Raw genomic sequence first — 58,079 nt, forward strand, 5'->3', positions numbered from 1 at the left:
GTTCTGCAACAATTCATTTAACTTATTCTCTTTTCTCAACTTCTTTTTGCCTTTAGTTTTTCTTACTTTTTGCCTCATTTTTTCTCTTTAGAACTTAGATTCTTGCCTTAGTAGAGTGATCTCAAGTTTTATTCCTTTGACTTCATGAATCTTGTTTAAAAGTACAACTAAATAAGATAATGTTATTGAAATTCTAAGAGGTTTATTGATATCATTATGCTCTCTCATTAGAATAGCAGTAAAATATTAATTGAAAATGATTGATAATTGACAATAGTAAATTTTTATCTATATCAAAATCTATTTGTCTCAACAAGTAAGTACCTTAAACTATTTCAGTTTAAGCAGAGTTTTCAATATATATTTAATATACATACTAGAATTCTATTTTAATCAAACTTATAAATAAAATTATTATTAATTTATAAATAAAATTGCATAGTAAACTAAATAATTATGATCGCTAATCTACTTATTTTGAATAGCAATTATTTCATTAGAAGAATATGTATTTATTTTCATTGGTATTTAGGACAATATAATGGAAATGTAAAAGTGATGGGTGGTAAAACTAAAACAGTACTTTCTAGACATATTGAATGGGTTGATGTTAATACTCCCAATCTAGCTAGGTATAGCATGGTTTAGTTTGCAGTGAGATATTCTCACATTATTTTTCATTGACTAAGCATAAAGTTTCTTGGATTAGATAGGCAGATCATCCGTATTTAAGCTGGCATAGGAATAGAATCACTAATCTTTTACAAGGATGTCATAATTAATAAATTAAAAAAACAAACTCGAGAAAGAAGTTGAAATAAAAATAAAATAATTTGAAGAGAAAGTATTTTATATCAGGGTGCAAATGCATCATTTTATAAAGAAATTAAAAAGAAAATATCTAAATTAGAAGATTTTAAAACTTTGGGGGTTTAATGCCCCAAAGCATATAGTTGTTCACCCTGGCAAGTGTAATATTCATGAAAAGTATCGGGTTCGAGCCCAGTAGCCCAATAGTAAGAGCTTGAGACTAAGGGGTTTGCTTCTTCTGTGGTCTCAGGTTCGAGCCGGCCTGTGGTTGCTAATATGATGACCACTGAAGGCTTACATGGTTGTTAACTTCAGGGTCCATGGGATTAGTTGAGGTGCGCGTAAGCTGGCCTGGACATCCACATTAATCAAAAAAGAAAAAAGAAAAAGAAAAGTATGGTTTTCGTAGAGTGGAAATGGTAATATAGAGACGAATTCTGTTTACCAATTTTTCAAGATATATAATGGAAATGTAACATAAGTTGATAAAAGAATTCATAAAATGTTGATGTAGTAATGAATAGAAAGCAATAAATCAGATGCTCGGAATTATTTCGATCATAAACTAAACATAAAAAAAAAAAACCACACTCTACACTCTAGTGTTCCATAACAACTGAATTGAATTTCTATGAAAAAAATTCGAATTGTAATCGTCTTTGGGCAGTTTTTGGCAAATAAATGAGTCATAGTGTCTTCTTACAATAAAAAGAGCCTTAATAAGTTCCTTGAATGCCTATCATGAGACTCGGTTGGAATTCGCTTATCATTAAAAGCATCTAGCCATGCGTTGTCATTGGTTATTTATAATATTTTTGTCAGAAGAAATTATGGAAAATAATGAGTTCAGATTATTCTTCTTCTTCTTCTTCTTCTTCTTCTTCACTTTACTCTACCATTACATAAATGGTAGCTATGATAACCATGAGACTTTGCATTGAACTGTAAATTCAATGGAGAATTGAGGGCTATTTTAACTTTCTTTCCTTGCATGTAAAAGCAAAATTGATGAACCCCTTCTGTCTGGACTCTTATGATTATCTTGGATTCTCTTCTCGGTAGAAAAAGATCAAAGCTCCAGTACAAACACATGGAAGGAGTATCAAAATGTGGCAGATATGAGAAGAGCTGCAAAGTGGGGCTGTCAAAAGATTAGTATAAATGATAAAGAAGCCAAAGAAAGAGAGCAAAGTAGAGGGAATGATAGAAAAAGTTGAGTGTCTTTACGTTACACTAATGCTGTCTCGTGCACACCCTTTCCTTTCTTTCCCTTTGTTCTCTTGAAGAGGAAGGGGAGAGGGACCCACCATCTCTTTCTCGAAGGAATATACCCGGCATGCTGTCCTCATCTCCATTTTCTAGATTTTCACACTTTACTATTTGTTTTTATATTTTAAAAATATTTTGAAAAAAAATTAAAATTTTTTATTTTTTTTATTTTAAATTAATATATTTTTGATATTTTCAGATTATTTGATGTGCTGATATCAAAAATAATTTTTAAAAAATAAAAAATATATTATTTTGATGCATTTCCGAATAAACAATACTTTAAAAAACAATCATAATCACACTCTCAAACACGCTCTTAATATATCTTGCCTGGCCTCCACGCATATATCCCATCTTCACTTCTTCTTTATTTTTCCCCAATTAAAACCCTACTTTTAATTGCTGTTTTTTTTTTAATACTAAGTTGTTTATCAAAGTATTTTTCTTTTTCTTGAGAAATATATTAGTATGCGGTAGTGAACAACCAAAAGAAGCACTCTAGAGTATTTGTTTTAATTTGTTAACCATGCCGTATTTGTTTCGAGTGATATGATATAATAATGATAATTGCACAATATTCCACACTTACTGGCTATTGAGACCCCTAGGAATCTCTCACCAGTTTAATTTCTTTCAACGGTGTACAAGGCAAAACACTAAGTAGATAATATTAAAACTAAAAACAAAAGACTAAGATGCATAATGTATTAATATGAATGGCTAGATAATATAAATTATATTTTAGAATTTTATCTAATAATTTAAATTATTGGGTTACAATGATTTTTTAAAATGATATCAGAGCCTTAATGACCAAACGGTCACTAGTTCGAATCTCATCATCTTCATTTATTTGATAAAACTTAAGCGCAAAGTAATGTAGGTCTGTGCAAATTTCAAGCCTAAATGGTTTTCACCTGAGAGGGTGTGTTAGAGAATAATATAAATCATATCTTGAGATCTTATCTAACATGTTAAGTTATTGGGTTGAGATGATTATTTGATATAAATCAAGATTTATCGTACTAGGAATCACAACATAAAATGGTCTTTTCACGAGATTTATTTATTATTATTAAATTAATCGAGGTCAAAATAGTCTTTTCATAATTTTAGAGTATAATAAAATAATTGAATTACTCTTATAAGTAAAAAAATGTTAAACCTGTATCCAAGAGTTTTTTAGTCTTTTCATTCTTTTTTTAACACAATAAAATAACTTAATTATCTTTTTTTAAAAAAATTTACTAAACTGGCTTCTAAATACTTTTTTCGTATTATCAACTAATTGTTTTTGTTATAATAAAGTTGATTTATGAGTAATTTGATATTTTGCTAAATATAAAACATTATTAAAAAAACTGGTTGGCACGTGCAATGCACACGCTAGCAGATTGATGACACTCGTGTCCTTTGGGAGGTGATCAAATCGTCTTGGTGGCTCCTCCATCATAGGTAGTGTGTGTGGCCAACAGACTTCTAGTTCGGCATTGCTAATCTTTTTTTTTTTCTCTCTCCTTCGTGATTTCTATGCCTAACCCTTTAAAGTTTTTTACATAGCCCACCCTCAATTTGTTTTCCCTTCAGAATTGGTCATGTTATTTTGATTATTATTTATATTATTCAAAATAATTTATAAAACTATAATTTGTTTTCAATTTCATCAGCTTTTAATTTTTATTATTTATCAAATTTGATCCTCATTCTTTTGAATGTTTTAGTTTTATTTTAGATAATTTTTAAAACTGAATTTTTTATGATTTCATTCTCCTTTAGTTTTTTTCCTATTAGATTTTATTGCTTTTTTTTATTTTAACAAATTTTAAAAATTGATATTTTTTTCCAATTTCATCCATCAATATTAAATTGGTTGGGGATTGATCTTCATGATTGAGCTCAAGTCTGGGATTTCACGGGTTACAAGTTTGGAAGATTAACCTAAGTTTAGAAGGTTCACCTGGGTTTGCTTTTTTTTTCTTTGTTTGCATGTTTGGAAGTGTCGTTACGGTTGCTTTTCAAAGTGCTTTTCATTCTAAAATGCATCAAAATGATGTTTTTTTATTTTTTAAAAAATTATTTTTGAGATCCACACACCAAAACGATTCAAAATATACAAAAAAAATTAATTTTTAGGAAAAAAAAATTTTGAATTTTTTTGAATTTTCAAAACTCATTTTTTTAGTTTCATCCTTAAACATTTATTTTATTGGAGATTAGGCTCAGTTATTTTTCGTTTGCTTTCTATAGGATTTTTCACTAAATTTAAAAATGACTCAGGTTATCTCAAGTCCTTTTATATGTAATTCTCTTTTAGGTTTAGCTTTTTGAAAGAATTTTTTAATTAAATTAAATTAAATAAATAAATATAAGTATGAAATGTTGCTCACTTCTGATATTATGTTTGGTTTGCTTTTCGAGTCATTGCTCTGACAGCACGCGTAACCTCTTTTGATGTCGTCATGGAAGCTTTCACAGTGACGTTAAAATAATCTTAATAAGCTCTTTTTGGTGGTGGGGCAGTGTCGACAGCAGAGTGACAACGAGTCTTCAATGAGTTTTTTTTCTTCTCCTCCCGAGTATGATATAGATAACTTATTTTTTATAGTTAATTATTGTTTTTTTATTTAGTGTCAATGTCTTTTTTTAATCATATTATTAAATTAACTGAGTTTATTGAACTCAATCAAGTGTATAATACAAGTCTTAAATTTTTAATTCTTTTAAAAACATTAGCATTGACTAAATATTGTTTTTTTTATATTAAACAAAATTTGACTAGACCCACGTACCGCAAGCCATCTCTATATAGTATCACACTATTGGCCAATTGGATCGAAATACCAGTTGTATTACTTATGCTTTTAATTTTATTATTCGTTAGTATTTTATAATATTTCAGTTTTTAAACAAGGCTAAATTAAAAATTAAGGCTTTAAGAATCGGATAGTCCAAGTTCAAATCTCCCATGCATCTCCAAATTGTAGGGTACATATATTTTGGACGTAATACATAATATGCACTTAGCCCATCAATTCGGAATTGATGATGTTTTGGCAGAACGCCCTTTATCTTTGTACAGAGCTAGTCTTCGGTTTCTGTCACCATTGGCCTCTGTAGTTAAATAGACAATTATCTTCTTGGATCTTGATTAGCTTAACGACTTATAATTTGTGTGTTAAATTTGTTCGAACCAATGGAAACCCGAAGCAAAATTATTTCAAAATTGAGCTCTAGCAACATGTCTCTTGATTAGTCTCCTACTTATTTAATCAGTGTTGTATCTTTTAAAAAATTTAAATTTTTTTTTTCTAAAATTTAATATGTTTTATATGTTTTATATCGTTTTGATGTGCTGATGTTAAAAATAATTTTTAAAAAATAAAAAAACATCATTGGCATGCATTTCGGCACAAAAAATTATTTGAAAAGCAACCGCAACCACACTGTCAAATACTCTCAAACCCCCAGCAATACCGCCACAACTATCCCATGGAAAAGTTTATCTAGATTTTTATTTTTTTTTATAATTTGTACAATTTCTTATTGTTAATATAAATATAGGAAAATATCAGATGCTAATTCTTCTTGCCTTTGAGTAGTTATATGGAAAAGTTAACTTATGCCAACATGCTGTAAAGAGCATTACCATCCAAAACTAGGTTTAGTGCTTTTTTTTTTGTACTTGTACTCATTGATGAAGGAGGCATGAGTGGACCTAGCCGACCCATTTCCTCGGAACAAGGGTCTGATCTATTTCTTTTTCAATATATAGGGTTTTATGCTATTAATTACCTAGCTAGTGGTCCACAGAGGATCACTTAACGAAAACTTTAATATTACTTTGGATTTGATGAGGACTCCCAGCAAGAAAATTGTCGTGCACTCTCTTGGTTGCTCCTCTTTTTTCAAAAGAATAGATTTTCATTGCATTATGATCTATATATGTCGGGCGCGAAGGTCCACTAAGAAACAAAATTGTTAATATCATCAATACTTTTGATGACTCAATTTTATTATATTTTTTATTTATTTAATTTTTGTTCGGTTATTTAAAACATATGGGTATGAGATACACATTAAATTCAAAGCATTTAAATTTGACAGTCAACCAAGTTTAGAGCATTTGAACTTGGTTGTCAACTAAGTCCAAAGTGCTTGGACTTAATAGTGCACCAAGTCCAAGATAGCGTGGATCTGACACGCATGTCATACCTAAGACGTTTGGACTTAGCAGTCAGTTAAGTTCGAGACGCTTGGGCTTGACTGTGCGCCAAGCCCAAGGTAGCGTGGGTCTGACATGCATATTAGATCTAAGACGCTTGAACTTGACAGTCAACCAAGTCCGAGGCGCTTGGGCTTCGCAGTGCACCAAGCCTAAGACAACGTGGGTCTGGCACGCATGCCTGAACCAAGATGTTTGGCCTTGGCAGTCAGCAAAGTCTAGCCAAGTCCAAAATAATGATCATCCTTCCTTGGCATGTCCAGAAGAATGATCGACCTCCCTTGAGTCTAAATTTAGGGAATGACTCAGTTTCCATAGGTTTAGCTACACTTAATTTTTAAAACTTTAATCTCCCTACACCTTTTTAGGTGTATAAAAGCCCTTCAAGAACTCACCATATTCTCATCAAGTAGGGGATATTTATTCAAAAAAAATCACATTGTAATTTCATACAACAAAAAAATTCAAAAAACATGTGTTAGCATACATTTTGACTTTAATAACCAGTTTATTAAAGCCATGAAAACTAGGCTAATAATTCAAAAATACCCAGAAAATATTTTATTTTCTTTTAGTATCTGGGATTACGAATTTATACGTAAAATGTATTCTTCTTATTAAAAAAGTAATTTTTTTATAGATATTAGAACGGTTAGGCTTTCGTCCGATAAGATAAGGATATCCTTACCGAGGAGGATTTACCTTAAACTTTAAATAGACCAACAATTAGAAAACACAATAACACCTTAGTATTTTATCAGATGACACGACCAAAAGATTGATGTCTTCTCCCAAGTGCAGGAGTGTCGAAGTAATAAATAACCCGGCAAGACCGGGGTCGAACTACAGGGAGGTTAATTGTATAAATTATAGACAACAACAACAACAACAATAACAACAATAATAATAATAGTGAAGAAGAAGATGAAGAAGTTGATGAGGACTTTGAGATGGAAGATTAACGTAAGGATTAAACAATGATAACAACAAATGTCAAGGTTAGAGGATCCACTAATGGTATTTCAAACAAGTATAGTATAAACTCTTTTTATTCAATTGGAAACCACACATAAAGGAGGTTCCAATCAGATTATAAATTGTTAACATTATTACATTAGTTATCTTATTCGAATAATGCTAATACTTGTAAATGTTGTCAGGCATTCATGATTATAACTTATGTTAACAACAAATCAAGTTCCTTTCATAGCTCAGGTGTCGGTTATACCATACAGTATGGGCTATGAAAGTGCCAAGTATTTGTTGTACCAAGTGTTATACAACATAAATCTAGATTAACCATTTAACAAGCAAAGTATTAAAAGTGAACAAGATAACAAATATAAACCATGTTAGTATCCAACATTAAGGTCCATGTTAAGTTTATATTATACTTATTCTTACACCATTAGTGTACCCTTTTCACCTTGACATAATTAACTTAGCAACACATAATGAAAGAAAGAAACATAAATAAACAAGGAAAGGAAATGAAAAGCATAAGCAAGAAATTAATATAAGCAAAACTTAAGCATTACAGAATATAAAGAGAGAGCAAGAGCATGATCTTGATCTGAACACCAAGATGCCTAAATACATGGCAAATGCCTCCTTTTATAGGCCAAAATTCGGAACTATTGATTTGTTGACTAATTGATGAGTGGGTGGCCACATCTTGACTTGGTGACAATCCTTATCTTCTTGTCTGCCAAAAACATCATTGATGATGTCATAATCTGAACAAACTTTAATCATGAAAGTTCTAGAGAATTGTCTCATCTTTCCAGGGTAAAAATTTGAGATCATTTGGACTTCTAGAACTCGAGATATGGGCTGAACACTAAACAGTGTCTGGGCTGCAGGACAGATTCGGACTTCTTTGTTGTTTCTGCAATTTGGACTTGCAAACGGCCTTTTTAAATCTTGGGCTCCACATGAAAGTTGTAGGCCTATGTCTTATCTTTCCATCCATATAAAATGGACCTAAATCCAAGATCTACAACTCCAGATATGACCCGATTACCGAACAGTGTTCAAGTTTGGACTGCACCAATCATCTCTTTTCTAAATTTGCCCATCTCTTTGTCCTTTTAATTTCAGTACTTCAACTCATCAATCAATTCTTTCATTTATGTGATAGGCCTGCATTTAAGATGAACATTTACCATAAATTAAAGGTATCTTATATTATTAGATATGTTATTATAAAACATGCTTTAGTTAAGGAGTTATTGATACTTCAAATGCAAAATAATGATATAAAACCTTGATAAAAATGCACTTTTAAGTACTAATCATACCCCCCAACCAGCTTATTACTAGTCCCTAGTAATCAAAGCGTTAAAGTAGAAAAACTATTTGCAAATTTCACAAAGCAAGGCATTCATCATTCAACTTCCATTAATCTATCCAGATAAACAAACTCTCATTAAATTTTATATATCTGCTCAATACCTCTTAAACAAAATATTATTAAACCTTCCTTTTTATGTGCTCAATGTATGAAAACATAGATGATGGGGCTTTTATTGGAAGAAAACAATATTCTGTTCTAATGTTTAAGGTTAACTTCCTTGGGTTGGGATTATTATCTTCTTTTTTTTTTTTTTTTTGGTATATTTTTTCAATATATATATACATATACTTAAAACACAATGCATCTTTAACCCATGTAACGAGCTTTCGGCTAATGACTCCCAGACCAGTTGGTCTTAGGGCATTAGGTGTTGAGACACCCCTACGAGCTTAGTAACTCGGGTTGCAGATACTGATACGTAGATAGTGCAATGTTTGATTCCCTTAAGCTTTTCTCCTTAACCCATGTAACAAGCTTTGGGCCAATAGCTCCCAAGTCAGTTGACTTTAGGGTATTAGGTGTTAAAACACCCCTTCGGGCTTAATTGCTTAGGTTAGGGAGGCTACGAAATCAAACTTATCTACGTTTTTATTATCATCATTTTCTTTTTTTCTTTTTTTGTTTTTTTTTTTGTTTTTTTTGTTTTTTTTTTTTGTTTTTTTTTTTGTTTTTTTGCAAATTATAGACTATCCCTATCCCTTAGTTGTTACCTTTAACAAAAGAACATAAATAATGTAATAATCCAATGTGCAACCCACAATCATATGTTAAAGTGTGTGTGTGAAAATGAAGGTTTAAGAATACTTGTTAAATGAGTATATGAGCAGAATCAAGTGATAATAATGCGAGAGTTTGTAAACCTGAATATTTCAAGAAGTATTCTAATAGGCCTTGTTATGAATATTGCAAATAACCATTGGAAAATGTTTACTAAGATGCGTCTCAAGAGTCACTAAAATTCCCCCTTACTCTGCCATCCTAGTAAGAACAGTTTAGCCAAATGGATTTTTTTTTTTTTTTTTAATTACTACTACCCTCTCCCCCCAACCAAAACGAGACATTGTCCTCAATGTCCTAAGGTAGAAAGATAGAGTATAGAAGACATCACCTGAAACAACGAACACTGACAAACCTGAAACACACTTAAACAAATATAAGAAATAACAAAACAAAATAATATGCTAATAATAAAACCAAAAGACACAAGGATTCACAAACGAAGGCTCAAATCGAATCTAAGCTTTTTACGGCTTTCTGTAGTTGACCAATTTATGCGACTCATGGAAGGATCAATTACAGGGGTGAAAGATTGTAGTTTGTCGATCAATTGTTCAGCAGTAGCAGCAGAGATTATGATTTGTCGTGCTGAAGATGTTAGAAATTCCTGTTCCACAGCTTGATCAAGAAAAGACAACAAATTATCATAAAAACCATTAACATTGAGCAAACCTATAGGTTTATGGTGAATGTGAAGTTGGGCCCAAGAGGAAATATGAAAGATCTCTTCCAATGTGCCCAAACCACCTGGTAAGGCAATGAAGGCATCAGCATGGTTAAACATTGCATTCAATCGATCAGACATTGTGGAGACCTGTAGTTCCTCTCCAATTGTTCTTCCAATGATGTCCCCTTTTGTTAAAGCTTCGGGGACGACCCCCAAAACTTGACTACCTCCTAAAAATGCAGCTATTGCCACACCCCCCATTAACCCAAGGCTGCCTCCCCCATATACTAAATGAATCTTTTTCTCAGCTAGTACCTGACCAAGATGATTTGCTGCTTCCAAAAAAGCTATTTCCTTCCCAGGACTGGATCCACCGAAAACACAAATATTTTTTATGTGATAACTTGAGGGACCTGCCATTTCTACACACTTCTATATCTGTCTAATGTAAGGGTTGAGTAGAAATGAGGGGAAGGAAGAGAAGATTTTATAGATGAGGATTTGAAAATGCAATCATATCACCTAGATATAGGCCAGCTGGAGTCTCACACTCTCTCTCTCTCTCTTTATGTATTTATTTATTTATTTATTTTGAAAAGCATGTGTATGTACAGGTAGTTGTGATTGTGGCTCACATCTTCCCTTGGTTTTACGTCCAAGAACGGCTTAAACGCCCTCTATGGGTCGGGGATAGGCTTCCCATCCAGTTTTCTTAAAAACTGGCAAACATGGTCTTTTTTAGTCAGATTCCCAAGACTAAGTCGATCATGTTCTTTATGGAATTGTGGCCATAAATCATGAATAGCACGATGCACATCTCCACTAGGATGCGTCTCAAGGGTTAATAGAAGATTATCTAAAGACCCCTTACTCAGGCCATCCTTAATGAATTGTATTTTGTCTTCACGATTTATAGATACCATTCCTAAAGAACGACATGTTGCATTACAAGTCCATCTAGCACATCGGTGACAGACTTTCAGTCGTTTTGCACGACGTTTCTTTGCAAAAGTGCTTTTACCTGTTCAAGGCATGTGTGAGATGAAAGAATTGGAGGACTCACCTAATAATCGGACCTTTGCTTCAATCAGCCAACGAATATCTTCAGGAATTCCATGATTCATTAACAACCTCAATCTTGCACACCTAGCACGGTAAATTTTTGTAATCGCATTCTGAGGCAGAGCGGGAAAGTACTTTTTCAATTTTTCAAGAGTGGTGTCCATTTTCAAATGAGAATTAGAGAAGAGATTCAAAGAAGAGAGAAAGAGCCAAGAATTGCACAATGTTTACAAATATCAGTTATTATGGGAAACTGAAAGAACCGACTGAAGTCACGGAGTACCGTTATCCGCCATTTGACCGGGGTGAGAGAGACTAGCAAAACAAAATTCACACCAAAACAAAACACAAAATAATGTGAGAAAAAGAATCATTCCTTATATATAGGATCACTCAATTCAATAGAGTCATTTTCAACTGAAAAATTGTCAAAGTAAACTTTCAAACGATGTCCATTTACCTTGAAAATATTGCCATTCTTTGGATTCTCGATATCACAGGCCCCATATGGATACACATGTTTCACAATAAAAGGACCGCTCCATCTTGATCTTAGCTTTCCAGGAAATAAATGGAGTCGAGAATTATAAAGCAAAACTTTTTGACCGACATCAAATGTTTTTCTCAAGATTCTCTTGTCATGAAATTCTTTGATTCTTGCTTTATGAATTTTTGAATTCTCATATGCATCATTTCTTATTTCCTCAAGCTCATTTATTTGTAACTTACGCAGCTGACTGGCATCATCAAGGTTTGAATTGAAAGCTTTAATAGCCCAATAAGCTTTATGTTCAAGTTCCATAGGCAAGTGACAAGGTTTTCCATAGACTAGTCTATAAGGTGACATACCTAATGATGTTTTATAAGCAGTTCGATAAGCCCAAAGTGCATCATTAAGTCTTAAAGACCAGTCTTTCCTATTAGGGTTCACTGTTTTCTCCAAGATTTGTTTGATCTCCCTATTAGCAAGCTCTACTTGTCCACTTGTCTGAGGGTGATAAGGGGTGGCAACTTTGTGTGTGATTCCATATTTCTTCATTAAAGACTCAAATGGCTTGTTGCAGAAATGTGTTCCACCATCACTTATCATGGCTCGAGGGATTCCAAATCGACTCAAAATATTTTCTTTCAAGAACTTTATTACTGTTTTGTGGTCATTGTTTCGACTTGGAATTGCCTCTATCCATTTTGAAACATAATCTACTGCGACTAATATGTACAAGAAACCAAATGATGGAGGAAATGGACCCATGAAATCTATACCCCAACAGTCAAAGATCTCAATGACAAGAATAGGATTTAAGGGTATCATATGACGTTTTGAAATAGATCCCAACTTTTGACAATTTTCACAAGTCTTGCAAAATGCATGTGAGTCCTTGAACATGGTGGGCCAGTAAAATCCACTTTGTAGGATTTTTGCAGTGGTCTTTCTTGATGAGAAATGACCCCCACATGCCTCAGAATGACAAAATTTAATGACACTACTTACCTCATTGTCAGGAATGCATCTTCGAAATATTTGACAATATTTGAATAAATAAGGGTCATCCCAATAAAAGTTCTTTACTTCATTCAAGAACTTTCTTTTGTCTTGGGTACTCCAATGAGCCGGCAATTGTCCTGAAACAAGAAAATTAACAATATTAGCATACCAAGGCATTGTAGAGACGGAAAATAAAGATTCGTCAGGAAAGTAGTCATCGATTGGTGTGATGTCAGATCTCGAATCTGTTGTCAATCTTGACAAGTGATCTGCGACAACATTTTCGGTGCCTTTCTTGTCTTTGATCGTGATATCAAATTCTTGAAGTAACAAAATCCACCGAACCGATCTAGCCTTAGAATCTTTCTTAGAAAGAAGATATTTCAATGCTGCATGATCACTAAAAATAATAACAGGTGAGCCAACAAGATAAGACCTGAATTTTTCACATGCAAATACTACTGCAAGTAATTCTTTTTCAGTGGTGGTGTAATTCATTTGAGCACTATTCAAAGTTTTACTTGCATAGTAAATCACGTAGGGTTTCTTATCTTTTCTTTGTCCCAAGACAGCACCTACGGCATAATCACTAGCATCACACATTATTTCAAAAGGTAATGACCAATCAGGAGGTTGAATGACAGGAGCAGAAGTAAGCAGGTTTTTAAGTTTAACAAAGGCTTCTTCACAATGTTCAGTACATTCAAAAATATTATCCTTTGTTAGAAGGTTACTCAAGGGCTTAGATATCACACTAAAATCTTTGATGAACCTTCTATAAAAACCAGCATGTCCTAAGAATGATCTAACATCTTTAACAGATTTTGGTGTTGGCAAGTTAGCAATTAACTCGATTTTAGATTTGTCAATCTCAATTCCTTTGGATGAAACAATGTGACCAAGTACAATGCCGTTTGTTACCATAAAGTGACATTTTTCCCAATTTAGTACAAGATTCTTCTCTTCACACCTGCTCAAAACCTTTTCTAAGTTAGTCAAACAATCATCAAATGAATCGCCAAAAACAGAAAAATCATCCATAAAAATTTCAAGAAAACGTTCAACCATATCACTAAATATACTGAGCATGCATCTTTGAAACGTGGCTGGTGCATTACATAATCCAAAAGGCATCCTTCGATATGCAAAAGTACCAAATGGACATGTGAAAGTAGTCTTCTCTTGATCTTCCAATGCAATTTCAATTTGGTTGTAACCTGAATAGCCATCTAGGAAACAATAAAATTCATGACCTGCAACTCTTTCTAGGATTTGATCCATGAAAGGTAAAGGAAAATGATCTTTTCTAGTCATTGAATTTAGTTTCCTATAGTCAATGCACATGCGCCAACCAGTAATAGTCCTGGTTGGAATTAACTCATTTTTCTCGTTTGTTATCACAGTGACTCCAGACTTCTTGGGTACAACTTGGGTAGGACTTACCCATTTGCTGTCAGAAATAGGATAAATGATTCCATTATCTAGAAGCTTAATGACTTCATTTTTCACTACTTCTTTCATATTAGGATTAAGCCTTCGTTGCATTTCTCTAGAGGGTTTAGCATTTTCCTCCAAATAGATCCTGTGTGTGCAAATCAAAGGACTAATTCCTTTTATGTCAGCTATGGTCCATCCTAATGCATTTTTGTGCATTTTCAGAGTTTGTAATAACTTACCTTCTTGATGTGCATTAAGTTTGGAAGAGATTATTACCGGAAAAGTTTCATTTTCTCCCAAAAATGAGTATTTGAGATTGAATGGTAACGGCTTCAAATCCGGTTTTGGTGGTTGAACACTTGAAGGTATGGAATCAATTGATCGTGGTGGCAATTCCTCAATTTTTGGTCTCCAATTATTTGCCTTTGATTCTTCCTGAAAATAAACCATTTCCAAATCTTCAGATTCATCAATCTCAATTTCACTGGAAGTGGTTTGAAATTGGTCATGAACTAATTTTTCAGTAAAGTCCACTTCCTGTAAATCATTATCATCTCCAGGTTGCTTGCAAATGTTGAAAATATTCATCTCCAATGTCATGTTTCCAAAAGATAGCTTCATTAGTCCATTCCTACAATTAATCAATGCATTAGAAGTTGCAAGAAACGGACGTCCTAAAATAACAGGAAATGAATTACATGCTTCAACAGGTTGTGTATCCAAGACAATAAAATCCACAGGGTAAATGAATTTATCGACTTGTACTAACACATCTTCAATTATTCCTCTAGGCACTTTTACAGATCTATCAGCAAGTAAAAGAGTCACAGAAGTTGGTTTTAACTCACCTAGATTGAGACTTTGAAAAACGGAATATGGAAGTAAATTCACACTAGCTCCAAGATCAAGTAAGGCTCTTTCAATTTTATGTTCTCCAATAAAGCAAGAAATTGTAGGACAACCAGGGTCTTTATATTTCAAAGCATTATTGTTTTGAAGAATAGCACTTACTTGTTCGGCTAAAAAGGCTTTCTTTTTCACATTCAGTTTTCTCTTCACAGTGCACAGATCTTTCAAAAATTTAGCATAAGAAGGAACCTGTTTAATAACATCCAACAAAGGTATATTGATCCTTACCTGTTTGAAAGTTTCAAAGATTTCAGAGTTGTGATTGACTTTTCTTTGTTTGGTCATGGCATGAGGAAATGGAAGTGCTGGCGGAGAATCAGTCTTTTCTTTGCAATGATCAGATTCAACCCCTTCCTTACCCTCAGAGATTGACTCATCATCATTCTCACAAGGTTCAAGAATGGGTTTTTCAATAACCTTACCACTGCGAAGAGTGATGACTGATTTTACGTGATCCATGTGTTGGCTTCCCGAACTACTTGCATTCGCATTGTATTGCCCCTTTGGATTTTGCTGAGGTTGAGATGGAAACTTACCTTTCTCTTGGAAACTAAGAGCAGTTGTGAACTTTGCAAGAGTATCTTTAAGATCTGTCATGCTTTGAGCAAGTTGAGTGTTAATTGTCTCTTGCTTTTCCATGAATGCATGCAATGTTTCCTCAAGATTTCTTCTAGGAGGTGGAGCATAAGGAGGTGCATATCCATGAGAATTTTGGAAGTTATGGTGTGCTTGAAACGGTGGTTGTGAAGTTTGTGCATTATTGTTATCACTCTTCCAATTGAAATTTGGGTGATTTCTCCAACCAGGGTTGTATGTTTGCGAGTATGGGTTATGATTGGGCCTTTGGAAACTGTTTAATGCATGGGCTTGTTCATGGAGACATTCCCTAAAAGAGGGCAAAGTTGGACAGTCATGGGTTGAATGTTCATTGGTTTCACAGATTTGACACACAATGTCTTGAACAGATTTTAGTTTACCACTCTTTTTTAATTCTAATGCCTCGATTTTTTTAGCTAAAGATGCAAACTTGGCTTGGAGGTCATGATCTTCCCTAAGGTTGTACATACCTCCACTAGATGTATGAGGTTGGGTTTTACTTGGTGCCTCATAAGTTCCTGTAGTGTCCCAATTTTGCGCATTTTCAGCTAGCAAGTCTAGGTATTCCATCGCTTCATTAGGGTCTTTATCTTCAAAAGTTCCATTGCACATCAATTCAACCATTTGCCTATCTCTAGGTGTTAATCCTTCATAGAAATGTGAAACTAATCTCCATGTTTCAAAACCATGATGGGGGCAAGTATTAAGCAAGTCTCGATATCTATCCCAACATTGGTAAAATGTTTCTCCTGGTTTTTGAGTGAAAGTGATGATTTGTCTTTTGAAAGAGTTTGTTCTGTGGGATGGAAAAAACTTCTTTAAAAATTGTTGTTGCATATCATCCCAAGCACGAATAGATCCAGGTCTCAAATTTTGTAGCCAAGTTTTAGCTTTATCTTTTAATGAAAAAGGAAAAAGCTTTAACCTAATGGTGTTCATGCTACAATTTGAGTCATTATAGGTGTTACAGACCTCCTCAAATTCCCTTAAATGCAAGTATGGATTTTCTAAATCTAAGCCATGAAAAGATGGTAAAAGTTGAATAATGCCTGGCTTAAAATTAAAATGAGATGCATCAGGTGGAAAAACTATGCATGAGGGTGCACTTGTTCTTGTGGGATTCATGTGGTCTCTAAGAGTTCTAACCCGAATATTCTCATTATTCTCATTGTGAAGCGATTGGTTATCTTCTTCGGCCATATTTTCTGAAAATGATGAGGATACCCTACAAAGTCTACCACTTAACGTACGTGACCACACTCTCATGCACGTGCAGGAAGAGAATAAAAGAAAGAAAAGAAAAACAATAGAAAAAGAAACAAAACAAAAGAAACAAAGTTAGATACAAGAAAAGAGAAAAGAGAAAATAAAATAAATACTATAATTTGTACAAGAATTTACCTCCCCGGCAACGGCGCCAAAAACTTGACACGACCAAAAGATTGATGTCTTCTCCCAAGTGCAGGAGTGTCGAAGTAATAAATAACCCGGCAAGACCGGGGTCGAACCACAGGGAGGTTAATTGTATAAATTATAGACAACAACAACAACAACAATAACAACAATAATAATAATAGTGAAGAAGAAGAGGAAGAAGTTGATGAGGACTTTGAGATGGAAGATTAACGTAAGGATTAAACAATGATAACAACAAATGTCAAGGTTAGAGGATCCACTAATGGTATTTCAAACAAGTATAGTATAAACTCTTTTTATTCAATTGGAAACCACACATAAAGGAGGTTCCAATCAGATTATAAATTGTTAACATTATTACATTAGTTATCTTATTCGAATAATGCTAATACTTGTAAATGTTGTCAGGCATTCATGATTATAACTTATGTTAACAACAAATCAAGTTCCTTTCATAGCTCAGGTGTCGGTTATACCATACAGTATGGGCTATGAAAGTGCCAAGTATTTGTTGTACCAAGTGTTATACAACATAAATCTAGATTAACCATTTAACAAGCAAAGTATTAAAAGTGAACAAGATAACAAATATAAACCATGTTAGTATCCAACATTAAGGTCCATGTTAAGTTTATATTATACTTATTCTTACACCATTAGTGTACCCTTTTCACCTTGACATAATTAACTTAGCAACACATAATGAAAGAAAGAAACATAAATAAACAAGGAAAGGAAATGAAAAGCATAAGCAAGAAATTAATATAAGCAAAACTTAAGCATTACAGAATATAAAGAGAGAGCAAGAGCATGATCTTGATCTGAACACCAAGATGCCTAAATACATGGCAAATGCCTCCTTTTATAGGCCAAAATTCGGAACTATTGATTTGTTGACTAATTGATGAGTGGGTGGCCACATCTTGACTTGGTGACAATCCTTATCTTCTTGTCTGCCAAAAACATCATTGATGATGTCATAATCTGAACAAACTTTAATCATGAAAGTTCTAGAGAATTGTCTCATCTTTCCAGGGTAAAAATTTGAGATCATTTGGACTTCTAGAACTCGAGATATGGGCTGAACACTAAACAGTGTCTGGGCTGCAGGACAGATTCGGACTTCTTTGTTGTTTCTGCAATTTGGACTTGCAAACGGCCTTTTTAAATCTTGGGCTCCACATGAAAGTTGTAGGCCTATGTCTTATCTTTCCATCCATATAAAATGGACCTAAATCCAAGATCTACAACTCCAGATATGACCCGATTACCGAACAGTGTTCAAGTTTGGACTGCACCAATCATCTCTTTTCTAAATTTGCCCATCTCTTTGTCCTTTTAATTTCAGTACTTCAACTCATCAATCAATTCTTTCATTTATGTGATAGGCCTGCATTTAAGATGAACATTTACCATAAATTAAAGGTATCTTATATTATTAGATATGTTATTATAAAACATGCTTTAGTTAAGGAGTTATTGATACTTCAAGTGCAAAATAATGATATAAAACCTTGATAAAAATGCACTTTTAAGTACTAATCATCAGACAATTAAACAATGCAATTTACCTTAAGTAGGGCGTATTTGGGATGCTAATACCTTTTATTTACGCAATCAGTCTCCATGCCCGATCTCTAAGACTAGTTAGGGTTTCTAATGACCAAAATACTAAGTGGAGAATCTCATTCCCGCTTTCCATGGATAAAAGAGAAGAATTCCTTGTCTACCCCATTTCTCGATACTTAAAACCATAAAGTGGACGATCGTCGCGATGCCGCACATGTGCGACAAGGAATATGTCTTACATATAAGTTTGTAATCCCAGATACTAAAAGAAAATAAAATAAATTTTTTGGTACTTTTTGAAATATAGGTCAAATTCTCAAGGCTTTAATAAACTGGTTATTAAATCCTAAAATATATGCTAAAATATATTCTAGAATTTTTGCATGGGAATACGATGTGATTTATTTTTTATTTTTTAGAGACTTGGCCGTATACATGAAAACAAGATTATTATTTTTTATATATATTTATTCTTTTGCAACATTTTAGACAAAACTAGGTATTTTAATATCGGATTTGTATCTTATAGTTTAAAAATACAAATCAATATTAAACAAAATTGGTAGAAAAATCCGCAAGAAAATTACAAATTTTTTTGAAAAGATTTTTTTTAATTTTTTTTATTTAATATATAATATTATATTATATTATTATTATATTATATAATAATATATTGGGTTGGGCTTGGCCCAATTATATGGGCTAAGCCTACCTTGGTTGGGTCGAGGTCGGCTCAAAAAGGGATGGGGTCGATGTTGGCCCAACAAATCCCTTTTTAAAGGGACTAGGTTGGCTTCGGTCCAGCCCAAGAACTGTGGACTCTTCATTGTTCATATTCTATATGAATAGTGGAGAGTGAATTATAATTCACTCTCCATTGTTCACTAGTAGAACAATGGAAGAGAGAAATGTAGAAGAAGAGGAGGAGGAGGAGGAAGAGGAATAAGGGAGGGGGAAGCTGACCTGACGGTGGCGTTAACGGTGGTGCTATTGAGGCAGCAACTAGAAAGAACGACGATGGTTCACGGTGGTGTTGTTGCTAATGATGAGAGAGACAGAGAGGTTACTTTTCTTCTCTTTTTCTTTGTTTTTTTCTTTTGTTCTCTTCTATGTTTCCTTTTTTTCTTTCTTGTTCCTCTTTGCTTTTTTTTGTTCGTTTGTTCTTGTCATCTCTCCTTCATTTTTGTCCTTTTTTTGTCCTTTCATCCCCCCTACACCTCCTAATGATGGGGTATTTATAAGGGGAAAATGGAGCCTGTGCCACCCTACCCCTGTCCAGTCACGCTGAAAGGGTAGGGTGGCTAGGCCGCCACTATGCAGCCACTCGCAGGGCTTGTCCCCTCTGCCCTTTTTATCACAATGGTAATCCATGAGGAGGGCGTAGGTTGTGTCGTGGTTTTGGGCACATGGGAGGGGGGAGAGAGGCGCTGCAAATGAGGGGAGGAAAACTGATGTGATCCAAGAATCAAATGATCCATTGGAGGTTCCGGTTGGTCCAGTTACAAGGTTTAGAGCTAAGAAGTTCAAAGAGGCTTTCAATGGACTTCTTCAAGATACGTGGGCTAAGGTGGACTTCAATAGGATATTAAATAATGAAGAGAAAGTCGTGATTAATCTTATTCATGTTCAAGAGGGGCTTGTTGGTGAACCAAGACCATTACACAAGTATTGGGAGAAGAAGACTGGATTCAGTCAGTTTGACCTTTCACTGCCTTTTTTACCATAACTGGAGCTAAAGTCGAATTTTGAGGTGATTCCAGTTGGACTGGAAACTGGACTTCCATACCTTTCCAACGGTATATGGCACGCCTTCTAATTCTTTAACTTAAGAGAGAATCATTCGTTTGAAGTTGGGATTTGTTGCTGCCAGACAGAATGCAGAAATAACTGAACTTGTCTTATTAAATTAACTGGGCTATTAAACTTTCTTTATTTTATGAGGAAACACTTGTTTGGGTTTCAGACTTGTTTATTTTATTTATTTTAATTAGTTTGGGCTAGTTTTAGCTTGGGTTGATTATTATTTAAATTGGGTTTATATATGACCCATTAGGAAAACTAGAGTTTTTGGCTTGAGGTATAAATACTCTTGAGAATAATTTTTAGCACACTTCTTTTTGGCTGATAATATTTTGATTTTTGCCGATCTTTGGTTGTCAATCTTAGTTCTTGATTGAACTTTCAACTCTTCAAAGAAGTGACTAATCTTTGTTGTGAATTTATACTCTTTTTTGCTCGTCTTCAGATGTAGGCATTATGATTGGGTTGGTTTATAGTCTTCTTGCCTTGGAGCAGGTCTTCCATTGTGATAAGCTCATCATATTTTCAACAAACTTGGATTAGATAGATCTTGGGTTCGCGAATTCCATTCAATGCCGCAAGGGTTCGCATCAAAAACCTTCTTCCTCTGTCTGCAGCGCATGCCCAAAGGAAGAAGATGGTACGCAGTACCATCAAAAAAGCGTCGTTCTATCCTCTCTTTTTCAAAGGCAAAACACGTCCTTTCATTTAAATGAAACGACGTTGTTTTGTATTTTAAAAACAAAATAAAATAAGTCTTTATCTCCAAATCAGTCTTTAATTTTTTATTGATTCAATCAAGTCTTAATTGAGGTTTTGATTTTAAGAGTCAACTCAATTTAATCTCTGTCAAACTCAAATGTCAGCCTTAAAGTTGGCTATCTTTTTCATTTTGGTCCTTAGTTTTAAATTTGTGCATTTTGACCCTTAATTGATCAACAAACTTCTAATTTTTTCAATTTGACCCCTGATTCGGTCAATTTCAGCCCTTATATTCACGCGCCTTTTGGTCCAGTTTGGTCCTTAGTTTTGGATTTCTTCGATCAAGTCCCTAATTGCAAATCGAACTTCAATATTTATGCAATTAAGACCCTAATTTGACCAAATTAACTCTTACAAATTTTAATTCGACCCCTAAACTTTAATTTCTTTTAATTAAAACCTAGATTGACATTAAAAAATCAAAATTTTCTTACAATTAAACCCTCCATAAATTCAATTAAACCTTCAACAAAATCTAATTGGGTCCTTAAACATTCAATTTTGAATTTTTCTTCCTCAAATTGAATTTTCTTTGCCAACACCGACTTTCATCAGTGAAAAATATATTGTCAAATTTTAATCTTTGTATTTTTTATCCTCCTCAACCAATCTTTGGCTATTTTTTGGTCGCTTTGGTATCCTCTTCTCACTTGTATATATTTTTGGTTTTCTCTCAACAATTTTTTTTTAATTTTTTTATATTTTCTCTTTTCCTTTCTTTTTTTGTGTGGGACCCCCAAAAATAGGTAACAACAACTGGTACACATAGAGTTATAGGGGCATTTTATGGTGGCGTCTCTTAGATGTTTCTCATATTATGTTATCTTTATCAATGACTTTAGAAAAAATATATAGGTTTACTTCAAAAATATATTTGATATGTTTGAAACATTCAAGAAATGGAAGGTCATAGTTGATATTAAAACAAACATGAAGCTGAAATGCTTAAGGTATGATAATGAAGAAGAGTGTATTGATGGAAGATTCTCACCATCATTGAATTATATTTTGTTGACTAATAATGGTGAGCTAGAGAGTTTTAATAAAGCCTTATATTCTACAGAATAAAATAAGTGGATTTCTTATTAGAAAATCAGACATTAGAGCTAACCAAACTACCCGTGAAAAATAAGACTTTGCGTAACCACTAGGTTTATAGGAATATGACTAAACATTATGATAATATGGTTCAAGGCCATACTTGTTGTGAAAGTTTCAGTATAAAAGGGTCTCATGCAGTCATGAAACTTACAATAATCATACTAGTTATAGGGATAATGGTTACCTAAAACTTGCTTCTTGAACAACTAGACGTCAAAATAACATTTATTTATTGTAACTTGAAGGAAGATGTCTACATATATCAGTCGAAGTGGTTTACAGTACAAGGAAAGTAGAGTCTTGTACGTTTGCAAACTAAAGAAGATTCAATATGGTTTGAAGCAAGCTCCAAGACGTACGGTGGACAGAAATACAATCCTAAATGAACCAGAGCACTTCCATAAAAGAGCTCAATTGATTATTCTCCGGTCAGTGATCTACCTTGTGATTGATGGAATACAACTAGAGCTCCTTGCAATGCCAGTAGTACCCTTCTGGTGACCACCTGATCTATCTCTAGGACTAATGGACTTGGCTCGAAGACTTGCACTCTTTTTTAGCATCGCCCTCATGGCTTCAGATTGGGACAAGACAGGATATGCCCTCCCAAACCTATTAAACCGTACGCATGCATTCATGTGCTCGTTCAAGGCCTCTTCTTTATTGCCTCCATTTTTCTCCATTTCCTGACTAACTGCTTCTGCACATAACCCACAAACCAATTTCCCTGAGAACTTGTCTCGCACTCGTTTTATGTACTCAGGGGTGCACTCTTCACACATGCCACAGCACTCACACTTGGCATCTTCTATCTCAGAAATCGGCGCGAGCTTCGCATGATGATCAACTCCTTCCTTGCTGAGTTCAAATGAGATGTCAGATATCGTTCTTTGGAGATTTTCCATTGAAAGTCTACGGGGCTTGTGGGCTTTGTTACCACTCTTTGAGTAAGAGTCAACTAGTGTTTCTCTGTTTGGTGCCATGATGATGAAGGCTAAAACAAGTGCTAGCTGCAATTACTCAACAAATAATAGCAAAGAGAACTTACAAGTTGTGGAATTAAGTAAGTCGATGAGCTTGCACTATCTGCTATGGTGAAGTTAAGAATGCCATAGGTTTCCTTTTTATATGATTCTCAGATTATCTCTAGAAAAGTGTGGGAATGTGTGTGGACCAGGGAAATTGCTGCTCAGCGGCCACAGGATTAGAGAGACAAGAGTCTTAACGACCTAGATTTTTCATGAATATTTTAAGATGCTGGAAGCTACAGAATCCCTTTTTTTTTTAATTTTCATGTAATAACATCAGCTTGGAAAGTTCAAGATTCAGACGCATATGCGATTATTATGAAATAAATGATGAGTATTGGTTTAAATCAGTGGTACTCTCTTTTTGCAGTCATTATAATGTAGGATTTAGCTTTGCAAATTTAAAGGAGACGTTCACGTGATGCATGATCTATTCCAACCACAGAAGTTTGCTACTGATCATGCATGATCTACTCCAACCACAGAAGTTTGCTACTGATCATGCATGATCTATTCCAACCACAGAAGTTTGCTACTAACTTAATTAATGATTGTTTAAATTGGAAAAGCAACAAACAATAAGTACAGAAGATTGCTTCAGATGTGTTTGTAGCTGAAACAACAGCACCACTGGTTAAATCTAAAGAACTTGAGTCACGAGAAATATAACCAGCCATGTGAAAAGGGTATCAAAAGTTGGTATTCACAGGTGTCTCGGATGAAAGAAGAAAAAGTGATTTTTTTTTATTTTTTGAAAGACTAATTTTCATCATTTTAAACTTATCCTAGCTCGATGCTGTGGAAACCTAAAAAACAGAACAGAGTATCTGATTCTTTGAAGGGAAAAGTTTAATTTTATAAAAATAAGTTATTAATTAGTAATTAGAAATCTAAGATAAAAGATTGGTTATACTAAAAAAAAAATTATTATTCATAAAACATTCTACCTAAGATAAATTATAATGTTGATCATGTCTTAAATTGCTAAGATCTTTTATATTTAAATTAATAGTGGTCTAGCTATTGACTATATACGGATTAATTTACTATAATGAGTTAAACCCTGGTTTATATTTTAACCTAACCATTATAAAGTATGATTGGTTTCAATTGCTTTGTAAGTTGGTTTTAAGTTGGTTACCAATATACCTATGTTCGGTTCAATAAACCTAATCCAAATCCTAAAAAAGATCTATAGAAGGAGTCTTGATAAGTTTCATCTAATCTATTATATCTCAATACTCCTCACTTTGGTGTTAACAATACTCCTCACTTTATAAAAATAAGTTGGTTTTAAGTTGGTTACCAATAGATCTATGTTCGGTTCAATGAACCCAATCCAAATCCTAAAGAAGATCTATAGAAAGAGTCTTGATAAATTTCATCTAATCTATTATATCTTAATACTCTTCATTTTGGTGTTAATGAAAATTCTCATATTGAAAATTCTTACTTATTAGAAGTTCAAGAATTGCATCCTTATTATTATTTTAGATTTGAGATAATAATTCATTGTGAATTAATTTACCTCGAACAATTTTGTATTGGGATTTTAAAATGAGCATTGGACTAGCAAAGATGGCAAAAATAAGCTTTGGCATCTTCATTCAATACAAACTTATCATTTATCAATTGAAAATTACTATTATTGTTTATTTTCCAAAAAGAATGGGTTTTTTTATTTTCTTGGGTATATAGGTCCAATGAGATATTTAATTTGGATCAAGTTTTTAATAGGTTTAATAAACTTGTTATTAAATTTTAAAATACATGTTATGAATATTTTAAAAATATGGCAACACAATAATTGTTTTTTTAAAATGCTAAACATGGTATAAAATGCTAGATTATGCTAAGAAATATATATTGTTTTGTCTTTTCTTTTTTTTTAAATGTTTTGCCATGATGCAAGTTAAGAAAAACAAATGGTTAGTTTTTTTTATGGCAATCTCCTCCTTTTCTTCTTATTTATTTACTCTTTTATTTTTGGGTAGTGTTTGACATTTTAATAATGGTTTCTTTTCAAATTGATTTTTGCTTGGAAATACATTAAAATAATATTTTTTTATTTTTTAAAATTTATTATTAATATCAGCACATTAAAATAATATAAAAATATAAAAAAAATAATTTAAAAAAAAACATGGTATTACCATAAAAACAAACATTGTCTAGAACTTGTTTGAAAAAAAATATGCATCACAATAATCTTAAAGATTTTTTTTATGTCGTGGATTCCAGATGACAATTTATAAAGCCTATATATATATATATATATATATATATATATATATATATATATATATATAAAGTTCGGCACACACAATAATCTTTTGAAATAAATGAGATTTGATGTTGTTTTGTCTCAAAAAATTGTGTACTGTCGATATTAGATTAAAATGCAATTAACTTGAAGTTAATGTGAAAACTGGAAAATAATTTTGCTAAGCTTAACAAGTCAAGAAAATTTGGAAACAGAAAACCTTTTGTTAGCTAAACAAGTGAACTAATGGAACTAGATTTAAAGCTAAACAAGTCAAGGAAACCTGGAAAATTGAAACCTGAAATTTCAGTCTCCGCTTCATATATATGAGAACCATTAAACAAGTTTTCTCTGTGGGTTCTTCTCAAGCTGCAGATAATACATCAGAGGACTTAGGCGGTGATCAAAATAAGGCAGGGCTGCTCCCTATCCGTGCAATCTCAAAGCAACTTATGGGGAGCCTGGCTGACAATCCTCATGATCCTGGACTTAATACAGCAATGGAACAGGATCAATTGGTGGACATGCGTTTGCTTTCGGTTGTGCCTTCTACTGTGAGTGTTAATAGAGTTTGTCCTCGGGAGAGTAATGGGAGGCATATGAATGTCAGCACTCCATGAGCTGTGTTATTTGCTGTTCATTGTCATCTTCCGCATTATGAATTTCTTCAATAACTTTACAGTTCTCTCTTGGAATGTGCACGGTGCTGCCAACTTAAAAATTCAACGTCACTCTAATTAAGGAATTAATACAGAGATATCATCCTAATATTGTTATTTTGCTGGAAACACATGCATAATTTGGGAGGGTGGCAAACTTTTGGCTGAACTTAGGGTACTCACCTGCAGCTAGCCATTGTGAAAGCTAAGGGACATGCTGGTGGTATATGGGTTCTTACGTCAGGTCGACAGTTTAATACATCCATAATTGTTTCCATGTCACAGTGCATTACATTGGAGATTCAAGCAAGTAATCAGACTTGGAGTTTATCAGAGAAATCTGTACCTCTCCGATTCCTAGTGTACGTTACAAACTTTCGGAACATCTGATCCTGATCAAATCCTTTGTTCGTGGATCATGGATGCTAGTCGGAGACTTCAATGAAATTATCCTACCTTCATAGATTCATGGGAGCCCTTTCTCTATGACTAGAGCTTGTGGTGATGGCGGCATGTAATGTGTTGGACCTGGAGTCTAAAGGACAAAACTTTACATAAGACGGGATGTAGCTAACTGGTCAGGTTCTAAATTTGTTTTCTAAAAATTATTAATTCGAGTCTCATAAACTTCGGGATTACTGGAGGCTTACATGATTGTTAACTTCAGGACTCGTGAGATTAGTCAAGGTACGCGCAAGCTAGTCCGAACACCCATATTAACAAAAAAAAAAAAAAAAACTTTACATAGCATAGACATATTTACGGGGCGAGACACATAGTGAAGAGGATGGATCGAGCACTTGCTAATAATAATTTGCGCAATTCATTCCCTAAGTCTTATCATAACCCAATTCTTCTAAGATATGCATGGTGGGCTACCTCTTTTTGTCAACGAGAGGCCGTTTTGTTTTGAAGTAGCATGGACCACCCATGATGACTATCATGAGATTGTCTCCAATGCTTGGCGTAGCAGTGATCGGGATGTGCTTCGTGGTCTTGATACGGTAAGAGAGGAACCCGTAATCTTTAACAAAATGAAATTTGGGAACATATTTAGACGGAAAAGAAGGTTAGAGGCTCCCTTGAATGGGGTACAACGTCGATGTACCCCATTCTTTCACACTTTAACTATGGTGATAAGAAAGAGGAACCGTGTAAAACGGTGATTTTGATAAAAAGATTAGCAGAAAAGTACTCTGATGGTAGTTTTATTGGTCCTTTACAAGGTAGTTTTATTCCTGGCAGAGGCAGATAATGCTCCTATTGGCTTTCAAAATTTTTATTGAATATTTATCTATCTAAATTTATATTTTTTTACTTTAAATAAAAATATTTTTACTAAATATATCCTTTGTCAATAAAAATAACAATCCGGTTGTCAATTTTATCAATATTCTTATATACATGTTAATGCTCTAATTTTTTCACTTGTCATTTTAGTCTTTCACCAACAACTTGAACAATTTTCTTGGTTTTCTTTATATATATATCCTCATGAATTTTAGTTTTTTTCTATTTTTTTTTAATTTTTTATGGGATCAAAAGTGGATAGCAATACTTTGTATCATAATGATAATAACTAAAGGTATGTAATGAAACGTAGCACCATGATGATAATGACTAAGTTGGTATGTAAATGATACTTAGTAATCATAGAGTCGATAACAAAAGTACGTGAATGATACTTAATGATAATAGAATTGATAACTAAGTGTTATGTGAATAATACTTGTTAATCTTGGTAACGATGGCTAATATGTTCCTATAGCTCTGATATTTAGTCACATGGTAACTAAGGATGGTGCATATTGGCATGCTTAATCCCTAGAGGTAGGTAAGTAGGGTCATGGTTTAAAGCATTATATAGTCACCCAAGATGTTAATACTTAGTTGTTGTAGTATGGGTAACTAAGGGTATTGTTAGTTTGGACACTTAGTCCAAGAGAAGGGTGACTAAGTATACAGTGCAAATGAGTATGAGGTCATCGTAAGGTCAATGACTATGGTGGAGAGTGATATTGACGATGTCAATATGTAATTGTAAAAATATCAATCATGAAAGAGATAAATTATTAATTGTAATCATCTAGGTGGTGGCTCAGTGGTAAGAGTTTGGGACCAAGAAGTTTGCTTCCTCTGTGGTCTCAGGTTCGAGCCCTGTGGTTGCTCATGTGATGGCCACTGGAAGCTTACATGGTCGTTAACTTCAGGGCCCGTGGGATTAGTCGAGGTGCGCGCAAGCTGGCCCGGACACCCACGTTAAACTAAAAAAAAAAATTATTAATTGTTGAATCAAAATTGACATTATGAATTGTCGAGGATACCGATAATTAAATAAATCAATTATGGATTGTTTAGGACACCAATGATAAAAGAAATCAATTATGGACTTTTAAGAATAACAATGATTAATTAAATAAATTATGAATTATTGAGAATAATGATGGTTAAGGAAATATCTATGGATAACATTATTTTCTATTTATAATAAGTTTCAAATTAAAAACCAATACTTCTGATTAAAAATATAATTGTTTAAAAGAAAAACACATAAATAAGAAATTGATTAGAGAGATACATTTGTTTTCACTTCTTATTTTAAATCAATAAAAAAAATTCCATTTCTATTTTAATTGCCTTCATTTTTATTTGATAAACAAAAAACAATACATGAAAAAATAAAGATAATTTTGATGGAAAAAATATTTTTTTCTATATAATTTAAGTCATTGTCTTTTTATAAAGATCATTTTTCATTTTCATAAATTTAAATAAAAAAATAAAAAATTTATCATTTATCTAAATCACAAGGTCAAATATTTATATACACGTACATCTATAGAACCAACTTTTCATTTTAATCTTTAATTAATATTGACAATTGTTTTTATTATTTATCAGTTTATATATTTTTTTAATTTATTTTAAAAAATGCACATATCTTCTTTCAAGTTCTCAATTAAGAATTTTTATGATACCGAAAAATATATTCACAACATCTTACGTTGCATATTAATTTAAGATCTTACCCACAGTATAATGCGACATGCACTGATTACTGTTCCCTAAAGTAAATGAAAGACTAATTGTTATGATTACACGTGCAGAATGCATAATGTATTCAAAGAAATTTTTATATTTTCCTTCAATATTAATTCCTATCTCAAATTGTTAGCTCTCTTCTGGCAATATTTCTTATTAATTCAGAAAATTTCTTAAGGAAAATAATGCGATGTTTATTTTTAACAGCTAGGTCAAACATCCATGTGATATAAGTAAAGTTAATTCTTCTTTTTTCAAGTTTTTCTTAGAGTTAGCTCAAACATAACAATAACAATACATCCACGAAATTTTTATTTTTAACAGCATAGGTAAAACTAGGGGTGATCATTTTCGGTTCGGTTCGGTTTTTATCCAAAAAAATAATCAAATTGAATTTTTTTTAAAAAAACCGAAACTGGTTCAAACCGACCGGTTTCGGTTCGGTTTGGTTTTTTAGGACAAAAACCGGTTCAAACCGGTTTGTCTCAGTTTTTTCGGTTTTGGCTCGGTTTTTTTGGTTTTTTTTGGTTTTTTGGTTTGGGTTCAGTTCGGTTCGGTTTTTTCGGTTTCAGACTTATAAAACCAAGACCGAACCGGTTGGTTTTTTTAAAATTTTAATCGGTTTAATCGATTTTTTTTTACGGTTTGATTTTTCGGTTATTTTTTTCTGGTTTTCTCGGTTTAATCGATTTTTTGATTTTTTTGCTCACTTCTAGGTAAAATATCCATGTGACCTATAATTGAAGAAAATTGAGTATAATTCAGCCTTTATTTTTATTGAAATACACTATATTGGTGAAAGAAGTGTGATCTCATAACTTTTTATATATATAAAAAAAATATACTTAATTTCGGTTGATATATTTGTGTGCTCAGAACCCTTGATCAAACCTAAAAGAATAAAGTTTGTATGATATGTAATCCTTTTCCTAGATTGTTCAATTGTTCGTTTAGATTTGATTCTATAAAAATTACAGCTCTTAAAATAATTTTTATTTAGAATATCAGTTTTTATATTAGTTTGTATATACCAAGATTATTTTTCTTAAGCTAATTAAAATCAGGAAATGATAAAAGCTCTATTAGTGTTTGTTTAAAGATATAGTTTAACCTGTTTTTCATAAAAATTTGATTATTATTTTTGTTTTAAATTAATTTTATTTTTATATATTTTTATTATTTTGATGTACTAATATCAAATATAAATTTTAAAAAATATATTATTTTAATATATTTTAAAAATTAACCACTACACCCTAATAAATACTTCATAAGTTAAAAAGATGCAACAACCAGGCTTTCTTTTCCTTATCCTTTTTCTTTTTTATTTTATTTTATTTTAAATTTTCCTGAAAAAACGAGTGTGCTTTATTTAACACATTTGTCAGGGGAGCGGAGGGCGGGGGGCGGGAGGGCCCACTGCCTCGCCTGGGCCCAAAGTTCTTCACAGCATAGCCGAGAAAGCCTGTACCTTACAGCCCACCAATTTTCCTTCTCTTTCCTCACAATTAATTAAGCTGTTTGATAAGACTTGAGAGGGAGAAATAAGAGCACCACTATAATTTCAATAATGTCATTTCAATATCATTTTCTTTTCTTAGCAGCTTTTTCATTTTCCTTTCTTTTTATAATCTCTTTAAAAAAAATTTATTTTTTTATTTTTCTATATTTTTCTTGTGTTTGTTATTGTCATGAATAGTTAAAAAATGTGTTATATAATATAAAGATATATATGTGTAGCAATTTTGTCTCTGCATTGCTAGGTTCCCTTCAAGTAGACATCCTTTTATTATATAATTTTTTAATTTTTTTTTTTATTGCAACTTTGTGTCTTTTACACATTACTTTGCCTATATATGTGTGTCCACTAATTTGATGCATTAATAAAGAAAGTTACTTCAATTTTTTTTTCAAACTTGGTTTTTTTTCTTTATATTCAAACATATAAAATTGACATTATTTCATAAACTAATATTATACTTTTATTTAATCCATCTAGCATAATAAATTTTGCATTTGAAATCTGCTTCGGATTAGATTTTAAGTCACATGATTTATAGATTAACCTATCAAACAGAGTGGGGTTTAATAACTATAACCAGTGTTATTGAATCTGACATGACCCAACGAGTTGACCAGAGACCTAGCCTAAGTCTAGATCATTAAAAAATCAAGTAAGAGTTGATTTTGGTCAAACTTGAATGACCCGATCATAACTTGATTTGACTTAAATAATATTATTTAAATTTTTTGAATCACAGAATTTCTAGATTAACCCATCAAATCGAGTAAGGTTTAATAATTATAGTCAGTGTTATTAAATCAAACATGACTCAACGAGTTGACCAGAGACCTGGCCTAAGTCTAGATCATTAAAAAATCATGTGAGAGTTGATGTGGTTAAACTTGAATGACCCGATCATAACTTAATTTGGTTTAAAATAATATTATTTAAATTTTTTTATGTTAAAACAATATAGTTTTAATTCATCGGATTAACTTATTTACCCCGTGATATTAGTAATTAGCAAAAGTGGGTTTAATAACTTGATTATTGTCGAGGATTTTGACGGCATCTTTCCAAAAGATTATGCAAAATGTTCCCCATCTTGGATTTACTTAATTTGAAATTTTACTTTTTCCTGTAGCTGGAATGCGAATCATGCATTATTACTGATATTATTCGCTTTTCTGTAGCTTCATATCGGCTTTGGAATACAAAAGCCGTCTTATCTTCTACTGCTTGTTCCATAAGCTTTTGCCTCCTTTTCCCCCTATGGTCATTATTCAAACATCTGTGCTGCCCGCAAGCCATCATTTTCAGAGAACTCTTTGTTTTCTCAGGGAGCAATAACATCAGTCAACAAATTTGCCATCACGAACAAAGCATATAATTCAATATCCGGTACTAATTTTTTAAAATTTAATTGTTTTTTTATATGTTAATATTAAAAATAATTTTTCAAAAATAAAAAATATATATTATTTTAATATATTTTTAAATAAAAACCACTTAAAAAAAACAATGGTATTCATAAATGCACCGTTTTAATTGATGAGTGGAAACAGAGAACCGGTCCTTTTGAAGCGTCCAAGAGATTGGTGCGTACAAGCAAAAGTGAAAGGAGCAATAATTTATATTTCTCTCATGAAAATGACTGATTTATTCATGCATTATGTTGAGTGTCAAAATCGTGCCTCAATAAATAATAAAGTAACCCTGAGGGGCAGGGACGGAAACAGGAGAGCTAGCAGGTGCTCCGGCACTTGCAAGCAAATTGTTTTTCAAGCCTTTTCCTTAATAATTTATATGATTTTAGCTAAAATAATAACATAACTAAAATCTTGATTTTTTTTAATTTTATTTTTTGATTTCATTTCTATTGAAGGATGTAACTCAACTGGTCAGATTCTAAATTTATTTTCTAGAAATCACGAGTCTCACAAATCTCAGGGCCACTAAAGACTTATATATTTATTAACTTTATGACCCGTGAGATTAGTTGAGATACGCGCGAGCTGACCAGACATCCACATTAATTAAATAATAATAATAATAAAATGATCTCAATATAATTTTGTAGGTTATGCTTTGTTAAAGCTAAAACTAGTCAAAAAAGTTATTTTTCTATATATGTCAATAAATAAAAAGAAATATATGAATTTTTAGATGTTATTTCAAATATGATTGTGCTAAATGGGCATGATTGATTGGGGGGGTGCATATATTTAGTTCAAAATGAAAATTTATATCATTTAGTCGTCTTAATTTTGTTTGGTTCATCCTTAGTGATTAATTAACAAAAAAATCAAAAATACTTTCATTCTTAAAAATAATATTATCTAAATATAGAATGATTAATATTGTCTGATATTTTGGAGTGTTTGATAGTGTGATTACAGTTGTTTTTTCAAAGTGTTTTTTATTTGAAAAAACATCTAAATAATGTTATTTTATTTTTAAAAAATTATTTTTAATATCAATGTATCAAAATATATAAAAAAAACTAAAAAAATATTAATTCAAATCAAAGAATAAATAAATAAAAATTATTTTTTAAAAAATACAAAAACAGATTCAAAATATAGAGCTCGCAGCTCAACCTCCGCTAGCACTGCTTGCCTATCCCATTACTCGACTGCTCTCTCTTTTAAATTATGGGTTTTAAATTTTCAAATACATTTTGAAATCTAACTGAAGAAATAATCAATTGGGATTGCAACTGATTTTAGAGAATATAATTACAATCAATAAATATAATAATAAACTTCTGTAAGTCAATGTTACACACACACACGCTTGTTATTTTTTATAAAATAAAAATATTTATCTTGAAGAATATAAAATAAGATAATGTTGTTGCATATACTAACGAATTAATTAAGATGCCTTCGCCGTACCTTCCCACCCAGTTGCCGGTCCCCTTTAACTTCCAACAGTCTCTTACCAGCTACACCAGCTATCAATTAGTGGTTGAAACTTCCTCTCTAAATTCTTATGTCGCCCTAATTACAATAACTATCCTACATACCCTCATCACCACCGTCCATTACAACTACAGAAAAAGTAAACGCTTGATATGCATGTCTCATTAAGCCACGTAATCGGTTCCACGAATCTTTCCTTCTGCGTACGCTACCTAATAGTTTCTTTTCATGTCCGTTATCAGTATCTTTCGGATTAAAGTCTTGTCAATCTTCCACTTTGACCCTTTCTCTTCCTTCCAGAGAGTATTTGAAAAAGTACTAGCGATGATTTTTTAAAATATTTTTAATTTAAAAATATATTAAAATAATATTTTTTTAATCTATTAATTTAAAAAAATTTTATGAAATTCTGATTCCACGGCTACCCCCACACGGCTCTAATCCCAGCACCGACCCTAAAGTTTCCAAGAAGGTGCTTGTAAATACTTACCATTTCAATGCAACATGTCAATTTTTCCAATCCTTTTCTTTAATTTTCTTTAATTTCTCTATTCCCATCTAAAGTTTCAAAGAAGTTATGTGTAGAAAACTTTCCAAATATTATCTATCTATCTATTAAATGACGTATCAATAATCATTTTGAGAATTAAATATTTAATAAAAAAAATATTATTTTTAAAAAGTTATTTTCTTTTTATTAACATGGATATCCAGGACAATTTGCGTGTACCTCGACTAATCCTACATGCCTTAAAGAGTCATTTTTTATTCATATGACAAATTTCCATTAAGTTATTTTAGATGCTTACATTAAGTTCATCTTAACAATAAGGGTCATTAAGAGGAGGTTGAAACAATAGGTACCAAAATGAACTTTTACCCTTATTATTTCTTTACTCCTCTATAAATACCCTCACTTGACGCCCAAAATCTCTCGCGACTCCTTTTCCATTTCTCTCCACCACCAATTCTCTCTCTAAAAATCTGATATTTCCGCCGGCCATTTTTTTCTTTGACTTTTTGGTCTCCCTCCACCATGTCAACGATGGCAGAGATGGAGCCACTTACATCAGGAGCGAGCAATCGAATAATCCCAATCTTGAAAACCCTAAGAGCTTCTCTCCTCTACATTCATTCACTTCTCTTTTCCGTCCTTCTCCTCCTCCTCCCTCGTCGTTACCGCCGCAGTTACACGGCGGACTCCGCAGCGGAGCAATCGCCTAGAAAGTCAGTGAAACGATGGAGATTGGAGGAGGAAGATACTATAAAAAGGAGAGCTCTTGCTGAGGGTATCGATATGACGACCGGTAACGAAGACTGCCGGTGGAGTACGTTCTTGTTCTTTGGTGTTAGACGAAATGCACTCTTCACCAGGTCTTGGTTTCCGGTAACCGGGCAAAAGAAGTGAGTTTTTATTTTTCATTTTCTACTTTTTTGTTTTTTTATTGTTAAGAAAATTTTTGCTTTATTTATTTATTTATTAGTTGACAGAGAAATGAGAATATTGGAATAAAAGACTTGAAAGATAGAGCGAAACTTGCATGCAATTTCGGGCTTGATTTTATAATTACGCTGTTTAAAAGTCACTGTTTATGTGGGATTAAACAAGGGATTCTAAACTAACTAAAGAAGGTAGTTATTTATGTTTTCTATTGCAAATTGCAGTTGCTTAGTAATTGGGTTGGTTTTACAATGTTGGGTTTTTGAGTTTCTGATTGTTCTGGTTCAATCCAAGAAGCTGATGAGATAGAAATGGAATGGATTTGCTTGTTTGCAAAGTGAAAAGACAATCAAATGTTTTCTTTTTCTAAATATAGCTATTGTTTTGTTGTGATTGATATTTGTTTCTTGCTGATCTTTTTATATTATTGTATGCAAAAAGATGCTGTTTCTATATGAGAATGAGCATGTTGTGAACTTGGAAACGTGAAATATTGTTGTATTTTCTGCTCATCAGGCGTTACGTTAAGTGAAAGGATAAAGGGGCTATGGTGCTGCTTCGCTCTGATTAATTGTGGTTTTTGTTCTACATATGACACATCTTTAGCATGTATAACTTTACCTTCATTTTTTTTTTTTTTTTTGCTTTTCCTCCGTGTTGATTCTGTACTGAGATATGAGGGTTGCTTCGTGATTTCAGGGGCATTTTGGTTATTATTCATGGCCTTAATGAGCACAGGTAATATTTGAGCACTTCTGTCAACTTTCGAACTTCGTTTGCATCTCTAATCTATCCTAATAGTTAAAGATCTTTGGCATCTGAAGCTAATCTGTTTTTTCCCCCGGGTTTTCCAAATAAAAAATCTTTGACTTCTCTTCTGTTTGCCTTTCAATTTTCAGTGGACGATATGCTCAATTCGCAAAGCAACTAACCTCATGCAACTTTGGTGTCTATGCAATGGATTGGATAGGTAGCTAGATTTTATAATGATGCTCATGTGTTTGGTGTGTTGACCTTTATAGTCAATAGATTGTTATGAAGCTTCATCCCCAGTTTATTTATAGCATAGGTGTGATTACATTTGCTAAGATCCACTTGAAGGTTCTTTAAGTTGAAACAATGTTGTATCGGTGAATGTGATAGTGGTCAGTCTTCACATATTAAAGAAAAGGGACAGATTTTGATAACTCCTTTATTTTGTTTGGAGCATTCCAATGCCTGTTTATGCTGATAAATTTTTTGATATCCCTTTCTCTTGGTCCATTACTGCCCCTTTATTCTCAATCTCTTGGTCCATTACTGCCCCTTTATTCTCCATTTCAAAGGGTTTGTAGTCCAAGTCTCTAACTTTGCAGTGTGGTAATATGTTTTTTTTTTCCATTGCGTAGGTCATGGTGGGAGTGATGGGTTGCATGGATATGTTCCTTCACTAGATCATGTTGTTGCTGATACTGTAAGTTCCCTTGTCCATTTTTCTCTATCCCTTGCCAGGAAAACTGTTCTTTATCGCATCCATCCATGGTACTAGAATAAATCTTGAATAATCATTATTGTGTGTCATGACCTGCACTCTGTTAAATCATACACAGTTCTCTTCCTAAGCATCTTAACAGTTATTTTGTCATTTTCTTGCTTCTTTTCCTGGTCTGGCAGTAAGTTGAACTTGATTCCATCACGAATTTTGTTTAGTTTGGAGGCATTTTTTTAATCATTCATAAAATACCTACAAAACTGATAGGATGAACTTTGTAACTTCTGTTTCAACAGGGAGCTTTCTTGGAAAAGATTAAGTCGGAGAACCCTGGAGTACCATGCTTCCTTTTTGGTCACTCAACTGGAGGTGCTGTGGTTTTAAAGGTAATACACTTTCAAAAGAAGTTGTATTCTTTTTTTTCTTTTCTTTTTTTGGGTCTAGCAGTTTTATTATTAATGTGGAACTAATAAATTGCTTCACTGAGTAGGCGGCCTCATATCCTAACATTGAAGAAATGCTGGAGGGAATTATACTGACCTCACCAGCTTTGCGTGTCAAGCCTGCACATCCTATTGTTGGGGTAAGTCTTTTCTGTCGCTTAAATCATGACGATGGGGAGATTTGATGGGAAGATTTTATTGACGATAACTATGATATGCTAGATTGTGTTTTCATGGTTTAGGAGCTAAGGTTCAATTCATTGAGTTTTGAATTTGGAATTTGCCAAAGCATGTCATTTCGAAATACTTCAATATTCCAATGCATTGTAGTTAAGCTTCTGTACTGATAACTGTGACATGTTGGATTGTGCTTTCATAGTTGATGTCCAATTCATTAGATTTTATTAATCCTGGAAGATGCCACAAATTCATTATAGTTAAATGCTATGTTCAATTTAACTTTTTTTGTCTCCATATAGAGGGACTGATAGAATTCTAACTTTTTAATATATGGAACCAAGACAAGTCATAATGCCCTTTAATAATTTTGTTAAGAGTCCATTTTACTTGAATCAGGCCTTTAGAACATCAAGTTGCATTAGTTTTAATTTCTGGTTATAAAACGTTCGCTTACTATTTTTCATGCAGGCTGTGGCTCCTTTTTTCTCTCTGGTTATCCCCAAGTTCCAATTTAAAGGAGCAAACAAAAGGGGCATTCCAGTTTCTAGGGATCCTGCAGCACTTCTGGCCAAGTATTCTGATCCATTGGTCTATACAGGACCCATAAGGGTCCGCACAGGGCATGAGATTTTGCGTATATCGTCGTATTTGCTGCGCAATTTCAAATCTGTGACTGTTCCATTCTTTGTTCTCCATGGAACTGCTGACAAGGTAACTGATCCTCTAGCATCTCAGGATTTGTACAATGAGGCAGCCTCCAAGTTCAAAGATATAAAGCTTTATGATGATTTCTTGCATGACCTTCTCTTTGAGCCTGAACGTGAAGAAGTTGGTCAGGATATAATCAGCTGGATGGAGAAGAAGATTAGGAGCTGATTCTGAACAAGTTTACAATCACTGGTAGATTCTCTTACAGGATAGTCAAGAGTTTGGCTAGTCATAAGTATAGCTATTTCAATTGTCACATTATGTCACAGGTTTATTCTCCCACATTTGTGAATTGCATCTCATGAAACGGAACTTGTATTTATGCAAAGAAAAAGAAGTTCATAATTAAGAAAAAGAACTAATAATCCTTATCCTATAAAGTTGATAGATCAAAATTAGTAATATATCTCTACATTCTTGATGCTAATAAATTGTTGGACCAAACTTCTTGAACTGGCAACATAATGTGAGAATTGTTTTTAAGCAAGAAAGATAGATACATGTTCTTGAAAATACAATTTCATATTAAAGAAGAAATGAATAAATATTAATGTCATATTGATGATGATAAGCAAAATATATCTATGATTATGCATCTTAAAATGTTAATGCAACTAATAGGACTGAGATTTTTAAGGAATTGTTTCACTGTAAGATGATAGAGGGTTTCTTAGTGAACACCTGTGTTTTGAAAATGAAAATGATTGGCTACTAATTAGGCTTTGTCATGGACCTGAAAGTGTTGACTTGATTTTGTAGTCATTATGAACTATCACGTATCTGAATTGTTTAATATGTATAAAATTGCTCAAGGGACCTTAAGAAGAAAAAAGATCATGTCACGTAGTTCAGTCTTCTAGAATATCTAAGAAAAAGAACAAAAAGAATAATAGTTTTGTCTCTAAAACAAAAAGGTGTATTAGTGGGATCAAGAAAGATAAGTGTACTTGTCATTATTATGGCAATGATGACCATTGAAGAAAGAATTGCAAGGAGTATCTTGCAACTATGAAAGGTAATAAACTTATTAAAGTTTCTACTTCAGGTATGAAAACTATTTTTCTACTTTATTTAGTAGTTCTTAGGTATTGGGTACCGAATATGTTTTTAACATTTGCAATAAAAGATTATATAAAGGTGAAGTGGATTTACAAGTTGGAAATGAAGTAAGAGTTGTTGCATTAGTTATGTGAACTTATTATTTTACTTTATCAAGTTGGCTAATACTGGAACTTGATAATTGTTATTTTGTTCTAGTACTTTCCAGAAACATTATATCTATTCTTTATCTTTGAATGAATTTAAATTTATTATTGAGGGCAAATGTTGTTCTTTTTATAATATGGTGTTTTTTTATATATAAATTTGATGATTATATGAATGATATACTTGATTTTGAAATGTCTATATTCAATATAAACTACAAGAAAAACATATTATATAATCAATATCCTTCATATTTATTTAGGGATGAACATTTTCGGTTCGGTTTGGTTTTTACTTAAAAAACCAACCAAACCGAATTTTTATTTTTTTAATTCAGAACCGAAACTAGTTCAAACCGACCATTGTTTTTTTGTTCAGTTTGGTTAATTGAGGAAAAAAATTAAAAAAACTGATACTATCAAGTTATGTTTCATGTGAAGGGCATGTTGATGCCAACAAATGGAGAAGATGGATGATGAATTGATTGGTCTAAATGGCAAGGATTTCAGCCATGTATAAAGTGAGTGAAAATAATGATCTAAATGACAAGAGGACCAACTCATAAAAAACCCAAAACAACCCTGTAAAATCCATGAAACTGAGACTGTCTATAATTAAATCAGATAGCAAAAATTAGGGCAAAAATATCCATAATGCACATCTCTTTTATACAAAAACAGACAGCAAAAAACGTTTTCTATCTCTTCATCTTTTGTTTATAAATAATAATGATGAAGTATACAGTATGAAAGAGGGAAAGACAGAAATTTGGGGTCAAACGTTTTTTATCCCTTCATCTTTTGTTTATAAAGGCTTGAGTTTTGAATCTTTTGATCCAGAGAATCAAAGAATAATGAGAGAATTAGAGAAGGAGAGTGCTGAGAGAGGGACAACTTGAAAGATATTTGGGAGAGGGGGGCGGCTGAGAGCTAAAGGATTGAGAAGTTTAGTTTTAGGTTTCCTTTTATAGTGGGTTTAAATGTTGGTTGAACCGATTCGGTTCGGTCTGGTTCAATCAATTTAATGTTTTAAAAACCAAAACCGAACCGAACCGATTTTTTTCTTTGGCTTTTTAATCGGTTTATTCGGTTTTTTTAGTTCAGTTTTTTCGATTAAATTTTTTCTGGTTTTTTTGGTTTAATCAATTTTTTAATTTTTTTGTTCACCCCTATATTTATTGCATATAGATTATGTCATATTAATGAAACAAGAATCACTAAGTTACATAAAGAATGATATTTTGATCATTTTGATTATGTATCGTATGAAACTTGTGAAGTTTGTTTATTAAGTAAGATGATCAAAACACACTTTACTAGAAAAGGTAAAAGGTCTAAAAAATTGCTAGGTCTAATACAAATTGATGTATGTGGATCAATGATGATTTGTGTCATAAGTGGATATACTGATTTCATTACATTTACTAATGACCATTCTAGATATAGTTATGTGTGTTTAATGAAACATAACTCTTAATCATTTGAAAGGCTCAAAGAATTCATAAATGAATTTGATAAACAAACTGGAACAAGAATCAAAATATTTTGATCGAATCAAGATAGTGAATACTTGAGCCAAGTATTTCAAGATTATTAAAAGATAATGAGATTCTCTCACATTTGACACCTTTTGAAACACCATAACTTAATAGAGTTTTTGAAAGGAGAAATCATACCCTATTAGATATTGTACGGTCTATGATGAGCTCTACAAACCTTCCGTCTTTTTCCTATGGTTATGCCCTGTAAACTATTGCTTACCTTCTAAATAGAGTTTTATCAAAATTTATTAATACGACTCCATATGAGATATGAAATGGTAAAAGCCAAACCTATCATACTTAAAGATTTGAGGATGTAAGGTTTATGTGAAACATATAGTATCTGAAAATCTAGAAGTTAAGTCAGATAATTGTAAGTTTATGAGATATCCAAAAGAATCAGTTGGATATTATTTCTACCATCCTGTTAAGCAAAATGTGTTTGTTTTAAGATATGCTACATTTTTAGACAAAAAACAAATTGTTCTTGAAAGGAGTAGTGAGAAGAAAATAAAACGTAATGAAGTTCAAGTACCATAAATTAACATCCAAATAGAACTAAATATATGAGGTTATAACATTTGATGTTCAACTTGAAACTTAAAAAACACAAAACCTCCGTAGATCTAGTAGAAAATATTATGTACAATTAAGATATCAACTTTTTATGGAAGCTGATGATGACGAGTTGCTCATACTTGATAAGCCTATTAACTACATAAAAACAATATCTAAAATTAATTCCGAGAAATGGCTTGAATTCATCAAATCTAAGATGAATTCCATGCACACCAACCAAGTATGGACTTTGGTTGATTCACCTAAAAGGATAAAACCTATTGAAAGTAAGTAGGTCTTTAAGAAAAAGATTGACATGGATAACAATGTACAAATGTACAAGGCTAGACTAGTTGCTAAAGGTTATAGACAAAGACAAATGGTTGACTTTGATGAAACCTTTTCGCCAATAGTTATGTTAAAATTCATAAGGGTTTTTCTTATTATAGCTGCTCATACCATGATTATAAGATTTAGCAAATGGATGTCAAAATTATATTTCTAAATGGGAATCTTCATAAAAATGTGTATATGACACAATTTAAAGGTTTTGAATCTGAAAAATTTACTAACAAAGTATGCAAGCTACAAAAATCTATTTATAGACTTAAACAAGCTTCAAGGAGTTGGAATATCCATTTTGATAAGATAATTAAACAACTTGATTTAATAAAAAAATAATATGGATGAACCTTGTGTTTATAAAAAGGTTAGTGGAGTTAAGTTGTTTTCTTAATATTATATGTAGATTACATATTATTGATAGGAAATGACATTATTTTACTCCAATTAGTAAAGATCTGGTTGTCCAAGAATTTCTCTATATATTAAGAATAAAGATCTATAGAGATAGATGTAGAAGGTTGTTTGGATTGTCCTAATCCACATACATATAAAAGACGTTAAAATTGTTTAGCATAGAAGAATTCAAAAGAGGTTACTTACCAATTTCTTAAGGAATATGTCTCTCCAAATATATATGTTCTAAGACACGAATTGAGAGAAATATGATAGAAAGATTTCTTTATTTAGCTATAAGGTCCATTATATATGCGATACTATGTACAAGACCAAATGTATCTTATATTTTGAGCATAACGAGTAAACACCAATATAATTTAGGTGAGAGTCACTGGAAGATAGTTAAAAAGATTCTTAAATACTTAAGAAGAACTAAAAATGTCTCTCTAGTCTATGAAGGACATGAACTAGAAGTTCATGGTTATTTAGATGCTAGTTTTCAATCAGATATTAAAGATAGAAAATCTCAGTCAGGATATGTTTTTAGTTTAAATAGGGTGTTGTAAGTTGGAAGAGTTCAAAACAAGAGACTACAATAAAATCTACGATTAAAGCTGAATACATTTCTATGTTTGAGATGAAAAAAAAGGTTATTTAGATATAAAAAAAATTCATCACTGAACTAGGCATGGTTCCTAGCATTATTGATCTAGTAGCTTTGTATTGTGATAACAATAGAGTCATTGTATGAACAAAAGAACCAAGGTCTCATCAAAGATCCAAACATGTACTTAAACGATTCCATTTGATTAGAGAAATCATAGAGAGGAAAGATATAAAGATAGAGTGAGTACCTCCTAAAGAGAATCTTGCAGATTCTCTCACAAAAGCCTGTCCCAACAGAAGCATGATCACCATATCGAGGGATATGATATTAGATATATGAGCAATTGACTTTAGTGTAAGTGAGAGATTATTGGTGAATATGCACTGTAGTCAATTGGTTAGTTATACATAGCACTAAGTTTTTTTTATGTAAAATATTTTTATTATTAATAAAGGATTCTTTATCTTAAATATTCAATTATATTTGATTAGTGAATCTAATGTTTGATTAATGAATGTAGAGTGAAGATAAAATTCATGGAACAAAAATGTTTTGCATAGAAAATTATAAAGTTGTTATAATCATGAGATCTTTATTACATCAAATTATCATTTCTAAATGTTTCGAGTCAATGTTATTATTAAAATACTTTAAAATATAATATTAGTATAAAATAATAAATTACTAACATATTTATATGGGAAATAATATATTACGATATATTAATATACAATACAAAAGTATATTAATTTAATATATTAGTGCATATAATACTTTAATTTAGATAATATTGCTAAGAAATATATTCATTTACAAAACATGTTATATTATACAATAATAAGACATTTTAAATCATATAAATTATGTTATAAAATTAGGATACCATAGAAAAGAAATTTATTTTCAATGTTCTCCGAACACCAAAAAATAGTTATATGTCTATAATATTATATTCAAAATATTTATTATATTTTTTAAAATAAACTATATATATATATATATATATATATAATATCATAAATTATTTTTTCACCATTACACTTTTTATATCTCATTCTTTTCTTATAAGTGGTTAGATAATTATATTTAACTAGTTCATTGGCCCACGCTCTGCCACAAACAAAACCAAAGTTTTTTAAACATAAAAAATAAAATTAAAAGTGTGGGGGATTCTTTGGAAATGTTATTAAACTCGGGCAAACAGGAAAATTTTAAAACCTCTCGACCTAGCTTATTGTTTAGCGCAAGTTTCTAATTAAACTGAATCAAAGCTGACCTAATGTGAATCAGTTGATTTCATAGGTTTAAAGACAATCCAAATGACTGGTAAAAGTATAGCTTAGCTTATGAAAAAACTTCAATATGAAAACTTTTTTTTTTTTAAGTATCAAGACAATGACATATTAGATGACCCCAATAACCTCGCAACTCAGTTCATGAACTCAACTGGGTTTAATAACTTTGTTTTTTTCAAATAATTTTTATATAATTATATGATAAAAAATAGACGCTCTTAATTTCGAGCATCAACTCTAAAATAAATGTTTGTTTGAGACTATGATGACCCTATACAAAAAAAATCACTAATGAAGTCTACCCATCAAATCCAACATTGAATGATGAAATAAAAAAAATATTTAATTAATTATTATCGATATTAATTAAAAGATCAAATTGCCCCCAAGATTATGAATAAGCCCCTGAAATCAAGCTTTAAGAGTGAAATTTCGAGCATCAACTCTAAAATAAATGTTTGTTTGAGACTATGATGACCCTATAAAAAAAAATCACTAATGAAGTTTACCCATCAAATCCAACATTGAAGGATGAAATAAAAAAAAATATTTTCTTAATTATTATTGATATTAATTAAAAGATCAAATTGCCCCCAAGATTATGAATAAACCCCTGAAATCAAGCTTTAAGAGTGAAATTTCGAGCATCAACTCTAAAATAAATGTTTGTTTGAGACTATGATGACCGTATAAAAAAAAATCACTAATAAAGTCTACCCATCAAATCCAACATTGAAGGATGAAATAAAAAAAATATTTTCTTAATTATTATCGATATTAATTAAAAGATCAAATTGCCCCTAAGATTATGAATAAGCCCCTGAAATCAAGCTTTAAGGGTGAAATGTTTTTTTTAAAAAAAACCATAGACCCAAGTTAAGTGTTGTTTTGCTTTTATAGGTATTCTAGTAATTTAGTTTATGCAAAAAAGATGTAAAAATACAGTAGCAATATCGATCAATTAAAAATAGTTAATCCATAATAATTGAGGGAGGGAGAGAGTGAAAGTTTTTGTAGAAAACAAATGGTAGATTTACTATTTTAATCTACAATAATTGATTCTAGAAAATCTTTTAAATCTGAGTTAATATTCTAAATTCACAACTAGTTAAATCATAGACCCGAGTTCAATTCTTAATCAATTTGATGTTGAAAGATGAAATTGAAGAGAAATCCTTATATTTAAAAACTTCCCAAGGCAAAAAAAAAAAGCAATAAAAAGAATGAGCATTGGATATGAAAGAAGAAGAAAAATGGAGGGCGAAATTGAAAAAAAAGCATATTTTAAAAACTATAAGAAATAAAAAAACATATTAAAAAAACTATATGAAATAAAAAAAAATGAGGATCAAATCTGACATATTAAAAAATTGGAGGATGAAATTAAAAAAAAATCAAAATTTAAAAATTAATTAAAGTAAAACAAATATGAATAAAAAAGAAGGGACGAAAGCAAAAGAAAACAATCTTGAAGTTCGATATGCAAATTTGGAGGGCTAGGCAGGATTTTTAGGAGGAAAGAGAAAAAAAAAGGTCATTAGCACTACATTGGAGGTCCGTTGACCACAGACTGTATATAAAGAAAAAGAAAGTTGAGACGAATCAAATGACATGACATAAGAATGGTTTTGACCACTGTTGTAAGTCGCATGTGCCGATCGAAGATGGTTGAGCGATGAATGTGCTGACACATGCGAAGCACACATTAACTTTTTTTTTTAATTTATGAAAATACAACATTGCACCTAGTATCGAAAATTTTTTATGAAACAAATCTATTGTAAAATGATGAATAAGCCTTATGGTTAAGCTTTTGAAAATTTGATTCCACAATAGAGTTATTACGCTGTAGCAAAAATGTAAAATATCAAAAAAGTTCAGAACATAGTTAAATGTAGTTTTATCTTTTGAGGGTAATAAATTGATGTTACTATAAAAACAATTTATGAAAAGACTGAGAAATCCCTAAATAATTATAGAATAATAAATGAACTAAGTGAATAAAGTGTTCCTTATGATTTTTTAAAGGCAAAATCTTAAATTCACTACTATAATCTGCGGTAAATCAAGGCCATGCCCAATACTTTTTTCATATGTTTTAGGTTTTTCTTTTAATATTCTATATATATGTTAAATAAACTTTTAAAAAATAAAATATCAATAAGTGATTTCTTATTTATTTTTCAAGATATAAGTAAATACTAAAAAACTATTTTATCGTTTATTTTTGATATTATCAAACATAAAAATAAACAAATCACTTTTCATAAAATCCACTCTCCAACCAAAAAAAAGAATATTTGTTGTCGAAGAAACTTGACCTTAGTTTTGCTTTAAACAATTTCTTGAAGACCACATCATCTCTATGCTCGAGATTCATCCAAAAGTGAAGAAAGCTAAGTAGCTAACAGATGAGAGGACGTGAAAAACTCAGAATTCTATGTTAAAATGTAGGGAATGGAGGCATGAGAGGTTCCTCAATCATACAGCATAACTGATAATAATTCTGAAGACAGCTTTCCCATATTAATGCATTGCCTACCAAAACCAGCCGTACATACACAAATCATTACCCGCAAGATATGAACAGACATGGCGAGAAAGATTCAATAACCGATGATAATGAATCCGCCTCGTCGCTTTACCCGAGAATTCTTTAGCAGTGGAGCATCAATAGTCTTCTCTTGTCCTTCATGATATTTAAGGTCGGCAAAAATGGCTACGCGATGCTGTTTCTAATTCAGTATAATTAATTAAGCTGTTCGATTTGTTGTCACATTTTAGCTACGTTCAACGAGGGAAATCACCACCGTCCCCCCTTCTCGCATTTGTCCTAAAGTTCTGACTTCAACAAGACGATTCACATATCTCATAGCTTTAAAGGATCAACAGCAGATCATGATATTGTTTTGTTATTTTACGTTACAGACTTGCACCTGTTTTAAAAAACACTTGTATATTATAGGCGTTCCATAACATTATAATATCAAAAAAAAATTAAATATTAAAAATATTTTAAGCTTTTTAAATTTGACAATCATATTATACCTAAATAATTTCGGTCCGGTAATCTAATCATGTTTGATCAAAGTTTACTTGAGTATTATAATTTTTGTCAGCTCAATCAAACAACAAATAAGTAAAAAACAATTATGTATTTTAATTGTCAAAAAAGAAAAAAAATAGGAACGACCAAAGAAATATCTCATAAAAAAATAAGATGAAAAATTAAAAATAAAAATATTATTATAATTTATAATAAAAAATCTCTTAATCTATTACAATTTTTGACTCGATTTAACTTTTGTTATAATTTTACTGCATTTATAGTAGAGCTGGTTTGAACACCATTGGATGAAAGGTTTCAGATTAATTTAAATTTGGTACGAGTCACAAGCTCCCAATAGAATCATAATATAACTTTAATTTTATATATATATATATATATATATATAGAGAGAGAGAGAGAGAGAGAGAGAGAGAGAGAGAGAGAGAGAGCCCAACATAAAAAACCAAATTCCAATACGCACGCAGCTTTCTTAAGTAAAGTTATTACGCAGATAGGACAGCCTGCTCCATGTTTTGGCTCATGAACTGGAGACAGTTGCTAATGTAAGAGTTCAAATCTCCACCCTTCCATTGGATCAGCAACGAATGACCACTCGATCTTGCATCCATTTTGACATCTCCATTGATTTGCAAGACTTCGATGGTGGCCACATGACTTAAACCCAACGTTATTTTTCATGATATTATAGCTTATACACCGTTCGATTGGATTGGTCATGAGTACCTTCTCTTTGGCCCAGCTGATCTTAATCTCTTCCTGACGGCCTTCCGATGCTATTGTGGTGCTAGCAGCACAGTATTAAACCTGTCTAGGCTGGCCTAGCTCACCCTCCACTTGGTAACTTGTGTCCGCTGTTGGTATCCACTTGTGTATATTATAGAAGTCCTCCCAAGAAAGACCATACTTTGTCTGCTGGGACTTTTACCTCAGCCTTCCCATTTAAGCTGTGTTTCTTCTTCCATGAGTGGATGAAGGGAATAATGTTAGTTTATAAATAGGGTGGAGATGGCTCAATCTAACAGCACTACGTTGTAATGCTGGCAATGTATACATCTGCCATTTTGGTAAAATCAATGAATTGTTGAATTTTCAATTGGTGTATCTAAAGTAAACGTGTACCAGAATGGTCGACTAATTGCATGACCCAGTTGTCACATGCAATTGAAAAAGACTTTAGCACTTAATAAACAAGAATGATAAAATAACACAGTTTAGAGAATACTTAAACTAACATAATTTACAATAAAAAGAGATGATAGAGAGAAAAACAAGGAAATAAAGAAAAATCATGGAGACATACTAAAATTCTAATGACAACATCATTGGTATCGTTAGAAAGATATCGATGAGACGAATCCAACAGCACCAAGAAAGATCGTGAACGGTGACCGAAATGGCACACGAGCCGTCCAAATATATCAGGGTTTATTTACCTTCAAACAACTCGTGTGACACACTTTGATTACTGTTGGTGGCCTTCCTTGATGTCATTGGATTCGTTTCGTCAAGTTCTTTCCAACAGTACTAATGGTATCGTCATCGGAGCTTCAGTATGTATCCAGGATCTTTTCATTTTTTTTACTTTTCTCTCTCTCTCCTCTCTCTTCACAAATTACAAGGAGGAGAAAAAAAAAAGAAACAAAAAAGAGACTCTGGAGGTATACTAAAGCTTCGATAATAACACCTACGATACTGTTGGAAATATTTCAATGAGACGAACCCAATTACATTAACAAAGGTCACCAACAGTGAATAGAGTGTGGCACACGAGTTGTCTGAAGGAAAATGAGCCTCAAAACATTTGGATGGCTCTTGTGGTCCACTCCAGTCACCGTTTGTGACATTTCTTGGTGTCATTGGATTCATCTCGTCAATATATTTCCAACAGTACTAGTGGTGTCGTATCGGAGTTTCGATGTGTCTTCGAGATCTTTTTCTTTCCTTTCTTTATCTCTCTCTCTTCTCTCTTTATTGTAAATTATGTCAGTCTATTTTTATAATTTGAGAAATTCACAGATGACACTTGCGACTCACAAGTCGTAGATGTCATATGTAACTCTCTAAATTGTGCTAGTTTCCTAAATATTTTATGTACTATGTTATTTTATCCATTTTTTTAAAGTGCTAAGAACAAAAAAAACTCCAAAATTCAAACTAGACACCTAGCCTCTAACAGAACAAGACAAGTTGATATGCACGTCGAGCAATCACCCTAATAGGATCTTAAGTTACCTCATTATTTATGCACCTCAAGCAATCACCGAAATGGGATTCTTAGCTACCCCACTAACCCTCTATATTGTTCATGACACAAATTAAATGCTCCCCATGAGCCCCTATGCTCCCCATTTCTTCATATTGTAATGAGGCTCCTAAAACAACGTCAAAGTATACTCGTGATTAGGCTTTGTTTAGGATTATGGATTGCACCTTAATAAAAGTATGATTTCCCTGCTTTACCTGGGTCTTTTGTTTTTAAAGTAGCACAATAAATGTAAAAATTGATAGAATAACATCATTTAAAAAATATTTGATAAAATGAAATACTTTGACATTATTGCACTTCTGAAGTGTGACATTTAGTAAATGTCTCTATTCATAAGCGTGGCAAAGTAGATGTCACGCTTTAGAACTATGACATTAATTAAAATTTAAACCTAGATTAAAGAACACATAACAGACATAAACGCAACCTCTCTCTCCCAAACCGACAGATGCCCCCTTGCTATCTCTCTAAAAAAGCACATCAAACACCTTCATTTAACCCTTAAAACAACAAAAAAATAAAACCCACTAGAGGTCTGTAAGTATCATTGGATGTTTTTTAGTGAAAATTGATTGTTCACTTTGTCGCCACTGCTACCACAACCCTAGCCTTTTTTCTACTCCTACAAGCAAGGTAAACATACCACATTGCTATAAATTTGTGTTTTATTTTGTTGAAATGAAATCATTATTTACGTAGAATTTATGATTTATTGACATATTGGGTTTGTTGAATTAATGTGAAATTAGTTAAGAATATCATCAATTAGGGTTGATTTGATATAGTTGAACATGAAAATAAGTTAAATAATAATCTCAATTAGTTATATGTTGTGTTTAATTGATGTTAAATTTTTGAAATAGAAATTTTATGTGTATTGTTGGAATCAACTAATAATGTAATACACTACTTAATGATTTCATGGATGAGAGCATGAATGCGATAAAATTATGACAAATTAAATGTTTCATTGAATTGTTGATAAGTTAACCAAAGTGGTATTTTTTTTAATTATATTAATTTGGGTTTGATTTAATACAATTAAGCATGCAAATATCAATTAGATTTTATATCATGAATTATGTCTAATTTATAGTGAATTTGCTTTAACGTTAAATTTTAAACATTTGACTGCATTTTATATGAACTTTGCCAATTAGTGTTAGGATAATTCAATTTAATTACAATTACGTCCAATTGACTGGAATCCGATTAAAAAAAAAACATAATGTCTTATAACATATTTATATATTATGTCATTACGGTGACACTATTGTTCATGATGTGAATAATAGTATAGCATTCAATAGTGGGAGCAAATTGTTGTTATATAATAATTTAGGCATGTCATATGTAGAAATGAAAGAAATCATTTGTCATGGACTTGGATTGAATTATAATGATATTGATGTTGAAATAACTTGGAGGTGTCAGATTGGTGGACATCAATAATATCGTATATCGATTGTGTGTGATGACAGTTTTAAGACAATGATTGATTTTTTCACCCAAAATGGCTTGAATATGATGGTATTGTACGTAAGTATTTGACCAAAATCTGTGTGTGTCCTAATTTCTGCTGGTCCTTCAAATTCAGTTAGTAGAGGTAAAAATAGTTTATTTTTGGATGATTTGCTACAAAGAACAGATGATACTATGTTTGACAATTCATTTGTTAATTAACATATATTTGACTATTCTGAGCCTCGTGATAATGAGGATGATGATATGTTAGACCCGAATATGATGGTGAATGATGATGATGATGTTGATAATGATGTTGATGATGAAATCATGCCTCGTGTTCCTGAATTTGGATATGCTTTTAGGTCTAGTTTTGTTATTTTTAATGACTGAGCACTTAGTCATAGACGTATGCCAGAAGGATCTGAGTTGGAGGTTGAACAAACATTCAGTAGTAAAAATGAATTGGTTAATGAAGTTAAATAATGACACATTAGACATTCACTTGAATACCGAGTCTAATGGTTGAACTTTATATTTATTCAATTACAATATATGCAAGCACCTGAATGTAAGTGATATTTGTATAGGGTATATCATAAAAGGTCAAATTCATTTCGACATTTATAAAAAAAAAAGTCCATCATTAACTTAATGCAAATTTTATTGCTAATGTTATATCAACTCTTATGACAAATAAGCTTTTAATGACAGTTGTACGCATACAAGATGAAATAAAATTGCATTACAAGTATAAAATCTCATATAACAAAGCATGAGTTGCAAAACAGAAGGTCATTGAGAATCTTTTTGGTTCACACTAAAATATTTTGAAAAATTATCTAAGTTGCTAGCAATAAATAAATCAAACCATAGAACAGTTGTTGATTGGACACAAAAAAAAAAAATCTTGATGATAGTACAATAGTTTTTGAGAGAGTGTTTTGGTCATTTGGATCTTGTATTAAAGGTTTCATGAACTATCGATCACTCATCAATATTGATAACACATATTTGTATAAATGATATGATAGGAAGTTATTGATTATAGTTGTTTTTTATGCAAATAATAGGTTATTCCCTATGGCTTTTGCAATTGTTGATGATAATAATAATTCTAATTGAGGTTGGTTTTTGCTTTGCTTATAAATATATAAATAATATCAGATAGACATACAGGAATCATGAATGGAGTAATAGAAGTTTGGCTTAAAACCTATAGGATACCAACTATACAGTGCCAAATATTTTGTTATCAATTTCAATCATAAATTCAAAGACCCAACTACGAAAAAAGATTTGTTAAGGATGTGTTATGAACCTTCAAATTTTATTTGTGATATGAAAGAATATGTAATCCAGACTTAACATATAAAGAATGACTTGAATGAGGACCACTCATCATATAAAGAATGGCTTGAGCGGGAACCAAAATAAAAATGGGCTTTATATTATGATGATGATCACCAATATGGTAATATGACAACTAATCTTTAAAATAATTTAATCATGTTCTAAAAGGTTCATGCAATGCTTATTTCAACTCTGGTGCAATTAACATTTTACATGTGTAAAAGGTATTTGATCAAGTAAAGACGTGAAGTTAATGCTGAAATTTAACATGGTAAAATTTAACCCCCAACAATTGAGATTGAATTGATATTGAGCAGGGATATATCAAGAGATTATACTACAATATTTTTTGACTCCGAGCAAGGAGTGTTCCAGGTCAACACTCTTATTAAATCAGGTGTTATTAAAGAAGTTAGATGAATAATTAGTTTGAATGATAGAACATACACATGTGATAAATGACAGACATTTCAACGACCATGTTCACATATTATTGCATGTTGTGCCAAGAATCACATAGACTTCATATAATTTATTTGATGATCATTACATGATTCATAGCTACAGATCAGCATATGTCATGTCATTTCATCCATTATCAGACGAGTTAGAATGTACTGGTTACACTAGATCTCAAGTTGAAGTAGACTCATCTAGATGAAAATTCAAGCGTGATTAATAAATGTCGACTCATTTGCACAACGAGATGGATGCAAGAGAAGGTCATGCACATTATAGGTGTAGCATATACAATGACACGAGCCATAATAGAAAAACATGTCATAATCGATAAAGTATGTGTAACAATACAATTGTATGCAAAATATATATTATTTATTTATTTATCATGTTATGGTATATTTTTTTTTAATGCATATTAAACTTATATAGTTTCATATCAATCACAAGCATTATTTGATAAGATGTTGCACACTAGAGGTGGCAAATTATATACTTATGTGGAGCATCCATATTTGGATGATGATCATAGAGAGAATGAGTTTCAGTAGAGAGAGCAAGACTATGAGCAGTGGGAGCATGACTATGATCATGAAGAGCATCGGTCACAATACATGCCTACCAGATTCGTTGACATTTTTATCCTACGGTTGCATGATCGACATCGATCAGACGATGTATTTACCGATATATTAAGAATTTCTAATTTTAAAATATTTTTAATTTATGTTTAATTTACTTATATATGTATGTACTTATAATTTAAATTATTATACAAGATGATACCACAATTTATTATCGACACATAGGCAGATGAGACTAGATGAGTGAGTCCAGCCATACGTTTTCTAGATAAGTTTTTTGTACGTTAATTGTCTAGACCACTTCAATATTGACCTTGACTTGATCTATGCATTGATTGGGCGATGGAGACATGAGACACACACATTCCATCATAGGCATAGAGAGATGACACCGACACTACAGGACATGGTAATTTTGCTTGGACTGCCTATTGATGGACGAGTAGTCATATATTTTGGTGTTCAAAATAGGATTGTGTTATGCAAGCGATCATTTAGATTTACACCCTTTATTCTGAATTAAAAGTGGGTAGCATATGTATTAAGTGGATTGATGAGACATTTACGACACCATCAATTGATTCTAACAAGGAGGCCCTACGGAGGTACAAAATAAATTATGAATGTAATACATTGATTATTTGTTAAGTTTACATGAATTATTATGATAATTTTAATATTTTATGTAAGCATGTCAGAGCATATATACTCTATCTGTTTCATAGTATATTATTCACTGACCTAATAGAGAGATATGTGCCTTTAATTTATCTAACGCTCTTGGATGATTTTAACATCATCCCCATATATAGCTGGGGATTTACTATCTTAGTATGCTTGTACAAACATCTATGTCTTGCATGCATGAAAAGGGTCAAACATGTTGCGAGATATTTGTTACTTCTACAGGTATGAAGCGAGAAATATTATCTAAACTTTAAATGTTTGTTGTTAACACGAAATAAAGAAAAGTTTTTTATTCAATAACAATCATGATTGTGGAAAAATCTTCATGTGGGCAGATTTATGACTATTCATACTATGGGGGTTACACTTTATCTCCCATTTGGATGCAGGTATTGTGATGTTATTTTGCAATTATATTTATTTATATTGTGTAATTATAACTTTAAAAAATACAATTAAACTGATATATTTTTAATGTTAGGTGGTGTGTGGGTAGAGTATTTAAAAATAATCTAACACATGTGTTGGCATTTTATTGGAGCAAACTAGATAGGAAACATGCTATCAAAATATTATTTTTTTTCAATCATCAGTTTAATATAAATAATTACAATTCATCAAATTATTGTTGTTAAATATTTAAACAAATTATATTCAACAAGTCATATGGATGCCTTATTCAGATAAAAGATTGGTAGATGCTCCGGCTGTTTGTACTAGCGAGATGGACATATAGACATCAATGGTCCCGTTGATATTTTTTTGAGATGATCGAGCTACATTGCCCAAACCGAGTAATGTAATAGTTTAGCTACAAACAGCACATTCCAGTTAATATCGACACGAGTGATGCATTGCATGCCATAACTTGTCCGAGGTAAAAATAATGAATATGACTGGTTAAGTCGACATAGAGCTTATTTATCACAATGGGATGAATGGAGAAATGAGATATTTACAGAGATGCATCATGTGATTACAGATAAAGAGTATATGATTTGGTACATGAGTATCACACGTCAGGTCTTTACTCTGGATCTCGAGCATGTTCATCTACCTGGATACATGTAGTACGAGCAACATGCCTAGTGGATTCAAAATCTCGTAAGCAATCAAATCTTTTTATAATTAATATTTGTTAAATGTTGGGTTTTATGTATTGCTCTTTCAATTTAACATTAATGTTTTATTAATATTAGGTTGGTTTTATGTTACGGAAGGGTCGAGAGACTACATCTTATCTTTGTAATATTTATGAAGAAAGCGAAGTTCACATCATTGTGTCTTGGTGGTTAAATATTTGTTGCACTGGACTTGATACCTTTAGATAGAGATTAACTCTTGATGATATCATAGTAAAGGACGAGGCCACTTAGGCATGTGCAGGAACTAGATCCAATCGTGGTACTAATGAGCCCAGATTATCTAGTAGACGACATAGATAGATAGATAGATAGATAGATAGATAGATAGATAGATGAGTTATGTTAATATATTTTGGGATTACTTGATATTGTACTATTGAATTGTTTTTTATTTATTTTGCATTTATATGTTTTTTTTTTTTTTTTGCATTCCTATGGGCTACTTGTGATTTAAAATGTGAAAATTTGTTGAGTTTAGTTAGAATTTGTTTATTAGGGTTATTATAATTTTTTACAGGTTTTTTTAAGTGGAAAATGTTTTGGATATAGTTTCTATATAAAAGAAACTCTGTCCAAAATTTATTAAAATTATTAATTTTCTAACTCTCTAGAATCATAAAGTAAATTAAGTTTTAGATTAACAAAAACTATGATTTTATAAGCTTTTACAGGCTCAAAACATAAAAATCTTTCAAACTGGATAGTAGCCAAAACAGTCCGACCATTTCTCAAAATGGTTAGATCATTTTGGCTATTGTCTGACCATTTTATGAATTGTCTAGTTGTTTTTCTAAATGGTATACTAATATATGTTGTGGTTCTGAACCATGACATTTGATTTGATGTTGCATTTTTTAATCATGAAAAAATTATAATTAATGTCATGGTTCACAATCACAACATTAATCAAGTGTCGCGATTCTGAAATGCGACATCCTCAAATTATGCTATTTCACCAACACTTTTTCATCATGTGTTAATTTGCCATTTATTTTTATTTTGTGTGCTAATTGCTCAATTTATCTATTTTCCTATGGTAAATTGTAATCTCAAGTGAGTATTAAAGAAGTGTTTATTTTGTGATTTAAGTTGCTTTTCAAAGCAATAAAATTGGTTGATTATGATCAAATTCTATCTCTTAGGAAATGAAAATACACATTTTGATACATATGGTTCATCAAAATACATGAAAACAAAAATCAATATCCCATTTTGACAAATAACGAAGGGTTTTTCCTTCATTTTTCAAGAAATGTTTTTGATCTACATATTGATTTTTTTTATTTATGATTTTTAATCAACCATATGCATCTAAAAATGCATGTACAGTTTTTAAATGATAGAATTTGATCCTAATCAATCAACTTTATTGAGAAATATTACTTTTTTTAGGTAAAGATATTAATAGTGAGATCTTGAATCATCTTTAATGCGAACACCTCCTAAAATACGCTAAAATCAAATTCAAATGGTTTGTGACCCAACAAAAACTTACCTTAGAGAATCAAAGTTATACGCAATGATCGCCTCACACTATGCATATAAAGAGACGCGGACAAGTAGTATAAAATTACAACAAAGTTGTTCAATCCTTTAAAGAGTTTGCAAGCTCAATCAAGAACTTGTTATGGAAATCACTCAACAACACTAAAGATAGCAAGAATGTCAGGGTTTTTTTAATTAAAAATAGTCTAATTTCAAAAGTCTCTACAAATAGTATTTATAATAAAAAGAATCATAAGTCTACTAGGATATCTCTAATGGATATGGATAAACTTAAATAAAATAGTAGTAATAATAATAATAATAATAATAATCAAATGAACTCAAATTTTAATAAAAGCTCTAATAATAACTAAAAGATAAATAAAACAATAGTCCAACTAATTTAAATAAGACTAAAATTGTTTTTATAATTTGTTGGCATAACCAAAGCTCAAGTTCAAATGCATGATTTTCTCTTGTCTTAATGAATTAGAAGGCATGTCATATATCATTTGAAAGATATAAATATCTACTTTCCAATGTAACTAGAATAGTATTAGAATTTCTTTTGCAACTCCAGTTATGACAAAAACAACTAAAAGTAAAAATTGACAAATTTAAATCTTCTTATTCCAATATTTTTGTAATGTTTGAGTGCCCACCAACACGCCCTTCTTGAACATGAATTAAATTAATTGAGGTTTGTTCTTCATTATTTAATATCTTTTTGGAGTCTACCTTGACCTATGTGTCTTCAAGAAGTCCATTGAAAGTCTCTTTGAACATTTTAGCCCCTAAGTTTTGTCACTAGACTAACTAGAACCTCTAACGAATCTTTTGGTATTGATTGGATCACATTAAGCTTCCCTCGAAAAAACTACATAGTAAGGAGTGAAAATCCACTAAGAGTATCCTCGTCAAGGAAAAGGTTCACTACTAGTTGAAAGAAAGGTGGATGAAAGAATAAATAAAAAAGAAGAGGTTTTTTTAATTGGAAGGAATTGAAAAAAGAAAGGATTTTTTTTATTTCTTTTTCCTCAAATTTCTTTTGCTCACTTCTATCTCCTTCCAATGAATACTTTTTTTATGTTGTCCTGATTATTTTGTTCATTCAATTCCAATCTTAGAAGTCATAATCTAAAGAAAAAAAATATTTGTTTACCAAAATATTTATTTTAAAAAAATTGAACAAGTTTCTATTTTGTGATTTAAGCTGCTTTTCAAAATATTTTTAATTTTCTTTACTTGAAAAACATCAAATTATTGTTTTTTTAAGTGTTTTTCAATTATTTTAATATGCTGATGTCAAAAAATAAAAAAAATATTATTTTTAATTATAAAAATACTTTTGCAAAACAGCACAACCTAACAAGCTAACACACTTAATAAATGTTACTGCTGACACCATACGGACACAACTGTCCTAAACACACTTATCATTAAGGTGTCTGTTGTCCTCTTCATATCCTAGGTAGTGTTTGACATTATTGTAACAATTGCTTTTCAAAATGTTTTTTACTTGCAAATACAACAAAAAAATATTTTTATCTAATTTTTTAAAATTTATTTTTGACATCAACATATCAAAAGAATTCAAAAACACAAAAAAATAATTTGAAGCAAAAATAATATTTAAAAAAAAAGCTTAGCCACGTCGCAATACCAAACAGGACCCTAATGGGTCTAAGAAAAAGCCAAAGCTGGTCACAATCC

General features: G+C 31.7%; 2 protein-coding genes and 1 pseudogene across 2 annotated transcripts; 1 reads left to right on the top strand and 2 right to left on the bottom strand.

The window, feature by feature from the left end:
* Nucleotides 1-22,438: 22,438 nt before the first annotated feature.
* LOC7462918 (uncharacterized) lies at nucleotides 22,439-23,551 on the bottom strand. Its single transcript, XM_002324177.4, has one exon. The coding sequence runs from the start codon at nucleotides 23,224-23,226 to the stop codon at nucleotides 22,681-22,683; it is 546 nt and encodes a 181-aa protein (XP_002324213.3). The 5' UTR covers nucleotides 23,227-23,551; the 3' UTR covers nucleotides 22,439-22,680.
* Nucleotides 23,552-34,597: 11,046 nt separating this feature from the next.
* On the top strand, nucleotides 34,598-38,286 carry LOC7476694 (uncharacterized). The gene is made up of 7 exons (XM_006371974.3): nucleotides 34,598-35,067; nucleotides 35,804-35,842; nucleotides 36,004-36,074; nucleotides 36,493-36,557; nucleotides 36,872-36,961; nucleotides 37,066-37,158; nucleotides 37,667-38,286. Exons 1-7 carry the CDS (start codon nucleotides 34,700-34,702, stop codon nucleotides 38,072-38,074), a joined length of 1,134 nt encoding a protein of 377 aa, XP_006372036.1. The 5' UTR covers nucleotides 34,598-34,699; the 3' UTR covers nucleotides 38,075-38,286.
* A 9,098-nt stretch (nucleotides 38,287-47,384) lies between these two features.
* Nucleotides 47,385-47,885, bottom strand: LOC127904679 (uncharacterized; annotated as a pseudogene).
* Nucleotides 47,886-58,079: the final 10,194 nt, after the last annotated feature.

This window comes from Populus trichocarpa, chromosome 18 (genome assembly GCF_000002775.5).
Source record: "Populus trichocarpa isolate Nisqually-1 chromosome 18, P.trichocarpa_v4.1, whole genome shotgun sequence".
NCBI classification, from domain to species: Eukaryota; Viridiplantae; Streptophyta; class Magnoliopsida; order Malpighiales; family Salicaceae; genus Populus; species Populus trichocarpa.

Coding starts and splice junctions, on each gene's coding strand:
- LOC7462918 (XM_002324177.4), bottom strand. CDS start 23,226: ATGGCACCAAACAGAGAAACACTAGTTGACTCTTACTCAAAGAGTGGT.
- LOC7476694 (XM_006371974.3), top strand. CDS start 34,700: ATGTCAACGATGGCAGAGATGGAGCCACTTACATCAGGAGCGAGCAAT. Junction 36,558..36,871: donor ATCATGTTGTTGCTGATACT/GTAAGTTCCCTT, acceptor CTGTTTCAACAG/GGAGCTTTCTTGGAAAAGAT. Junction 37,159..37,666: donor CTGCACATCCTATTGTTGGG/GTAAGTCTTTTC, acceptor TTTTTCATGCAG/GCTGTGGCTCCTTTTTTCTC.